Below are 66,751 nucleotides of genomic sequence, written 5' to 3' on the forward strand. Positions count from 1 at the left end.
GTTTTTTCATGAGTGATAATGAGCGCAGGAAGCAAGGAATTAATTTTGCCAAGAAAGCAGAATCATTGAGACATTATCTTTGTTACCAAAGTGGGCATGCAGAGAAAATGGAGTGTATTTAACAGTGGGAACCCACAGAAAATGGTTCTTATATTTGTTTAACTAAGCAAAGAAGATAACTGTCTTCCTCACAAAGTAATGAATTTTAATGAGATAGTGGGTGAAACTAAACCAAGCCTTAATTAAGCATAACAGAACAAAAGTCTATAATTCACTTCCAAGTTTCTAACTGATAATTGCAGTACCGAATCGTTGGCAGACTCGATCGAATCGCTCTGTCTCGGATTCTGATGGGCTATAAATACTACCCGAGCGTGCAAATCTGAGAAAGCAAGCCCACCCTCCTTCCTTCTTCGCTTACTTCTTCAGTTTCTCTGTTGCTACTTTTATTGTTTTCTTTCTGCGCTACCTGCTTGCTAGAGATGATATCACCAATGGCGAATGGGGCTTCCTTCGCCTTCTCCTTCACTTTCACGTTCGTCTTCTTCTTTATCTTGGTGGTGGTCGTCTGGATGCCATGTGCAGTAGTTGAGGGTCAGCCTGCAGATGGAGAGTCAAGGAGACCGAGGCAGGAGATGGTGCCTGCGCTGTTCGTCTTTGGTGATTCTCTTATTGACAACGGCAACAACAACAACCTGCCCTCACTTGCCAAGGCCAACTACTACCCCTATGGGATTGATTTCAGAGGCGGTCCTACTGGAAGATTCTCTAATGGCTACACTATGGTCGATGAGATTGGTAAGTACACCGAACATCTTTCAAGTAAAACTTTCTTCCTCTTCTTCTTCTCATTTTGGTACTTCATCTCGACCATTATGAACTGCCAGGCCGTGCTTGCTGCTAACATAATCTTCATTTTAGTAGTTCACTAGCTTTTCTGTTGTTTGTGTGCGTTGTTCATTTTGGCATGCGCTCTTGATTTTAGTTCATCATTCTTTTCTTTGAATAAGAAAGTTAAATCCTGCCTTTTACCTATTGTGCTGTCAATACTTTTCCTAGGAAAGTTAATAGAAAATAAAAGCATGTCAAAAAACAAGTAAGAACAGAAAATAGCTTATATGGATGGTGCAAAGACTGTTGTGAAAAAAAATAATAGTGAGAAACAACTGATCAACCTTTGCAAGTTTGAGTATGTAGAGCATTAACCTTCCAAATATATATATATATGTGTGTACATTGTAAATATTAGTTAGCATTTCTGGATTTTGAAATATTACCGAATGAAACATCTGATTGCAACACCATAGGCATGCATGCAAGTACATATTGATGAAAAATTGGTGTTGTCTAAGTTCTGAAAACTAGTTATAAGCATCCATGCTACCTGCTCAATATCACCATGTCAGTTGCTTAAATATATTCATTCGGGTGTGCAGCTGAGCTCTTGGGCCTTCCCCTGGTTCCGCCCTTCTCGGAAGCTTCCGGCAGCGACGTGCTTCACGGCGTCAACTATGCTTCCGCCGCCGCCGGAATCCTCGACATCACCGGACGTAACTTTGTGAGTTGTGTGAAAAAAAAGTTTGGTTTGAATCAAACGCATCATTTATCAAGTAGCTAACTTGATTTCTAATTTCCTCTTATTTTTTATATTCATTTGTTCTCTTTGATTTTAGATGGGTCGAATTCCATTCAATCAACAGATCGAGAACTTCCAAGGCACTCTGGATTCTATCACCACTCAATTGGGCGGCGTTGATCGGCTCTCTCAGTCGATCGGACGGTCCATATTCTTCGTGGGGATGGGCAGCAACGACTACCTCAACAACTACTTGATGCCTAACTATGTGACGAGGAACCAATACACCGGCCAACAGTTCGCCTCGCTTCTTGTCGATGAGTATGCTCGTCAGCTAACGGTCAGTAATGTAACGTTAAATTCACCTGTTTTTTCAATTTCTTTCTTTCATGGAGGAAAAATCATTTTAACGTTAAGTTCATGTTTATCGTTATCCAGCTTTTATATGTTGGTAGTCATTTTAAATTGAAGGTGTTTGGAACACAGTGTCCGTTTTACAAATGTGGACAAATTCATTTCATTCCAAAGAATGCGGTATTTCTTGGAGGTTGATTTCTTTTTCCCCGTTTTTAAAAAATTTCAAAAATACACCTACAGTTTGGATACTATTAAAAACAAGCCTAAGTTTTTTTTTTTCAGTATTTTCAAAAAAATAACTTTCTGCAAAAACTGACTCTGGGTTATCTAGTTGTTAATTAACTGTGACAAAAAGTCTAAAATACCCTCAAATAGAAAAATCTAGCTTAATCGATTTGCATTAAATCTTTTCAAACATACCAGTAAGAACACAGGCGCAGACCATCAGCTGTCTTCATCAGCTATTTAAACGTTTTAGTCAAGTTAGGTGAAGAATTTATTTTACTTTTCTTTACTTCAGAAAAATTTTGGCATATTTTTCATATAATGTTAAAGGGCACAAGAGTAATTTCCACTGACCTATGGCAAATAAAACTTGAGAAATATTTTTTTGATTAACATGACTACCATTGATCTACTTTCAACCAAAAAGTTCAAACTTTCATGAGGTGGACAGATTAATAAGGTGCATGGAGGTGATTTATTTTAATTTGATAATATGGGGTGGGGGGGGGGGGGGGCAAAACAGACATTGTACAACTTGGGGGCAAGGAAGTTTGTGCTGGCGGGGGTGGGGATACTGGGGTGCATCCCGAGCATACTGGCGCAGAGCCTGAACAGCAGCTGCGACCTGGACGTGAACAAGCTGGTCTTCCCCTTCAACGCAAACGCCCGCTCCATGGTCGACGGCCTCAACGCCAACCTCCCCGGCGCCCGCTTCGTCTTCCTCGACGTCTACTCCATGTTCAACCACGTCCTCTCCAACCCTACCTCCTACGGTACTTCTTTCTTCCTCCATTACATTTTTCCTACTATTATTATTATATTAGACTGCGCATTTTTCCATTGGTTTGATTTGATTTTTATTTGAACTGTAAAAAGATGCGGATGTTTGGTTCCTGTTCATCCAAAAATCTCATGGGTGGTCTTTTCTACGAAAGAAAAGGGTATTTTGGTCATTTGATAATAAATTTTTTATATGGGTAATTTGTCATTTTATCTGAAAATTGGGTACTTTGTCTTCATCTTGGTTTCACTCTTTGCCCTTATGAAAGGAAATTGCATTCCATTGCCAGGGCATTTTGGTCATTTGAGTTTGAAATGCGTTTTTTCCATCTTTTTTTTACCCTAGTCTTTCTCTTTATAAGGGCACTTTGGTCATTTTGTTCAAAAGGGTATTTTGGTCAACTAAAAATAGTTATTCCATACTTACCCTTGCAGTATAAAGTGCAAGGGCGTTCGGTCATTTTATTTTGAGAAAATAGAATTAATTGCCGATAGTTATTTCTATTATTTTGGGGGACGGACTCAAAGGGGGCCGTATGGACCTTAACCTCTTTCAAACAAAATTACAAAAAAACATGTAAATTTTAAAAAAAATATTTGTTTTATATAAAAATTTTAAAAAAATAATATTTTAACTTTGTTAAAATTTAAAAACTTTAATTCGTAAAAAATTTATTGTCTAGATTACTTTTCAATGAAATTTGAGTTGTGGACTGCACTGCAGGGTTCAGCGTGGTGGATCGTGGGTGCTGCGGGGTGGGGAGGAACGCGGGGCAGCTGACGTGCCTCCCGTTCCAGACACCCTGCACGGAGAGGGAGTCCTACGTGTTCTGGGACGCCTTCCACCCCACGGAACGCATCAACGTTCTGCTCGCCCGGATGTCCTTCACCGGTCCCGCCTCCATCGCCTACCCCATCAACATCCAACAGCTTGCCTTCCTTTGATCAACTGCACAACAGTCCCCAAATGCCAATACCCCATCTTGTTCCAGAACGACTCTCTCTTCTTCTAACATGTATGTCTCAGACATCCTCGTGTTAGAATGACCAATGGCATGCATGATTCTCTCTCTCTCTATATATATATATATATATGTGTGTGTGTTTGATCCATGCGCATGCATGAATAATCGTTGAAACAGTGTGTGTGCGTGTTTGATCCATGGGCATGCATGACTAATCGTTGAAACAGTGTGTGTGTGTGTTTGATCCAAGCACACGCATGACTAATCGTTGAAACAGTGTGTGTGTGTGTGTTTGATCCATGCGCATGCATGACTAATCGTCAAAAACACAAAAGGAGTGTTTGGTGTTTGGGTGGTACCATTGTTGTCCAACAACATATCTGATTATTCGCTTGGATACATAGTTTTCAAGTACCAGCAGAACACAAATAAATCGTTCAAATGTGAAAGAAGAACCATTCTGTACCGATCAGCTGACAATGTTTGAGAATGTGATCGTCTAGAAACATAAAATTAAGAACAACCTCTCTGTCTCTTTCAATCTCTGAGATCAGGACCGTGCAAGCTGCTGTATGTTCATGGGGTAAACCTCGTTGGCGGACGGAGAGCTGTACGATTTCCTGGCGAGAATCACGTTGGCGGCCTCCGTCGGATGAAACGCGTCCCAGAAGAGGTAGCTCTCTCGATCCTCGCATGGCTGCTGGAAGGGAAGGCACGTGAGCTGTCCATTGTTTCTTCCCACTCCACAGCACCCTCTGTCTGTCACCGAAAATCCTGCAATTCAAGTTTACAGGAGAAACAACTCAAATCCCTCGTTCTAATGCTCTTCAATCGAATTCTTTCACCAAATCACTGCTACCAAGCAGCAAGAAATAGCTAAAAATGATGAAACAGAGTAAGGAGTTTATACAGCAGAGAGAGAGAGAGAGAGAGAGGTCAGAGAGAAGGACCATAGTAGCCAGAGTTGTCGAGGAGATCCTGGAAGGCGAAGTAGGAGTTGAAGAAGACGAAGCAGGCGTCCGGCAGCCGGCGGTTGAAGCGGGTGACGAGGTTGCGGAGGCCGGCGTTGAACATCTGCACCGCCCTGTTGATGTTGCCGACGCACTCGCTGCCGTTCCTGCTCAGCCTCGACAGCTCGTAGGGGATGCACCCTATCTGACCGATCGCCGTCACCACCACCTTCCTCGCCCCCAGATCATACAGCCTCTGCGTATTCACCAAAATTGGTGACATTAACTACTTCCCACTAATGGCCTCTCTCTCTTGCTCATCTTTCACAGCTTAAAATCCCTGAGCTAGAAGGAAGTTCTTCCTTTCTATACATACTTCCCCTTCAATCCTACACGATTAATCAGAAAGAAATCCCTGTTGGAGGATTTTTTGTCTGAGATTTTTTTTTCTCCTGCTTTCTCTCGCTTTTGAAAGCATGAATAGATAAATGTAAAACTTTGAATCAAATAAAAAGCAATTTTTTGTATATATAACCACCCCCCCCCCCCCCCCAAACAAAAGCACACATACACATACATCAACTCTCTCTCTCTCTCTCTCTCTCTCTCTCTCTCTATATATATATATATATATATATATATATATATATATATATATATATATATATATATATATATATATATATGACACAACTACATACATGACAACCTAGGGAACCTCACCCTTTATATTGAATGATGAAAAAAAGAGTTACCTATATTGGGGACCGATTACCCAAATTTCATGTGTATGTGTGCGTATGTGTATGTATGTGTGAATAAAAGGATTTGTAGATTTCTTTGTTTCAGGTTTGGACGAAGAAATCCTCTGGTATCTCACGATACACAGATTGATAATGTATATGTCAGTCTTAATCACATCTGCCTTATACATTACATCGGACGACAACCGTGATTGGATGGATCTCAAGATGACCTAAAGATTCTAAGGCAAACACAAAAAAAGGAAGAAGAAGAAGAGGGCCGGACTAACTGTTTGAATGTATATGGCATCTGCCCGATACATTACATCAGACAACCGTGATTGGATGGATCTCAAGATGACCTAAAACATTCTCGAGCAAGAAGATGAAGAAGAAGTTAGATAAGATTGGCGGGACTAACTGTTAGTTGTGCCGAATAGTCGCGAATGAGGGAGGCGGCATAGCTCCTGGTAGTGTATCTGGTGCTGGTGTCATAGACATTAGTCATGAAGTAGTTGTTGAGGTAGTCGTTGCTGCCCATCCCTACATGGAAGATGCATCTGCTCAGGTACTCCCCAGCATAGCTGCTGTTCCCTCCAAACAGCCTCGTCAGCCTCCTCGCCGTCCTCGCGAAATTCTGCACCTGCTGGTTCATCGACACGTGATCTCCCTGTCACAGGCCCCGTTTTCGGCCCATCACCCAATAATTATCAAATTAACAAGCAACCAAGTCAAATCAATGTTGTTAATTATCGCGCAGACATCAATAATTGAACTAACTAATATAATTGAGGGTATATCAAGATTATTTGGCTTAGATCAAACTTTATTTTATGGAAACATGTATACATTTCTAGGTTCTTGAATTATGAAACCAAGTAAACTAAGGCTTGATCGTGAGAAATACCAATCAAATTATATCAAGAGTTTCACAAGTAGAAGTGTTTGTGTGAAGACAAAGTAAATTAAGAGTTTCATTTTGAAAAGCAACTTAAGATCAATCGAGATTCTGACAAAATTTATGAATAGCATAATGTATTTTCATAACGAAACATATATATATCCAATTTTGTTTACCAAATTCATGCCGGTTTCGTCCCTGATTCCGGAAGCACCAGATGCATAGTTTGCTCCCACGACCAAGTCTTGAGTCCTCGCAGTGGCATAGGCCGGTATGAACCGCCGGAAACCAAGAAGTTGAGCTGCAAAAGTTTCTACAAGGTCACCTTTTTTTTCCTTGTGATTTTTTAATTATTAGAACATATGATATTAAAGGCCGTTTGGCATTAGGAATAATTACACCTTGTTTATCAATAAACAACCTTAAAAGTTATAGATTTATGAAATATAGTAATATAATATTTTTTAAGTCTATCCAAATTTTTAAAGCAGACATATAAAAGGTAATATATATATATATATATATAAAAGATTCTTATTTAAAATAAAAAACTTTAAACTGGTGCAGTCATATGCCACGGCATCAAACGGCCTTTAGATGAGAGGATAAGGTTGTGTTCTTGCCCTAAAATACGAGAATGAATGTTGGAAACCCAAAATTATTAAAATATCATTTACCATAATAAAACAAAGACTTACTTATACAGACAAAACTAACTAAAATTACAAAAAAGTCAAAAGTACCCTTAGCACATTAAAAACACTAAAGCTTCTTAAAGGCTGGTTTGGTAAATGGAATAGTTTGTAACTGTTTCATGAATCTATTTTAAAAGTTAAAAGTTAGGACAAATTCACAGAACACATTCCAAGAATCGATTCCAATCTTTAGACTATATTCATAGAACAGTTATATATTGTTTCATTTGCCCAATAAACCTTAAAAGGGCTGTTGCTAAATGGCTTTATACTCATAAATATCCATCAAACATCTGTAAATGGTCGTTTGACATGTCTTCCTATATGGATAGTATGGGCACCCACACCTGTTATGTGGCCAATAAATCCATTGACACTAGCTACTAGTACTAGAACATATCTGGTTCATCCGAAGCAATAGTTGGCAAACTCGTGATTCAGACTTGGATTGGTTGATGACAGGGTTACTGGGTCAGCAAGTTGACTCGTGGATTCGGTGAGTTGACTCGTTAACTTGGTCAAGTTTTAAAGCAACCTGAATCGGGCAAGTCATGACAAGTTATGGTCGAGTCAGGCCGAGTCAAAGGCGAGTTAGGGACGAGCAGGCCAACCTTAACTCATGGTCAGGTTTTCTAGCGATCCAAGTTGACTCAGGCGATTCCGGAGCCAACTCGCTGAGTCGGCCAACTGTGGCTTAAACAGAACATCATGTCCTGTGAACGCATGGGTCGTCCTGTTCGGCATCAAACACCTTCTAAATGTACAAATGATCACTACACTAGTGTACAAATATGATTCTTCTTGAGATAAGGGCCAAGTTTATTAAGTCCAATGATTTTCAAGAAGTTGGCCACATATCATGCGCCTGAGTCCAGGCTTGTTCAAGGTCGAAGGGCACTGACCTATGATGTCGACGGTGGTCCGGCCATTTGTGAACCTGCCGGTGACGCCTTGCGGGAAGTCGACCCCATACGGCATGTAGTTGGCCCGGGACAGGGTGAGGAGCCCATTGTTGTTGCCATTGTCGACCAGCGAGTCCCCAAAGATGAACAAGCAAGGGACCTGCGGTTCCGGCCGAGCCCCGGCCAGTAGAGCCAGACGAATGGCCACAAGGGCGGCAACAGCAAAGCCCATGACTGTGTGGGCAGAACAAAGGGACAGTGATACTGATAGGAATGAGTTTTTGATCGAAGAGAATTTATAGAGAAAAAAAAGTGTGTGCAGAGTGGATGGAGATGCAGAGGTGAGTCATGCTTAAGGTCGATGGGCTCATAAATAGAATGGCTGGAAACAGATGGGGAGGGCGGTGAAAGAAGGCATGGTTGGATCACCTTTTATCTTTTTTCAAAGAAAGTTTTCAACTTCATATATGTGTGTGTGGACTGATGGCGTCCTTCATGTGCGTGTATGTGTGTGTGTGTACCAGTCCTTCATGTGTGTATGTAGAAAAAATGAAATCAGCCGGCTATTTCTATGGCCAATTTTTTTTTTTTCACGAGTTATATGTATATATTGGAAAAAGCCAGATACCTAGGTCAGGAATAGAAACCAGACCTTTTAATTTTTTATTAAAAAATTATTTTAAAGAACATATAAACATCCTCATATGTTTATAAAACCTATTTTGATATTAAACATACTTTAAATCAAGTTGTTTTTATGAAAAATGTTGATTTTTTATTATCAAAATGTTGATGCTATGAGAGCCATTCATTTTTGTTTATTATAAAAACACTACTAAAACCCAAAAAATCATCAACTTAATAGACATTTTGCATTAAGTTATCCTTAAGATTTGGTAAGGTTACAATTCAAAAAAAAAAAACACTTTAAATATTATGGTTTTTGTTCTTGACCTATTGGTCTGGTTACTACCAATATATATATATATATATATATATATATATATATATATATATATACCAATTTGCCACGAATTCGATTTGAATCAGGCCGATCAAAACCGATTTTCATTACAGATATTTTGGTATCAGATCTGGATACAGATAAAGCTTTGAATGTCACGAAAGGCACCTGCCCACTTTGAGACAGGTGTGCCTCTACCAGTATTCACAGATCATGAGCATGTATGAGGATGTTTAAAATGAATGGACCAAAAAAGTTCATTCCCCATTCAACTTTGGCACATGAAAGATAAACTTTTTACCACATGAAAACAATAAATGGGATATTTAATGAGCTAAAAGATAGTTTCCTTGACATTCGAGGAAAGGAATGTCTCATAAAATCCTGCTTTATTGACAATTAATCCTTGTTCTAATCAGGATTAAGGGGGATTATTACAGTTATTGTGTTGCCATGATCATACACAAGTGCATGCATGTACATGTACATATTTGTTACATACATAAGAGAGTTTTGATTTGTGATATGTATCTTACTCCAACGTCCGGAAAAGCTTGAACTTGATGAGATCATGAAAAATCTAGAAATTTCCCATCTAGAATATTAATGGGTTTTCTTTTTCTCCGTGAGTTTGGTGAGTTGCAGCCTTGTAGACCGTGAAGCCTTACAAAGACTACGCCATAAATTTAGGCATACTTCCATCAGATTATGGCAAAAGAAAAACCCAAGTCATTAAACTCTTTAAATGCTTTTAACTTCAACATCTTACTTTCAATCGACTATCACCCAGCATCTTACTCGAATCGAAAACTTGCTTTTGGTGCCTCAGGTTGTTGTCTCGAACCGCTCTTCAAACTCTATTATACTGTATATTATGAAGTTGGAGGACGTTTTCCTTCAACAAAACTACCCATGAATGCAATACTTAAAACAACCTTTTTTTCTCCATTTTATTTGGATTATATTCTGTTTCTATTCGTTAGTGACGTTTCATCATTTTCATGAGTGATGACACCTGACTTGACCTGATATCCAAAAAAATATGCCATGCTTCGTGAAAGAAAATATTTCAGCATCCAATTTTTCACTAGAATTTTGCGATAAAATCAAAAGCATTAATCTGCTCTATGATTAACTAAAGTTGGAGGCTCAAACTCGGCCGTTTAGAGTGGGAGCTGCTCTATGGGATACCGAAATATATAGCCACCAGATAAGCTAATCAGAGGACATTTTTTCCAACCAAAGGCAGAAATGATATTTCTTGTGATTCTTAACCGTGAAATTGAATTCATACATGGAAGTATGGAAGACAGGATTATCATCAGTAAAAAGATGGCAACATGGGTTGCAGAAAGGGCTTAATCTTGGCAAAAGAAATTGCCAGGAGAACTGTCAATGGCTTCAGTCAGAAGGTTTACCAAATCATACGTGATCAAGTTGGCATATGTCAAGTTGTTAACCTGAAATACTGTAGAAGGTTTTTTTTTTTTTCCATAACGCAAGCAACTAGACACATTTTGACACATAAAAATGAACATTTTGTCATATAATTCTAGATTTATTAACCTAAAGCATGAATCAAGCAGAGACTCTCTCTTGCTCTCTCTCTCTGTGCCTTCAACTCCACGGTTGTTTACATTGAAAGAAAGAAAATGATCGGAGCCGGTGAACGTGAAGATCGGAAATTATCTGAGCCAGGTTAGACAAATACAAAACCCGTGAGTATCAAATCCTGGGAAAGAGGCCAAATAATGGTGCATCGGAGTTAACCAAAGGCATATATCACTTTCCCTAGCGCACAAACTTGGAATATGCAGAAAAGTAACGTTGCATAAAACAAAATGCAAGCTTCCCCAGCATTTACACAAGGCAATCCAGTTTAGTCAGAACACAAGCCACAGTACAAGAAAAGAAAGAATAAAAAAAAGGTATTGGTGTGGTATGGAGATGCATACAAGCTATCATGGACATGGCCCACAAGGAGATGTAAAGTACAGAGAAGACTAGTGACTAACTGCAACAACTGCTTTGCTGTTGAATTGGTCGCCCTTTCATTTGCACTGTACTTGGAGGATTTTTGTTGGCGCTGGTCTGGTTGCCCAATCTGCATAGTGCACAAATAAGACCAAACAATGGACATAAAAATCAGATACGCACAGATGCTTTTTTCGTTCAAACTTTTGCTGCAGAGACCTTGAGAAGAAATAAATAAAATAGATAAAAGAACAATCTCTCTCTCTCTCTTTCTCTCTTTCTCTCTCTCTCTCTCTCTTTCTCTCTCTCTCTCTCTCTCTCACTCACTCAACAAGTAGCAAAAACAGTACTAATTTCTTATTCACTGCAGAGTATCTAAATAGCACATGCTAGTTCTTTCATGAAATTTAAAACAAGGATAATGATATCCACGACTGTCCATTTATGGCTTAAGAGTGGATTTTTCGAATGATTTAGATGATCAACATGTTGAATTTTCCCAGCTTACTTGCATCCAGCCTACTCAGAAAGAAAAGAATCTTCGACATCAGCAATTGGTTCTCAACATGGAGATGTTTTCAGGTCATTTTTATATATTCCACTCTCCAGTTTGCCGCATGCATGTCAGAGTCAAGGCAAGGGGGCCTCCTCGCTTGCCAACATGATGCCAGAATGATACCGGTCAAAACAATGGGCTTTGCATGGTGGGAAAAAATATATTAAACAGTCTGCAGGCTATACATGTAACACGGCCAGACTTTTTGAACAGGAGAGATGAGGATTGCACATCTATAAATCCATGCACGTGGATACGACACCATAAAGCAGATACATCACCAAATCTTAGCTGGAAACAATAGGCCAGAAAGCTTGCTACATATGAAAGCACCAGAGACTTTACCTCTTCTTAATTTCCCCAGCCATTGTCACAAAAGCTTTCTCAACATTGATGGAGTCTTTAGCGCTTGTTTCAAGAAAAGGGATTCCAAGCTCATCCGCAAAAGCCTACAATTCTCAAACGAAGTTGCACCTAATGTAAAGCCTCAGCAGAAAAAACTTACATGTGGAAGATATTGCCACTGGTAGCCTCTCAATGAAAAGAGGAATATCTATGCAACCAATAATATTGGAAGAAAAAGAGAGAGAGAAAAGAGACTTCTGCTCAAGTCATTTAGCCCCATGTCCCAATGAAACGAAAGTGTGAAATCATTGAAAAGAGACACGTAAAATACCTTTGCAGTTTGTGTATCCACAACTTTCTCGTCGACCAAATCACATTTGTTCCCAACGAGCAGCTTGCACACAGTATCACTTGCATATCTATCAATCTCGTTAAGCCACTGTTTGACATTATTAAAGCTCTCTTGCTCTGTTACGTCATAAACAATCTGCAGCAAACTTAGAATAGTTAAGGATGTGACAGTTGGTAGGATACAATAAAGCTACATAAGATAACCCATACAAGAGTAGAAGATGTTTGGATGGAAAAGAAAGGTTACAAATGTTCTCACTGAACCACTAAAACAGAATAGCATGTAGTGGTGCCCAGTACATCATCAATCATCTGAGAAGTGAACAAACGATAGGATGTGAACACTAGGTCCTACTTTGCTAGAAGTTGCAGAGTCTAGTCCCAGGTCAGAGATCAAATTTTACTTTGTTGATCAACATCAATATATTGTCAATACTTGAATATATTTCTCACTACTCTTCAATCCTATAAACATTAAAAAAATATCAAAAAAGTATGATGCAAATCCATCACAGAATACATAGGAAGCTAGTTTGGGAAAGACTTACAATGATTCCATGAGCCCCCCTGTAGTAACTGCTGGTTATGGTTCTAAATCGTTCTTGCCCTGCGGTGTCCCACTAACCAAGGAAGCTTCTATCAGTTCCAAACAAGAATCACAAGTTCTGCTGATAAGTGATAAATGCAATGAATTTTTATAAAAAATAATAAAACAACTTCTGGTAAAATCAATCCTTCTTGCAAATAAAAGGTCTAGTTTTCCTTAAACCTAAGAAACCAACAAAATGCTTATGGGCTTTTCTTCGAAAAGAAACAAACAAGCATTTCCATAGTTGCACTTTACCAACATTGGTGCAACTGCTATAGTAGTTCGTTCAGACACAAAGTAGTAACCTACTGGCATAATGGTTATAAGATTCCCCCCCACCCCCCCCCAAAAAAAAAAAAAGTGATTAAAAAAAAATTGACAAGCATACGATAAGTTAGCACGAGTCGGTTGCAAAACCAAATCACCTCCTGACAGATCAATTACCATTGTTGCTTGGGAGTTAAAGTTTCAAATTTTTACAAATGATTTGTGCTGCCATAAACCAAAGCAGACTTGAAATGGCATTTTATACTATAACTTTCATTCGACGTCCTTTTTCTTTTTTTAAGTCTTACAGATTCCACAAGAATCTGACCAAATAAAGCAAAATTGACCATCAATGAAGAAGTTAAATCAAGATTAATTATCGTTTCAGACATTTCTTTTTGGGAGTTGGGGCGATCAAGGCCTTAAAAAATGAGAATAAGACCAATTTCACCTAATTAACACTCGTTCCCTTCTTCCAAGCTTTTGTTTTCTCTCAACTTTAAGTCATCCACGATTCAATCTCTATAACAAATTTCAAAGAGAAGGAAAAATCATTGTTTTTCTACAACATGCTGCCAGCATCATCTCTTTTGGAATTTGGGCCACCTATTAATCATTTCAAAATAAGACCAAATAATCTTAGGGTTGGCTGCTAAATTTTAGACCTCTGAAAAGTCCTCATCAAAATTTGATCTGCTAATGACAAAAAGGAAGAAAGAGTTTCAAACAATTTGGGCAAACCCAGTAGCATGAGTCGAACTCATAAACATCAGATATCAAAATTGACAGCCACAGTGAACGTGTAATGACTTTTCTGAAACAATAATGCGGTCAACAACTTCAACCAAAATGTATCCTTCATTTTTGCGACCCGCTTATAACCATTTCCGCCTCATAAAGTCAATCAAAAAGGAAACCACGATAATAAATTGAAAAGAAGAGTGGAAAAGAACAGAATGCAACATAGAGATCCTACCCACTATCACGGATGATATCTTATTGAATTACATTACAGCCATATTACATGCATGCATACAATCAAGCATAGAAAACACACAGAAGCAAGCCATCTAAAACCAAAATGTTATAGTTTGCGACTTCCATTCATCAATATTAATAACCGATAATAGAAACAAGTAGCAATCTAAGCCGCGAAGTAAATAAACCTCAATTGCCAGCACCTTATTAATAAGATTTTTCTTTTTCTCTTTTCTCCTTTTTTCTAATTCAACCCCCGAGCGCCCCTCCCCCCACCCACAACAGGAAAAGAACAGAAGATCAAAGAGTACATCACCTTCAGTTCCAAATAAATAAATGAATGAATCCATTTTCTCCTGGGATACTCACTATTTGAAGCTTGATCGTTTTCCCGTCCAATTCCATGGTTCTGATTTTCTGGAAGACACCCCACAAATAACAGAAAAACAAGACAAGAAACACGATCTCAATGCACGTCAACAAAAACAAAAAATTCTACCAAAACCCAAAAGGAGACTAAGGGTTTCGGACTCACGAAATCGACACCGATCGTGCTGATGTAGCTATCCACATAAGAATCATCCTGGAAACCAAATTAACATATTCGAAAGGTTAAATATTCCTCACCCATCCATTGCCAAATCATGCACATCAATCAAAAGAAAGAAAAATTAAGTGCAGATGATCTAAAAAAGACAAAATCTTACAGCGAACCGTAGAAGGAGGCAAGACTTTCCGACGGAAGAATCTCCGATGAGCAAGAGCTTGAAGAGGTAATCGCTACAAAAAAAACGAGCCACAAATCGACGCATGAACCGGATAAAATCAGAATTCGAGAAACCCAATAAAAAAATTCACAGAAAGCAAACCAACGAAGAAACTTACTATTCGTTGCTCATTTTCTCTCCTTCAAGAAACCCAAAGAAAGACCAAATCAAAGGCAGAAGAAAGAAAAAGAAGGGGGCAAAAAAAAAATTGAAGAGAAATGCTAGAGATCGTTGAGGTATTCACAAAGAAATGGAGCCAGAAAGAGAGAAAGAGAGAGACGCTTCCCCCAAATTCTCTAACCTCCCTTCCTGTCTACGCATGCCGTTGAAGCCCCCTGGAGACTTTTGCTTGCCCAGCTTAGCCCTTCATGCGTTGGTCAAGGACTATTTTGACCTTCTCCACCTAGGGACTGTTTGGCCCGGGATGAAAAATCCTGGGACCAATGGAATGTGTGTGTGTTTGGAGAACGTGGATTACAATATTTAAAAATTAATTTCTTAGAAATAAAACGAACTAATAAAAAAAATATTTACAATATTTAAAAATTAATTTCTTAGAAATAAAACGAAATAATAAAAAAAATCTAACATTATTTTGCAATATAGTTAGTGTTTGACAAGTGGTACTCTTGGATTGGCGATGGAATCTAATCTGTAGGCTTCAAGAAAGCATAATGTGATGCTTCAAGTAACGAACCGTGTTATATATATCCTTGGGCTAGCTTGATTAAATTAAAAAATATATATTTTTAATATAAAATAAATAAATATAATTAATCGTAATAAAATATTATAATTATATATTGAAATCAATAAAATATATATTAATTCATATTATCGAGTTGGCCCGATGCCCTTTTCTTAAGTTTGGACTGGATTGCCGATAGCCCGACCTAGTGCCCAAACTTACTTTGGAGTGTGATTTTTGAACATCAGTTCTAGTCGAACTTGAATTTACCTCTTAAATTTGCTTTCTGCAATAATAAGTTGACATTGGATCCACTGGATCGGAACATTTATTTGTGACTTTTTTTTTTTACCTGAACTTTGGCTAGTGTTTACTTTTGAATTTGAATCTAATCCCGAGATCCAAATTAAGTTAGAGCGTTTTTTTTTATTCCTTTGATATCTAATTTTTTTCGAAAAACTAATTTAAATTGGAGAGATACATATTTTCTAACATTTTTTTCATTCCAGTGAGGATTGGGCATCGGGCCTGGGTAATCGCTGTTACCCGGTACCCAGCCCGACTTGATTTATTTTTTATTTTATTTTTATTTAATAATATATATTTTATTATTAAAATATATTTTGTGTTTAAAAAAAACTATTTTATATTTAAAAAATATTTTTATTTTAACCAAGCTATGCCCAGGCTCAGGTTTCAAATATCGGTACAGGCCCGGGCGTTTCAAGCATAAACCTAATTCCAACATGAAGTAAAACAACTACCAAAATAAACATCGTCCCATAGTGTGAATCAACAATTGTAACATGGTAATTCAATTTTTTAAACAAACAAGTGTCTCCCAGTGAGGGCCGGAGCCAAGGGATGGCCGGCATGGGTCCTGACCGCACCTCAAAAAAAGTCTTTTTTTCAAAGAACTTACATTTAAATTTTAGAAAAAATTTACTTGTCCTATATAAAATTTTTGAGAAATGATATTTCGGTCCATGTCAAAATTTAGAAACTTTAATTTAGCGTTCTTCACGAAAAATTTCTACCTCTGACCCTCCTCTGAACCCTAGGCTTACTATGTATGTTGATTATGCTTTAGACCAATGGCTGCACACACTTTGATAACTAAGTCTCTTGACTTGGATGCGGGAGCCTTTCTCTCTCTATCTTTCTGTCTCTCTCTAGCTTTGACCAACGTTGAGTGGCCAACTAAGTGTGTCGACCCAGGTGTGGTTTTCCAGCTTAATGAATCCGAGGTTGAAGAGAAACCCATAAACCTTTTAAAGAGCATAGTTAATTAAATTTGAACCATGACCATCTACATAACAGCCACCCAGATTATGCCAACCCACTTGAATCTAGTTCTCTCCTGCCATTTTATGATTTCACTATTATCTTTATATCGCAATCTGGGCATTGAAGTTAAGGATGAACATCGGGCCACATATCCAATAGTCGGATACCCAGCTTATGATGGGTCAAGCTTGGGTTGGTCATTTGATCTTTGGGCCGAGCCAACAAAAGTAACTTGCTGTGTCGAGCTAGCTCAAGTCAAGTATTGAGGACCCGACTTTGCTCGATATATATATATATATATACACACCTTACTTCTTCGCTTTTTTTTTTTTAATTTTGTTCTCTCTCTTTCTCTCTCTCTCCTCGCTGTGATGTTGGCAGCCAGCTCCTTTAAAACTAAGCCAAGGTATTATCCGGCAGGGTACTCAGCCCGAAAAAAAGGCATCAAAGCTGGCCAGCGTAGGTGGGCCCGACTAAGCTCAGTTCGGCCCAATAAGATTTTTTAATATTATTTTTATTAGTTTTTATATATAATTATAATATTTTATTATAATTAATTATGCATTGTTTTATATTAAATATATATTTTTTAAAATTTCAACTGTGAACCTGACTCCTTATCAAGCGGAACCGGCCTAATGCCCATGCCTACTTAAAACCCTTACTGATAACTAGAAACTCTTTCATCACTGAGGGTACCAATCCCAGGCTTAGCTAGGCTAGGCGTCGACCGTTGAATGGTAAATCCCGATCATTTGACTGCACTCCATTTTCCCAAGTATGTGTGCATGTGAGGATGCACGCAAACGTGTGTGTGTGCATATATATTAATTAAAAGGTACTAAGAAGAGAACGTGAATACATGTAAGGTGATGTTTCATAGAGACCTGCCTGACTCGTGCCCATGATACCAACCCCTCCAAATAGTAGTCTGCCAGTATGAGAAAATTTTTGTGATTTATTTTAACAAATGAATTTGAAATTGGAACACGCAAGTGGTACCTTGAATTCTCGTTTTTCAGGTTACAATGAAGTATATTTCGATCAAAAAAACTTCTCATAATGCGTTTATCAGAATCCAGAAAGAAGGATAATCTGCAATTTCCTGATAAGAATAATTATTAATGTACAGTGCCACCTGAATTTCATAAACTTCTCTAACATCGAATTCGTTTTAATTCTGAATTTACCTTCAGTCAAGTTTAATCGCAGGATAGTGCCTCTTGGGTCTCGCCCTCCGACTTTCACTTATTCTCAGAGCTTAAAACCTATATGATGGTGAAATGTTTGACTTCCTCACTACTATAATTTTCTCGGTACAGTGAGGATAATCTTTACATGAAACAGAAGTTACCAAGGCAATCAAACATGGCCTTAGAGTAGATAATAGCTGTTATATCCTAGTGATCTGTGATGTGAGGACAGATGACACCGGCTTTACTGGTGCATGTAGAAAACATTTTGCTCGTACATGAGAGTTATTTTTTAAGCAATAAAAAGAACTTATGTTTGTTCTGTTCCACTAGATAAGTGTAAATGCAAAAATATTATCATAACTGCCAAAGTTATGATGCATCATGTTGTATGTACCGGTGTTAGAATCCACGTCTTATGCTCATGAAGATATGATAAAAGTTAAAACTGAAAATTCCCCTGTCAATGATAGCAGTATGCAGTTTCTTGCTTCTTATTGGAGAAGGCAGAAAAAAACTAGTGAAGAAAGCTTAAAAAACTTAAAACTGCCAAACCATGGTAGACAAATTCTCAAGAAACCAACACCCTTTTCTTATCTTGGCTTTGTTGGATTGCATTTTGCCACTGCCAGCTGCATATTGGTAGGCTTCAGCAGGTACGACCCTCTAGGTCCTCCTGCTGACTATTGGAGAGTAGGCACACTTTAAACTTACAGCAAGAGGGGCACACTAATGAAATCTAAATTATAATGGAACAAAGGAAAAGTTGCATCAATTGATAAAAACAAAAAAGACGTACAGAAATAGGAAATTTTTGTAGGCTATTTGTTTACCATATTGTAACACCTCACAAGGATTATACATGTTAGGAGAAACAATTATGCCTCGTTACCTGGAATAATTCAAAGAGGACTAGCCAGAATATGTTCTGAACAAGTATGATAGTATTTCTCGAAAGTTACTCAGTTGGACACCATTGTTAGGATCAATCAGGTATGGAACCTGAAATAAATTCAACTATGTCATTTTAGATGAAGAATTAGATGCTATAACTTGCAGTTTAGATCCAGCTAATTAACCAACCGAAACAATATCGCATTTATATAACTTCATGCTTTAAATACCATGCAGTAATGCCAATGGTGTAGTATTGAATCTATTGATGGATATAAGCATACCTCTTTTGATCCTGAGATCTGATACAAGTAACTAACTCTGGAAGATCCTTCCCCAACATTGTTCAGGATATAAGGAAGCTCCAATTCACATAGTGCTTCACGAACAATCCTTGCATACTGTGAAGAGACCAATGAGACTCAATCAACAAATCTCCACGGTAGGTTTTCTACAATAAATTCTTCAAACCAATAAGTTTCACTACTTTCCCAACAACCAGCATTATTGCCAAGAAAAGATGCAGAATAACTATTTCGATTATTAATTTAACAGTAAGATCAGATCCAATATCCTATCATAAGCCAGAAATTGATTTCAAATTCTTCTCATGCTCAAGTTGGCTTGCACAAAAGTACTGCAGAACGGTCACCTGCTGCATAACTTCTATCATCCATGTTAATAATCTAGTATATTTCTGAATGAAGTTGAATTACTGAAATTCTTTTTCCTATTTAATTGGTTAAGAAATAGACGTCTATTTGTTTCAGTAATTCAATCATGGTGTAGGCACATACAGGATTATTTTCATATGAAAATAGTTCCAACTTTTGAGGTGGTGCTACTGTCTTGGCCTTTGTCCACAGCTTCAAACCTCTTCCTGCTCGGAGAATTGTTGGTACCCATCCCGTGAATAGTGTGCTGCATGAAGCCAACGCATTGTTTCAGCTTATCAGGGAATATACAGGTACAAGATCAAAATTTGGATAATCATGCCTAAGTGATCTAACTTCAAATACCTGCACCAATTGAACACAAATCTATTGCTTAAGTTAATGTCCAGCTAGGTTTTGAGTTTCCGCCTGCAAGGTGGAATGCGGGATAAATGCTAACCAAAATCCTTCCTAAAATAACCACTAGAGTGGTTGAACTTTCTATCATTAATTTGCAGCTTTACTGAATCAAAATCAAGTCATAAAACATAATAGGAAAGCTAGTGTCAAGAAAAGTAAATGGCTGGCACTAGCCACACTACTTCTTCCAGAAAGACATACAAATTGCAACCAAATATGCAGTTCTCTGGATATCATATCGTAAATATTACCATGCAGGAAATTATAACTGAAAGGATCTGTACCTTTCCAAGAGCCCAGGAGATGGGTTCCTTCCTTGACCGTACTGCTGGTATAGGTATTTAACTATTTCTCCTAAATTAAAGGGAAGGAGAAGAAATATTAAAATGATTTCTCTGTTGAATAAAAGAACAAAACTAAGACCAGAAAAAGGTCACCATGAGCGAAATGTGCAGAAGCTAGGAAATGAAAATTTAGAAAAAAAAATACAATTATACACACCAACATGTGCAGGCCAGAAGAAGAAACCGGGTCTCACATGGAAACAGTATAAATTCTGAGAATAGCAAGAAAAGGATCAAGCAAACCATTTTCTCTAATCAAAGGGCAAGACAAAATATCATATGGCAAAATACAAACAAAATTATTCCCAATCCTATGTCACATGAGTGCAGAGAGTGGGTGCTGGTGCCAGTGCGGATGAGGGTGCCGCCACAGCACATCCCAAAAAATTTGGGTGCGGAGGTGCAGTGAGGGTATATATATACATAATATATTTATTATATATACAAATGTATGTATTCATAATATATATATATATATATATATATATATATATAATTTTAAGCTTGTTTCTTAGGCTAATCTTTCCAACCATCTTTATCACAATAATGGCTTCCTGCCAATTTGCATCAAACTATGAAAGTAGTTCTACTATGCACAGCAACTGCATGTAGAGTTCCCATTTTGTCTCATGACTTGCACACATGAAACTTCTTATAACAACTAAAAGCTAGACATACCATTAGAACATTTAACAAAACCAGAGTTGAGGGTACTACAAAATTAACCACCATTGATCTGATAAACAAGCTATTTGACATCAAAATAAAAGTTCTCCACTGTCATGGACCAAATTGAACCTTTTACCAATTGCATTGGATTTGATGCTTCAATAGGTCCATTTTTAATATCATCAATGATCAAAAGGCATAATACCAAATTGAACTTGGAGAAGAAATTTGAATGCTCAACAACAGATAATGACATAACATCCCATCACAAAGCATGGCAATGTATGATGCAGTAGGCATGCAAATTGTGGACAGCAAGATCAAATAGTTATAATTGAATAATAGAATGTAACAGGGGAAAGAACACATAATGATGGTCATTGGAGAAATAGCTGCAGAAAAACTTCAAACTGTGACTGGTGAGACTATTTTTCCAACGACCAGAAAGAGTAACCCAAACCATAATTAGTAACACTTTGGTGAATCAATACAACAATTAGTAAACCAAGCCGTCTACCGAAGCAAATTTGTGCTATAAGTTTAGAAAAACTCACCACTCTCATAAATAGAGATTCCAGTGTTTGGATCAATGAGGAAAGGAAACCTGCATCAAAATTCATGAAAAATGAAAAGTGATCTTGTGCATTTCTTTGTCGCAATAGAAGAAATGAGAAGCAAGAACAATTAGATGCAAAATAATTGAATGTCAAGTTGGATTGGTCTCTGATGTTGGCATGTTTTGAATGCATTAAACTGGTTCATCTTTTAAGGCTTTTTACACTCACTGCAAACCCACAACATACTCACTGTTCTTTTCCTCCAAGTTTCGTAACCATTTCACGGTGCCTTGAGGAGCCTTTAGGACAGGGATAGACCTGTACAATTTTCAATGAACTTGTTATAATAAAAAAATACAATACCTCCTGTTGAAGATAACGTGGAAAGATTATGATGATGAGCAGATCTTAAAATGTGCTACAACTAGCAATAGCTGACACATAACATAAATGGAACATGAATAACCAGCGATTCTCTAAACTTGTATGACAGGTTGTTTTTTAATTGATTTGATTAATTCCCTTAACCATAGCACAACAGACAGAACTACCTTTTCCTTTCTGTAAGTTATTATGACTGAGCAAGTATGTTTCAGAAAAGAGAGAACCGAAAGGGGCAGTGCCATATGGACACCATTGCCAAATTATGATGCTTTCAGAAATCGATCTGGAGAAAAGAAGTTTCTTAAGTACAACTACTTCCACATAGTTTTATCTGTAAACATGACCCCGTTATCATGAAAATACCAAGGGAAAAGAATTCTACCGAAGATGGTGAAAGACAATAACATCTTCAGCCTTTGATTTCTGAAGATAAGGACATCTAGAAGTTATACTTTCTCCAGTTCTCTTTTCAGCCAATGAATGATGCAGTGAAATGAAATTTATTTCCCAAGAAGATCTAGCTCTTTGAGGGATTGCCAAAAGCATTGGATTTTTTTTTATATAAGCATTTGAAAGGATTTGACAAGAGAGAATTCTCTTCCTTCCTTATGTGCGATATGTGATTCTCCAGCAAAAACACGTGAACACAGACAAAGTTACAGACATACTCATGTAGAATTTAGAGAGACACATAAATGTGTATGAAAGTACCACTAGCATGATCAAGAGAGCAAGACATTGGATCCAAAAACTCAGTAAGAGTTAGGCCTACCCTACGACTTCACAAAAGCTTGTCAATAAATCAGAATTAAGTGAGAAGTTCAGTTGTTGAGTGCAGTTGTTAATGAAGCAAAAAACCATTTACCTACTTGTGTTAGTAGTGTTCTGCATAGAAAACAATCTGGAGCCTAAATATGAATAATAGAAAACACACTTGAGTCCAACAGTAACTATAAGATGCAATCTAGTTTTTTCCTTTTGCAGAAAAACTTGGAATTCTGCTACTTAACATTGCCAATGTAGTCAGATAGTTGATCTTCACCTCTAAAGAAAGATCAAGCTCAGTAGATGCCTCTCGAACTCTTCTACAAAAAGGGCATGCCTCTGGCCACAAACAACTTCAACAACTCAATTTGCAAGTCACCGCAATCAAAAATCAAACTTATATCAAGGATCCAAATATTGGAAACGCTATAGGAACTTTCTCTGGTGTATCTCAATCATAGAATCCATGTGGTAGGTGGGACCAGATAGAAGCATAAGGAAAAATATATAATAGACTAATCTAAGGTTGTGATCAGAGTGCCCGCTCTACCTCCCTCATGCTAACTGAGATTCACATGCATGGCTTCCAATAACTATTTTTACGAGCTTTTAGAAGACTCATACCAAATTCATAGAGCTGCAACCTTTCAGGAGGCTTTCTTTCACTGCTTCCAGCCTCTTGTTGGTTCAACTTGCTTGGTATTAATGACTTTGATCCCCATGGAAGTCTTGCAACAGAAGCCAGGGAAGATGAAGCCACCTATGGAATATGAATGACCATTCATTAACCATAATCAAAACACTTAGACCTTTAGATTAGCTAGGCTATTTTTGATATGTTCAGAAAGAACAAGAATACACAACCTGCCAGCATCAGAAACACAATATGCCAAGGTTCATTACTTCATCGTAAGACTTGTCAACAGCAGTCGTTTGGCCAGAACCAACCCCTACCAAATCCTGTCAAATCCACTTTTGGTGATAAAGAAGGAAGTCCACTTAATGTTTAGGCAAGCTAAGATGGTCTAATTAATATATAGAGCTTATATGATTTAGGTCATTTCATAAAAAAACCCAGATTCAACCAACCCCTACCAAATCCTGTCAAATCCACTTTTGGTGATAAAGAAGGATGTCCATTTATTGTCTAGGCAAGCTAAGGTGGTCTAATTAATATATAGAGATGATATGGTTTAGGTCATTTCATATAAAAAACCCAGATTCAACCTGGATCCCAATTAAGGTCTGCAATCAGTACCAGTATTCAGACTTGGTGCAAATCCAAGGTTGACAGTTGACACCGTAAATCATCATTGGAGAACTTCACTATCTTCAAGTGGCAGATGTACGTAGGATATAGCAAAATGCCGTTACGATCTTCCAATTAATGAGGATACCCACGCTATGCATTTACGATACTATGGCCGTAACGTTCTCTAAAGGTTTTTCATCCTCCTTTGGGGGTATGGAATGGATCTGTATGCACAAAGGCTACCTGATGGTCTTTGCGCCTGAACAATTTTTTTGCAGCTTTTGTCGGAAATTGCAATTTCATATTCAGAACCATGGTTTCGCTGAAACCGTGAGGTTGCAACAGGACTTTAACACGGTAGTCTTGAGATTAATAGTACAATCTGCATAAATAATTAAATAATATGTTACTGGACTTGGCAGATTCATCGATAGAATACCTCTAATAACTCATTCCGTGGTTGAGTAGGATCGCCTCCCTGTTATTACATGTGAAACACAAGAAATGCAATAGGGTTAGGAACATCATGTCTCGTGGCAAAAAGAAAACTAGAAAGCTTCAATATTTCATGTAGGTTTAGCTTCAATTGTCTAGAAACCAACAGTCGCTCTCTGATTTCACTTTTCAAGTACACACTGAGAAATATCGGCAAACAAAGTAATTTGGCTGGAAGAATTAACAAGAGTAAAATCTCTAGCTCCAGAAAGGTCATGAAGAATGCCAAGTATGCGCTAATGATGAGCATAAAGAATGAATTGAGCGCAATGCTAATATTGAAAACAAGAGGGAGAGAAAAGGAGGAGGAGAAACAAATAAGTCCGGGAATGTGGATAATAGTTAACGGAAGTATCTGGCAGGACCAAGCGACCAGCAGCACCAATTTGCCAAAGAAGAATATATGTCGTCACCGATGCAGGGCATACAGATAGATATTGCCAGAGAAAGAATTACATATAAACACGTAGAATTCAGAAACAGAGTAAATTAAAGTAGTTAGCAAGTTGGTATTACTGCAATACAGCGCTAACATATAAAGATATCAGAGGGAAAAAAAAAGGACTTACACCCAAGAGATTGAGCAAAGGACAGAGAACGGCCAAGAAACTGTTTGATTGGCCTCTTCCATTGGCATCAGAAGATTGTGTACCGACACCGGTGGCGCTACCTATTTGGGCTGAATCAGCACAATCTGCCTCTTCATGAACAGATTTTGCCGCCCTCGGGCTGCCCATCTCAGCATACCTCTTCCTAGTGGCGGGAAATCTGAGGCACCCAAGTGAAGAGCTAAGGTTGAAGGAAGGATTGGCACATCTGTTGGAGGATAGTTTCAGGGGCTGACTCGGTTGAGCCCTCGCTCTGCGATTTACGTGGCCACCATTGGAGGGGTGGACTAGCTTGAAGGATGACATTGTGTGCAGCATCATTAGCGTATCACAGTGCCACGAGGCGCAGATTATCATTTTGTTGCTGCTTTTAGAACTTTTGAACAATTATCCATGATTCGACAGAAGAAAAAAATTATAAACAAAGATTTTCTTTTTCTTTTTTTTTTTAATTGATTCCGGCGATTGAAATCCATCTCCGACTTATGACAGGTCCATCCTTCTTTATTCATTCAACTGTTTCAAATTAACGCCTTCTTTTTGTTCAATCCCAATTTCTTTAAAGCATGCTCGTCTCTATTAATGAAGAATTGGGTTGGGTTTTTTGGAGATTCAAGGATTTGTCCTTTCTTTCCCTTTCGGTGGTTGGCGAAAGAAGGTGACAAAATTTAGCAAGGAACCACCGATTTACCAATCTCATTAACCACATCATTTACCGCCGCCAAAACTTTATATGGATTGCTTCTTTCGCTTCTTTCCCCGCTACCAGTGATGATTAAAAATATGTATTAAGTGAAAAAAAGAAAAACATTGCAATAAAAAGGTTTGACTATTGGCTTTTGAACCAGTGGATACTGAGCCAACATGATTTTAACAAATCAAGTGGCGGAAAAATAGGGGAATGAAAGTTGAAACCAAGAGCAGGTTATTGCTGAAGCAGTTCACTTTCAAATATAACATGTATCTTCCTTCCATTCCATTCTGCCAGTACTCCCACTTTTTTTTGGGTACTCATCAGGGAAAAAACTTCACAAATAACTGCTCATCGTTTGTCACAATTAATATCTCAATGTTTACAGAAGTACAACCACCTGATTGAGTAGAAAATAATTCACAAATGCATGCTTCAGGAATCAAGACTGTTAAAATATATTTGAAAATATTATTTTGCCCTTAATAGCAAAAGAATTTATTAAAAAACTTTCATAAACTACACTTTTTAAGTACATAATTTCATCTCTCTCTCGTTTATCTCTACAATCATACCTCCATTTCAATATCTATATATATCTGAAATGTAAATGTTACATTGGGGTCAATATCCATAATTGTTCTTTGTTTATCAAGTAAGAAGCTACTTTGATCTTGGCTACCGCTTTAACACTAGGAAACCTTTTACTCGGGTTTGCAAGGGGGTGGGTGGAAGGGGATCAAATCCCCTTATACATGTAGCCAAGAGGATGTCAGTAGATCTGATTTGAATTGGATGTGGCTATTATATATTAGGATATTTCTTAATTTGATTTGGAATCATAATTGATTCAGATATATAAAAATAAGAAAACCATATAATATATCCCAAAGAAGTGAATATGGTACCCAGCAAATTGTTTAATACGATTTCATGATTTAATATCTGCAACTAGCCATCAACTTTGCGATGCATGTGAAATTCTTATTAAGTTCAACTTCTTGAATTCAGATTTGAATCATAGATACGATATATCTGAACCATTAATAGCTACGATTTCGAATTGAGTTGCATTTGTTCGAATTCTAAAGCATGTATCCTCAAAGTGTATTTATAACTGGAATGTTCTGTTCATATGATTCTTGTTAAAGACGATGGCAGCCATGAATCTTGCTAGGTGTATCAGGCATCCTGCCAAAGATAAAAGAAGGAGATAACAAAAAAAAAAATGTTCTATCAAATTAACTTCTGGTCATATGCTTGCATTATGACTGACTTTAAAACACCAACTCATCCGGGTGAAATTTTGTTAATCAACTTTAAGTCTTCAACGGAAATTTTCAGTGTCGGTGTTACCTTTTGCCTGTAATTTCAACAAACCGATCGCCTTTTACAATTTTTTCTAATAAGGATCACAATTTAAATAAACTACCTGTCAAATAACGCCTGGCTTAAAGTAAACTATAATTAACTTGGAAAACAGAAAATATTGTTAGCTAAAATGTAAAAAACGTAATTTAATGATATTTGGTAGCACTGAACACAATATATGTGGATTTGTTCTATTTTTCGGGATGGCAATTCACTTCAAGTCTTCATGTTTTAGGTGGCAGTTTTCATGAAGCAATGTAAACGTAATTAAGAAAATCACAAGTAGTATTTTTTTTTTTGTTATTCAAAATATATTCGAAATTTTTGAAGAAAGAAATAACAAAAATGGGGCTTGCCCTACTGAGCGAGATGATTAGTGCCACCACACATGCGGGAATTTTAGCTCTTTTTCGTGGGTCAAAAGTTGTGTTGATACCTGGTGGTGAGATTGCCAAGTGCTTTAACTTGTGCATAGGACTCATCCCTTTTTTAGTAAGGCTGTACAGGAGTTGAGTCGAGCCCGAGCTTATCTAGCTCGAGCTAGACTTGGCTCAAAAAACTTGAGCTCGGCTCGAAATTGAATCGAGTTCCTTATAGCAAGTTCGAGCTCGACTCGACTAAACAAAATCGAGCTTGAACTTGACTCATTTAACTCGTTTAAGCATTAGCTCATTTGACGTTAACTCATGTAACTGGTATAACTTGTAAAAATTTGTTTTTACTCTAAAAGTTAAAACCAGTGAGCCGATTTTGACAGTATTATATAGAGTATGGGTTTGCGAGTCAAGTCTTGTTCAAACGAATCGAGTTCTTAAAACTCAAACTTGACTCGTTTATCATTTCGAGTAACTTTGTAAAATCAAACTCGGCCCGTTTATAAACGAGTCGAGCATTAACTGAGTTTTTTCGAGAAGCCCTGAGTTGGCTTGGCTCACCATGCAGCCCTACCTACTTTTCAGTAAAAAACATATCTACCAACAGCTGGACTAACCGCAAGCTGCCTAACTTGCCTTTGTCCGTTTGAGCTATGCTATGTCCATTCCGAGCAACAAAAAGTGTGGCTATGAGTATATTAGAACACAAACTTAGGAATAGGCAAGTGAAAAAATTATAATAGCACCATTTCTGCTGTAATTGTTTAGTAATGAGAGAAAGAAAAAGGAGAAGGAGATGAAGGAGTGGCGTCTTTGTATGCACTTTGCATCATTACTTGAACAACAATTAGTTGGCCATATACTGTTAAAACATAAACAACTAAAATGAATGACCCACCACCCCCCAGTCCAGAAACCAGGCACCCATCAACAGAAATTTTTTGAGTGAATGCAAGAACTAGTGAAGACCATAGATCAGAGATTCAAGCCATGGATGAATTACATGATAACTCCTAGCTAGCAGTGAGAGAGACAGAGCAACACCATCAATTTGGCCATAGAGTTCAAGATGATCTTCTCAAGGAAGCTACCACTGGTATGACTATGATGACGATGACCACCGCACCGAGAGCAATGGCGATGCAGGTCCACTTCCTGGAGCTCTTCTGGTACTCCCTGGCCGTCTCCAGCTGAACAACGCCATTGGTCACGAAGGAGCTCGCATGGGCGACGTGTCTCTCTATGTCGTTGAGCTGCTGGCCCTGCGCCTCCACCAGAGCCGCCATGTCCAGGAAGATTTGGTGCAAGTCCAGCAGACCCCTCTCTATCTCCTTCACCGCGTCGTGCCGCTCTTGAATCTCAGAAATGGTGTCCATTATCTGTCCCCGGCCTTGCTGCTGTATGGCCTGCCGGAGAAAGTTCTCGCTCTCGCCGGTCTCGATCAGCCGCTCCACCGTCTGCTCGTCCGGCGCCTTGCCGGTAACGGTGAAGAAGCGCCGTTCGACGGTCTCGCGGTACTCAGCCGCCATCCGCACTCTCAGCCCCTGGAAGTCGTCCATGGTGTCCTTGAGCTTCCGGCCCAGGCCCCCCACAACGGACGTCCGGGTCCGGTCGGCGGAGCTGCCGGGACCGCAGCCGGGGATGTTGCGGTGGACGGCGTTAGATTTCTCGAGCGCGGTGATCTTGGCCTTGATGAGCTGCGCGAGCTTGAGCACCTTCTCCACGTCCGCATCCATCCGGCAGCGGAGATCCTTGATGGTGGCAGCGTCGTGGGCGCGTTTCGCTTCCTCGTTGGCGGCTTGCAGCTGCCGGTAGAGTTTCTCCATGGACTGCATGTCCTCCTTGACGTTCTCCACCACCTGGAAGAAGTGGTCGAGGTCAGCTCCGCCGTCGTCGTCACTGGCGGTGCCGCCTCCTGGGGCAGGGCCGACCACCCCGCCGCCAAACTCCAAGTCATGTTCTGCCTGCCTTTTCAGATCTGTGTATGAACGTTTGAAGGATCCGGAGATGAGGTCGTTCATCCTCAAATAATTCTCTCTCTCTCTTTCTCTCTCGTGGAAGTTTATGGTTGCTGCAATTTAAGGAGAGAAAAGCTCTGGATTGCTGCGACTTAAGGAGGGAGAAGCTGTAGCTCCCTCCCCATGAAAGTTTACGATTGCTGCGCTTCAACAAGGAATTAGAGACAGAAGCTCTCTCTACCTCTCTCTGATCAGACAAACTTGTATTGTATGGGATGACTAGGAATTGGGTTGTCAAGAGAGGAGAATAAGAAGTGGATGAAGGAAGAACCATGGCTCTGCAACCTGTATCTGATAATCTTTGTGAACAGAACATTCTATTGTGGTATCCACACCTTTTTCTAAACTAAAATTTATGATACAGATAGGATGATGGTCGTGCCCATCATGTTATCTAGGATCTCCCCACATGTTGTGCTACTCCTATAAACAAGAGAGAGAGTCAAACTGTGCATTTTCCAATGAAATTTCCGGTTTTTTATGCAAATGAAAGCAGTAGAGGAAAAGAAAGTTATAAAAAGTATAAAGATCATTCGCAATTGGTGTCTCTAACTCTATAATTTGATAAAACCCATTTAGACATAAGTTTTTTAGTAGTTTGACTTAAAAACCTATAATCTCAACTTGCTTTTATGCATTTGACTAAGTTATTTGACTTTAAAGCTTTAGATGAAAGGGCTGTAATTCAATAATCAGAGTGTACGTTGCTTTGACTGAGGCCCAATAAGTGGAGGGACTTTCTAATGGGGGAGACAAAGGACAGATAGACTAAAGTCTCATACTGATGTAGAAGTTAAAAAAAGAAAATGATAGAAAAAAGTGTATGGGCAAGACATACAATAGTTGTGATTTCCCTCGCCCTCCGGGGAAAAGGAAACGGAAAAGAACTTAAAAATCTATAATTAGAGCCTAAATATTTCAAAAGTATGACTTAAAAAATTTTCTATATATATATATATAGAAAATGACACTGTGCCTAATACCCACAATAATCATAAGGACAATTACCATTATACACAAAAAACTGTAGGTCGAGAGAAATGTCAGAATAAACAGCCCAATTTAAGAGTGTATTTCTCTTTATAAAACTATAAAACTGTAACACCCAAAAAATTTAGTGTTAAAGATTGTGAGAAATTTTCAAAACTTGTAAAAGAGGTTATTAAATAGATGGTTGTTTTGGTTCCTAGTCTTTTTGGGATTGAAATTGAAACTGTTAGGGAACAGGGTATGATTCGCCGAATCAGGAGCTTAAAACCAAGAGTAGGTCAAGTTGTTATAGTGGTATCATAATCGGTTTAACACTCGGACATAAGGTCTAACACACACGGATGCGTGTGCCTTAAGGAAGTGGATTTGTATATTGTGAGGGATCTTCAAATATTTATAAAAAGGGTTATTAAATAATGATTATTCTGATTTTTAGCCTTTTTGAGGTTAGAGCCGAAACTGCTAGAGGGCAGTTTGAGATCCGCCGAATCAGAAGCTCGAGCTCAAGAGTGTGTCAGGTTATTACAAAAACACTTTACAAGAATGGGGCGAACACATAAACCCTAATGCAACTCAGGATCTTAGAGGCAAAGAGAAGGGCATTGCAACCTTTTTTTCAGATAGTGGGTTGTTAGACCTCAAATAAAATTCACATCAGACGTTATTATACCAAAAAAAAAAAATACTCGAACTGCTGCATTCCAATAGCTCTGTAACCTCTCTTTCAAGAGTCATACTTACATGGAGCCTCCTGCAATTGCCGAGCAATCCTACAGGCAGATAAGGGACTGCTTATAAGAGAAAGGAATGCTTCAAAATAATGCCGAGGATCAACATGGAGAAGATGCGTGGTTCAGTTCTGCACGTTGCATTCATCCTGCAAGTCGCAAATACAGTCTGTGAAATGTGAGGGCCTTTGGGCCCAACTCCCAACCGCCTTGCTGAGTGGGTAGCCTCGAATGTTAGTTAAAGTCTAACGCAGCGGTTTTTCTTGATTTTCCTTCTCCACTCCGTGATTTTTCTTTTGGTTTATAAGAATCTCAATAGTTAGAACAGTACTGGTTTTGCATGATTTTGCTGTTTTACCTTTTGTTTGAAGTTCCCCTTTTTTGACAGATAAATTAACCAGGAGACATGTTGCACAATCAATAGCATTTTCACAAAAGCGAAGCGTAAATTTCCGGCATTTTTTACGAAGGAACAAATTCCATGGTTACTTTCATTTCTAATCAGCCAGCAGACTAAACCAGACAGTAGCATGAACCAATTACGATATGGTTGAGAAGAGACAAGAAAAATGCAGTCAGCATTGAAATCAATTATTTGGATTATCATAGATTTTTCTGTTTCTATGGCAATATCTAGTCAACAATACATGTGTGGAACCATTGAGAACCTGCACACAGCCATTAATTTGACCATTTTCAATCCCATCGTTCACGAGCAAACTATTCTCCTTAATAAGAGAGAATAAGGCCCCGCCTCTTGGCCATGAGCTCAAAAGATGGGGGGCATGTTTTTTGGTTTTCCTAATAAAGGGACGCTCTTCTGGACAACTGTCATGAAGGTAAATCAAACGCACTTACGAATAGACAGATAATGCATAGGAAGAGAAAGCTGAAACACAGTATCAGTTACCCTGTAAAACTAATAAACTTTAAGGAACAAGCATTTAATGTTCAACAAATATATAGTGATTCCTTCATACGTCACATAAAGACTTGCAAAAACAGAAAACAAAAGATCACTTGCTAATTATCCTACAAGGGCAAAATTCGACATAGATTCATGTTCAGAAACTCATTATACATCCTACTCCTTAGATGGCTACATTCACCAGAAGCCTGATCTTCAAGCTCATCAGGATCATGAAAACTTGGTCTTCAATGGGGAATCAATTGGAGGATTTACTTCTTTCTCTTAGGTGCCCTGAAATTGAAGCAAGAAATTGAAAGTAAACCATACAAAACTAGAACAATTTGAAAAGAATGGAAATGAATTCAGCGGTTTAATCAATTACTCTGCTGCTGTTTGTGATGCAGGAGCAGCTGCCGGACCCTGTTCCAGAAAAAGGCAGCATTGACAGATCAGATTCTGTTTTTCTTGATCAAATCATACATATGGAAAATAGTTCAAGTTGTGAACCCCTCGAAAACCTAAAATAGCTTCAGTCCGTACGTGCTTATGTCTTCAACATCGCTCAGTTACAATGGATCAAAACAGATATCATCATTTGGTGTATAAAAATTACAAGCATGACTTTATGAGCAATCAAATCCTGGCACTGTGGGCGTTCATCTTTTGAAGTGCATCTGAAGCCTCACTACATGCCCCTATCATAGAGCAAACTATGTAGATTGCATCTGCAACAGACTAACTGACTAATTCAGATACTTCACAAAAAAATGGTTTCATAAGCCACTGAATACTGATAATGCATGTGGATGTGGCCCCGATTCCACATATATATGTATGTCTAGATGAATGCAAATCAGATGGTCAAAAACAACGTACAACACATGCACAGGTTTGCTTGCTGAACGGTAACCTGGTGTCCTAAGAAGTCATAATCCCAGAACCTCGTTCAGCTTGCAAATGTGTTATCAAGTTAATGAAGCAAAATTATCAGCCACGACCAACACACTTAATTTTCTGCTACTTCCATGCCTACAAAACAGAAGTCACTCTCCTATTAGGTTCCTACAGACCCAGCTAAGTATCCAATGTTCTTCTGGACCATTATAGGCCGTCCCCCATAAATCCTCGTTCAAAAGGCCAGGAAGGACCAGTCCCAAAAGAAACAATGGCATCTTGCTTCTAAATCTTAGTTCTCGCAACATGTTTAAAAGGCCACGTGCATAAACTGTAGACTGGATAAGTTATCATGCTTCTACTTTTTTTTCTGTCTTTTTTTTTTCTGATATTGCCCTATGGAATCGAAACCGAGACCTTAGTGCAATCCAAACATCCAGTCATCTCACTCCATCTTGCAAACCATACATAGATTACTAACAGTTCCTATGTTTTTATGTGGATTACTGACTGTAACACATTTAAGATATTAAACCCAATCATTGCATTAAATCTTGCCAAGTTATAATATATTGATCATCACCAATTATTAGACTTTGAGGTGAACCTAGAATAAAGAAGACACTTAAGCGACTAAAAATGGGAAACATCTTAAAGCAACAAGAAAATGAGAAACAAACCTGGGCAAGGCGCTCTTCCCTTCGTGCAATCTTCCTTTCCCTGCTTGCCTTGCTCTTTGCTCTCTTCGCTTCAAACTGATCAGACAAGGTTTTCTCTCTTGCCTTCTCTGCTTTTGATTTGTGTATGCTCTCCATGAGCACACGCTTGTTCTTGAAAACGTTACCCTTCACCTTCATATACATGTCATGGTACATGTGTTTGTCAATCTTTTTTGCTTCCCTGTACTTGCGCAGCAAGCGACGGAGCACCCTCATCCTCCTCATCCAAAGAATCTTGGTCGGCAGCCTAGCCTCCCTAGTACCTCTACGCTTACCATATCCTGAATGCCTTCCTTTCCTCTTTGCTTCCAAAGCTCGACGAGCCCGTGAGCGTGAATGAATTTTGGATGGCTTTTTTATCACAAAACCATCTTTAACCAGCTTTCTTATATTTTGCCCTGCATATAATATTGTAAAGCTGAATGACTATTTTCCTTGAACAACTTGACCAACATTACTTCCGCGAGATTAACTTTGTTAGTTTCTTAAGTAGTTATTACCAATATCGAAGTTGTTCTCAAGCGTAGATAGGTGGGACCATGGATGGAATCAAACAGCGAGATTATAATTTAAAGTCCTTTTCAAACTTGCTCTGACTATAATCCATAAGCCACATGTAGTAACCCTTCTTCAAAATAACAATTCAATTTTGACATAAAAGAAGCGCATGAAATAATAAATTTGACAATAAGAGAAGTACACTAGCTTTCCATGGCACTCCCAAGCTTAATCAAGTAATAAGAATGTAAGAAATTTTGACAACAGAAGAAACAAAGGTTCTGTAGTAAAAAACAAGTAAAAATGTAATCTATCAAGTACTATTGCAATTTGTCCACCGTATAATAGATAAGATGGTTAAGTTGGGATAGACAGGTTCACACAGATGCAAATGCATCTCCAATAATCATATGGCAAAGTAAACTCCACAGAAGCAACTTTAGAAGACGAAAGCCAGAGCAACAGATATCATAAAAGGAACAAGATATTTTTTTTCTAAAGTTAAGACATTTTTTCAACTCTTGACTTTCTGAACATTTCTTAATTAATAAGGACAAAATTCTTACTAGAATTGGCCATGGAGATCTCGCTGGTTTCATTGGGATCAAGCCAAACTTTTCCTTTACCACACTTAAGAACGCTTGCAGCCAAGCGCTTCTGCAGCTTAAGAGACACCATTTCTAGATCTGCATCAGCAAGGGCAGAAATAGGAATGAGGCACAGAGCAAAAAAATGAAGAAAAATGAGCTCCCAAGCAGGCTCCCCATATGACAAACTTAGCAGCAAGAAGAACAGGAGTATTTTAAAAACAGTTACTGATGTGAGTGATCAGCAACGATAGAGGATGGAGCTATTCAAAACTCATAAACCAGTTTGACGTGATAGAATATAAGCATAGAAAATCAACGAGTAAAATGATTATAAGGAATAACAGAACCAAACAACCCCATGAAACTGGAAAAACATAAAAGTAATTTAGAGACGATCTCGTGTGAGTTTCTTAAGCATACGTGACTGCAAAATATTCCCAATAATTCACATTAGAACATAAATTGTTACCAACACAAACAAAGCTACACATAAATAACCAATGACCAGAATGTAGCAAAAAAGCGACTCTCAAATACACAAAACTAGACCAAGTAGACATTACATTGTGCGGCAAAATTATTTGCAAATAACTAACAAGTCAGATGTACTATTCAATCGTTACATTGTGGAAAAAAGCATATAGCCGATAAATAAATGCATGTACCAACTACCAACATCAGTTCCGACACAGAAGAGATTGATGTCTTAGAAACACTACATCCTAATCACTCAGTTTATAACTTTATAGATACACGCGCACATAAAGTTCCCCTCATCATCGTAAAGAAATAATCAATCTATAACTACGTAACAAAGGATATGCCGTGTATATTACCCAAGAAGCTTGGGTAAGATCTCAGGTACAATAGAAGTTAAAGAAAAAAAGCAGACCTTGTATGTGCATCCAAAATAAAAGGACTTATCATCACAGAAAGAGAGACGAAATAGAAGATACAACGGTAAATTATAAGTTTTTTTTCCGGTTCGGAAGCCGCACAAAACAGGCAAGCAAAAGTTTGTCAGGAAATAAAACGAACACAATGGCAGGTGGAAGAAACTATGGAATAGTAATCATAAAAAAAAAAAGAATAAAAAATATCGCAACTGTGAACCCCATTTTCTGATTTCAACCGTCAAAAGAGGATCTGGACCTGAAGCAAGAACGGAAACAAATGAAGCAATTCGAGACTCATCCAGCCAAATTTCGGAACCCAGTCCCCGGAAACTTGCAGATTAAACTTACTCAGCTTAAAAGCAGATAAGACGCACTTAACTTAAATTCAAAGCACTCAACCCAAACTACTTAACCCCTAGCCATCCCACAAGCCAAGCAATGAGAAATATCCCCCAACTCTCGAACCGTGAAATGCTAAAAAACCCAGCGACCGAACAATATTCACTCACTGGATCAGCACCGTACGAGGAGAAAATTGAAACACACAATCATCAAAAATTGTGAATTCAGACCAAATTGTTACGATGCTGCAATAGATGCATAAGAATAGAGAAAAAAATAGTACCTTTGATCCACACACCCTCTCTCTCTCTCCCTCTCCCTGTGTCTGATGGGGATGGGGAGCGGCGGACGGAGATGCAAGATTTCTAGGGTTTCTGTGGTACAAAATATTTTTAGTTAGGTCCCGATTGTTCTTCTTTTTTCTCAAAAGAGGATCTCGTTTCTCTTATTTTATATACGCGAGTGATTCCTTATTTTCTCATAATTATATTATGCATTGCATGTGATGTGAGCTAATAGACTAATAAAATGTTCATCGTTCTAATTTCATTCACTTGTTTCTCATTCACTTGTCTTCCAATTTTGATATACATTTTCATTTTACATCGTTCTAATTAACGAACATAAAAATTTTGGTCGTTTTTAAGTAGACCTGAGCATCGCGGACGGGCTCGATAAGAGTCTAGCACGGGATGGCCCTACCCAACCTTGATCTCGGCCCTACTCAACCTGATTATAATAAAATATTATAAAATAATTTTTTAATATAAAATATATTTTATTATTAAAATATATTTTAATATTAAATAAACAATAAAAAATAATCGAATCGAATGAACCCACCCAAACCTATCCGAGTCAGTTTTTTCAAACAGAGTACATATTACATAAAAGCTTTATAAACCATAATATAAATTTGGAATCCATGGACGTGATTAGAGGAACGTAGTTAAAAACATGCCTTCAAGAATGTATATGCATTGGATATTGGGAAATTTAATTGGTCGTATTATTGCTCATCATCATACTAAATATTAAAATTGAATATGAATAGGAATCCAAATTCGTTCCAATGTTATTTTTAAAATTGAACTCCCATCAGATTTCTTAATCACTCATTAATTTTTTTTCTATATCAAACTTATTTAAGGAAAACCAATTAGAAGTCCAATCCGAAATTCATCAAATGGCATCAATAATGATTAAGGATACATTTTTTGTTGTTATTTTAATACAAGCATCTTTTTTTTATTTTTTGATGCATTAACCTTGTTAATAACCGCCAAAACGCTCGAGTTTCAAGCACACTTTGTGTTCAAGTAGGTAAAAACAAAAAAAACAAAAAAAAGTTGGCTGCCATTTTTTCTCATTTTAATATGCTCAAATGGCAGCAACTTTATACTTTAAAAAAATAAAAAAAAGTGTAAATAAATGGTTAGTGTTTTAACTGGAGTCTTAAAAGTAGTGGCAGATAATGTCGTAAAACTGATCGCATCGGTGAATATAAAAGCCATTGCACTCGTATATGAAAATATACCAAAAAGTGGACCATTTTTTTAAATTATGCAATTGACAGAAAAAGCCCTCTAATAGTTGCCTTGGAGTGGGGATCAAGTCACTAGTTACTTGAAAAAGTGGGAAAGGTGGAGTGGGGATCAAGTCAGCCGCCGGTTCATCTAATTGAACGAGTTGAGATGAGTACAGGCGGTATTTTGCTTCAGTACATAAAATAAGGAGTGACTTGTTCCACAGAATTGGATAATTCTAAAATCTAGTTACAAACTTCATGTTATGCTGAAATCATGCTTCTAGTAATTTGTATGACTTGGTTATAAAACAATAAAATTCAGGTTTAAATCACAAATTAAAATCAAAATATGGATACACATGCTATAAAATTATAATATAAAGCAACAATTATCTAATGCAGAAAATTTCATCATTTCATTAGTATCACTATAACTAAATATTATCTCAAAGCAATATTATCAAAAATCAGCCAATTCAATTGGACAAACCAATTCGTTTTAGTGCTGAATTCATAAGTACCACGCATCAAATTATACATATTTTAAAAATATATTATTTTCAATAAGTTTATATTTTCATATATATATATATATATATATATATAGCTCAAATTAAAATTATTACTTTAAATATATAGATTAAATAATAACATTTTAGGATTCATACTTAACCTTAAAAGAGTAACATTTGTTCTATTTCTTTTTTGTATGTTTACTCTCCACCTCCACCTAAGTGACATGAGTACTTTAATAAGGTCACATATATGTGTTGTCATACATGTACCCAAAGTGAATATTGGGACACACATATACAAATTACTTAAACTAACTTTATTTAAAATTTTTCAACTCATTTTTCATTTTATTTTTAAAGTTATTGTTTATTAACATGTAATGTTTTTTTTTTAATTTATGTCACTTGTTTATTAAAACGTTGCTTCCATTTTGACTTTTTTTATTAATTTGCGTACATATATATATATATGTATGTATGTATCCTACTGTACCCCGTACCAATATTTTTTAAAGTTGTTGTAAATGTACTTATATCTTTGTACTCATACTTGACCGTACTTGTACCTATGTGACTTAGCTCTCCACATAAGGTTGTTGGATCAAGCTTGTGTGTAGTGCTTGACCCCAACTTACTTAAATGAATGCTGTTTGTCTTTCAAAACAAAAGGAAGTAAAGCTTGAACGTAAACTTTTTGTAGCTGCCATAAAACAATAAAACAACTTCGGGTCCATTTAGCAAACAAATTAGTATGTAATTATTTCATAAATACACTTCAAAGTTTAGGGTAAATTCATGAAAAACCTAAAAAATGTTCTACCAATTTGTGCAATTGTTAGGGCATATTCTATAGAATAGTTACAAACTATTTTATTTATTTATCATACAAGCCCTTCCATACTACCTGATGAATCTTAAGACAAATTTATGAAACATGAACTCCTTCAATCTCTGCGGATATTCATGGACAATAACAAATTGTTATTGCTAAGAAATAGCCCTTTAAGGTATACGTCTCGACCTTAAGACATATACCTTGCCTAAAAAATTGATTATAAGAGTCAAACCATAATTGCCTGCTTCCTAGTCTTACATGTGTATGCATAACCATAAATTTTTCTTGAGAAGCGTCGAATTAAAGTTTCTAAATTTTGACTTGGACCGAAATATCATTTTTCAAAAAATTTATATTAAACAAGTAAAATTTTCTAAAATTTACATATAAATAAAAAACATTTGAGGTGGGGCCAAGGCCCAAATGGGCTCTACCTTGGCTCCGCCCCTATATGTGTCCTAGATGACAAAAATGCTATCGACTATGAACCTATATTGAGTTATCTATAGAGAGGAATTGAAGGAATTGCATAAACTCAAACAATTGTACAATTCTATCTTATATGACACATTAAGATTGTTTAGTTACTATGTTCAAATGGGCAAAACTATTAATGCACTCGAAGAATAACGAAATATTCAAGTATCTAAAGAGACTAATATTGTTAGGGCGATTAAGTTGGAGTTGATTCATGTAGCTTCACGTTTGTTGTGGATTGGATATTTTGTGGCCCATATTGGTGCACAGATACTTTTCTTTGTATTTTTAGAGTATGATCTAAAAATTTGTCAAACACCATAGTTTGTTGGAACACATAAAATTTGAAAACATGTCAATAGAAAAATTCACAACATAAGTTTCAATGATGCCTTATGATATAACAATTGTTTGTGGCCCTTTCAGTTATTGATTTTTAACATATGACACACACAGAGACACACATATATATAGCTACAAGACCCTACTTGGTAGGAATCATAGTCGTCGATCGTAAAGAGATCATATAATGGATATTAAGTTGCAAATATAAAGTAAAGTTGTTTTTTCAATATAAAATAGCCCTGAAACGAGGCAAGGAGTTTCCTTTGAGGAGTCTCATTTGTTTCCATCTTTATCTTTCTTTCTATATCTCTTCTTTTGAAAGATATTTTAGACTATAGAAAGACTGGTTTAACTTCTATATTTGTAATTTAATCTTTATTGTTTAATCTCATTGAAATCAATAGCCAAATGATTCACATTATACTTATGGCTCAGCTTGGGCGTCGGGCCGGGTCCAGGTCAAAAAATTTTGTTATCGGGCTCAACTTGAGTGAGCTCGGCCCGGCCCGGCCTGAGTTATAATTATTTGAATTCAGTCATTTTCGATACCTATTAAATTGCATACACGTTTCAACGTTTTTGTTTGGGTCAGTTCCTAAGCACTGTGACATAGAATTTATGATTTTTTTCCACCGGTGTTGTACCAAATTATCAATATGAATATATTGTATCTGCTTTAGCATATAGGACATGCTTGTTAGCAATGAACTAAGAATAGGATCACAGGAGATTGCCATAGATATCAACAACATAATAGTTGTGAAAAAAACTGTCACAAAGGTGAAAAGAATATGTGAAAACTAAGTGTAGAAAGTAATTGTACAGTCTTCTTATTGAAAAAAATGATATTGATCTTCGTTCCAACCTTCACTGATGTCTGATGGTATTGTCTATCTTCTTGATTCCGTTCACAGAAAGAACTGTAACAAGAAGAAAAGAAAAAAATCACATGCAAATGGGAGTCTAATATTTGCTGATCAAAGCCGCATGTTTTCAGTGAGCAGCGTGTACCTTCACATAGCAAAAGGGCGACGGTGGACCAGTGGAGGAGCGGTGAAAGGGCGACGGTGACAAGTGGCCTAGTGGTGGAGCGGAGACGGTGGCACCATGGTGGTAGCGGATTGGCTGGTAGCCGGTGGCACGCAGTCACGGTCTCTCCCTGTCTCTGCCTCCTTTGGTCATCCTCTAATGCAATTCTGGGTTTCAGACCAAATTGATACTTGTCTAAGTGGATAGAAGACTCTTGGGCTCCATTTGGTTCAATCAAACCAAGGGTTGAGAAGTTGCTTGACTACTGAATAGGTTGAACAAAATCTCAATCTCTAAATCAAATGCAAAGCAGAAAATCCCCAAATGATTTGGTGAGTAATAATGTATAACTTGTAATAAAGTAGCTATTATAATGAATAGCTTCTTCAATTTTGTTGTTGTTCACTTGTATATAAATCTCCAAAAAGTGCATGATCTATCCTTGGTAAAGTGCATATATCTTGCGTTTATGACTCAATTTGATTAAACTCAAACATAACTGGATCTGATTGAAGCATATTCACGATGCATTATTAACAAATAAAATTCATTGCATGAACCCTGTTGATTCATTTGTTCTTATTTTTACTGCATGCTTCGGGAAGGAATAGCTTGTAATGTATAACTTGCAAAAATGTTTACTTCAGTAATTTTATGCGTGCAACTCTATAATTGGTATATATAGTTTGAAACTTCTGTTGATTGTTGCTCTTAAAACTTCTATGTTTTCAATTTCTGAAATGTATAACTTGTAAGAGCCTCTAGTTTATGGAAAGTTTCTGTGAATCCCTCTTGTGACAAGAAGAAAATTGGTTTCCCTAGGACTCTATGTTTAGGTTGTTCGAATTTCATTCAAACAGTAAGTCATGTCATCTAGCACTGAGAATGAAAATATCGTCCGATGGCAGATGTAGGGGAAAATGAATCTTTACATGTACTGAAAAAGACGTTGAATCCAAGAGGAAAAGAAGCTCAATAGTATGGAATGACTTCAAATTAGTAGAATTTGAGGGAAAAGAATTTGCGAAATGCAAACATTGTGGTGAACGATTTGCTGCACATAGTAGCAGTGGTACGAGCCACTTAAAACGATATAAAGATATATGTATCAGAAAACAAATACTTGATGGAAAATAATGAACTTTGTCATTTGGAGTTGGTGAATCTGGTGCCACAAATTTAGGTCTACATAAATTTGATATGGACACTATAAGAAAAGGTATGACGAAATTGACAATAATGCATTCTCTTCCTTTCAGTATTGCAAAATATGAATATCTTAACGATCTTCTAAAGTCATGCAATCCAAGGTTTGTGCCAATTTCTAGGAAAACATTTACAAAAGAGGTACAGTCAATGTTCTTGACTGAAAAAAAGAAATATCAAAAAGTTTTAAATAACCACGTGCAACGGGTTTCATTGACATTTGATATGTGGTCCTCACAACAGACATTAGGGAACTTATGCTTGACAGCCTCTTATATTGATACAAATTGGCAATTGCACTCTCATATACTTAATTTTATACATGTGTCTCCACCACATAATGCAAGTTGTATATGTGACATTTTATCATAGTGCATTACTACTAAGTGGGAAATTCATTTGAAGCTGTTTTTTGTCACTGCTGATAACTGTTCAATAATTGATAATAGAATAAGTTTATTGAGAAAGACCATGAAAGAAAAAATAATATTTTATTTCCATTGAGAAGAGAGTACTTTCATATTCGTTGTGGTGCACATATCATCAATCTGATAGTTAAAGATGGTATGAATGATGTGGATGATACAATTTCAAGAATTCGTGACAGTGTCAAATATGTAAGAGGATCATCAAAACGACTACTTGCTTTCAAAGAATGTGTAAAGGCAATGGGTTTGGATGAGAAAAAATGTTTAAACAATGATGTTCCTACTCGATGGAATTCTACATTTATAATGTTGAGAGATGCATTATTATTCAAAGATGTCTTTCAATATTTGGCATCGTGTGATCCTAGTTATACATGTTTGCCTTTTGAGGATGAGTGGTATCATGTACCTGATTTATGTCAGTCCTTAAAGGTCTTCTACGATGCAACAAATCTTTTCTCTACCACCAAGCATGTAACAACTAATCTTGTTTTTGAAGAAATCGTATCAATTTACCATCATTTGTATATGCATCGTGGAACATCGAATGAACATATAAGGGCATTGGCATGCAAAATGCAGGAAAAGTTTGACAAATACTTTAAGGGCTGCAATATTCTTTTTGCAATTGCAGCTGTTTTGGATCATAGGTTCAAGTTATCATACTTGAAGTATTTGCTTGGCAATTTAGATAAACCTGATGCAATAGTGAAATATGAAACTATAGAGAGCACTCTTCATAAATTATATGGGTTATATAAATATGTATGAAGATAGTGACACGTGTAATATGCAAAGGGTTAATGCATCCACTAGTACCACGATTGCAACAGAATAGTATAAAAGTTTGTCTAGATATGGGTTTAAAGTATATGTTAACTTTGTATCTTCTGTAGTGATTCACACAAATCTAGACAAATATTTGATTGATCTAATGGAAGAAATTATACCTACTGTAGAGTTCAACATATTATCTTAGTGGAAGACAAATGAAAGCAAATATCAAATTCTTGCAAAGATGACTCGAGATGTGTTAGCTATTTTTGTATCTATAGTTGCTTCAAAAACTGCATTCAGTATATCAAGAAGAATTCTTAATGATTATCGATGTTCAACTACTCCTGAAAATGTTGAATCAGAAAATGTTGAATCATTAATCTGCACACAAAGTTGGATTCGTAATGCAAGCAACTTGTGTGAAAGGTAAGATGTTCATGCTTTATAGTTTATACATATTAACATAATAGTGTGCTTAAATTAATAAGTGTCTTTTTACAGTTCTCATGATGCAGAGCACCATTTTGACGAGGAATGTTAATCGAGTGCATGATTATTATGATAATTTTTTTTAATTAATGCTTCATATTCTATGCTGAGAAGCACATGTTAATTTTTATTAACATTCCTTTTTCATGTTCAATAGCAGATGGACGTTTCAAGCTACAACCATGAACTCTCTACTGACATGATCATTTTTTTGTTGCTCTCAGATATGGGTGTGACATCTTTGTCTAAATCTTGTGTAGAGACTTGATGTTCATGCCAAAACTTAAACTATGTTGGAAAGTATTTGTGATTATGAAAGTTTATCATCTTTTAAAAATAGAATGTTGATGACAGTTTAACTGTTGATGGCGAGAAATATTACTACTTATATTTGCTTGCAGATTAGTTTTGTTGTATATTGTCTTAAGCAGTTGTTCCTTTTTATATTTTTGGTTGGTTGATTCGACTAACAACTGTTGTAATTCTTACATACTCTGAGATTATTCCTTATGATGAATCGATAATGCTGGTGCTTTTGATGAAGTAGTCTGGCCGGAAAAATGTATATTATTGATCTCGCTTAAATTTATTCCATATTTGAGTTAAGTTGATTTTGATATGGGGCCTTCATCTGCTTCTTTGTTTTTCTTGTTCTTGGTTTTATATAACGTCCTCCCTATTGCTTGTGTCTATACCACTTGTGTAATTCAATCTTCTATAATTGCACTTTATGTTATTTGGTTTATGTTATTTGTTATCGGCATTGTCATACTTGATTCTTCTCTTGAATGTTGGATTTTGTGGAAGACTGCAAGTCCTTGTTTCTTTTTCTTATTTGATTTTTGGACCAAACCGACCCAGCCCAACCCGGCCCGCCAATTAACAAAACGGGCCGGGCTGGGCCTCGAACATGGTGGACCAGGCCCGGCCCGATGCCCATCCCTACTTTTGACACATTGAATTGGGTTAGCTACTGGTACATGATATATGTATATATATATATAGACACTTGAAAAGCCCACACATTCTAGGACCAAGAAGACAAAATAATGAGTTTAGGATTTTTAAGCCTCACTAAGCGCAGCATAGTTTTATATGTATTGTAAATTTTGACTTTTTAGAGTTACTTAGTCATCTAACCACGATCATCTGATTTATTATGATGAATAGTTAAGGAAAAAACTAATAGATATTTTCATCATTTAACATTATTTCATACTCTTTTTCTTATTGTTTTGCCGTTAATCATTATTTTGTAACCATTTATTTGTTTTACATGAATAGCATTTGTTAGATGAATAGGTTTTGTTTTAGATATCAAGTCATCATTCATTTACTAATATATATATATATATATATATATATATATATATATAAAAGGTCACTTCATGTGATAGGAGCGTGAGTGGAGCTAGGGGACCCATGGAGGTTATGTCACCTTCCTAGTTTTGAGAAATAAAAAAAGATTTCCATGTAAAATATATGAAAATTTTTACTTAATGAAAATTTTGGAAATTAACAGTGGGCCGTTAAAAGCCGCGCGTCACCCTCGGATAGGGACATCATGAGCAGTAAATAGTGACGTTTCTCTACTCTTCCTTTGTCATATTGACGGTCTTTATCTTCATTGATGAGAAGACCCTTTTAGCGACATCTCACATCAAGACCATGCTGCATAAATATTAAATATAAAAAGATCTATAATGTCCACATTTGATTGGAAGTCCAAAAATGGGTAGCCAATGATGCGGCAATGCATGTGGTTCTCGAAAAAAGAGTTTTTATAACATGTAAGATGTGTTCTAATAACATAATGTGTTTGTTACCAGTCGCTCTTTAAGAATGCAAGCTCGTCGGAATTAAATTCAAAATCTATTTTAAACAAAATATAAACATCTTAACATATTTGATTAAGACCGTGTTTACAAAAACGCAATAAGTATTCAAAAAAATTAAAATGCCACAACAATTTTATATGAACTGGTTCGACTCGACCATAAAAAGAAGTTTTTAAAGAAACAATAAAAAGTCAGAAAAAACATATTATGATAACGTAAATATAGGACTTAATACACTCAAAATAAAATCGTGCATACAAGAATGTGACTTTTATTCAAAAAAAACTAAACTGACAATGAAACTGTATGAATTAGTTTTAAGACATGATGTTTACTATAAATTATTTTCACGAAAAAATTATGAGCCGTTCGATTTTATTTATTATAAAAAATAACCATTAAATTCAAAACATGCTTAGTTTAACATATGTTTTCTACCAATTTCTCCAGGTTATCTATAGATGACACAAAAAACACCTTAATCATGAGACTACATATTATTATTATTATATTATATATATATATATAAAGAATTGTATCATATTCCGTTTACCTAAAAAACAAAATAACTTATTTCATTAAAAAAACAAATTTAGACATAAAAACTAATTTTAGAAACCTAGAAAAAAAGGAAACGAATAAAAAAGAATTAGAAAAACAACGATTTTTGTTAAGCGTTTTTTTTTTTCTGTAAAAAATTTCGGGTCCTGAAGGAGTCGACCCGTATCCGAGTCATCGATAATGGATAAAATAAAATAATATGCAGAGGAGAGTAGGAATATGCTACATGTATGGGTCCCACCGATCCCTATCAGAAGCAATTCTGAGCCGTCCGATGTCGACTCCCTGTCCTTCTCTCTGGCCTCTCTACCGTCCGATCTCGCCTCCTGGCCTTCCGCCACACAGGGCTAAGAGCGAGAGAAAGTGAACTTCGTTTCCCGAAAATCTTGATCCCGAAAGTACCCGTCGTACCGGAGAGGATCATCTTCCTCCAGCCCCCTCTCCGTCTCTGGTTGCAGAAAATGGAGCTGTGGTCTCTCCAACCGAAGGGAACGAGCGGGGGGATTCTTGTGAAGAAGGCGGCGGTTCCCTGCGTTGGAAGGAACGGAGGGTTCGGGGGCCCTGAGGGGAGCAGCGGACGGATGCGGCTGGTGAGGGTGTCGCCGTCGAAGCGACCGGTTTTGCCCTCACTAGCCACGGCGGATTGGCGGCGGACAGCCGATCGTCTTCGTGCCTCGTCCCCAGGCAAGAAAATTGACTCTTCTATGTTGGTCCTTCTCTCTCTCTCTCTCTTTTGTTATCTTAACCGGGGGAGTCTTTTTTCTTTTTCTATACTGGTTCTGGATCACACCCTTTCTTTAGTTCTTCTTGCTTTGCGAGTCTCCGTTCTGAGAAGGGGCTACTTGGTGAATCTGGAATTCTCTTGCAATTTAGATGCTTTGTGGCGTACGACCGTCAAATTAAATCTTAGTTTTTTAGTTTAGTGAACCAAATTCGTGGAGGAAAATATTATGTTCAGCTGCTAAGATTATTTAGCATATGGGATGTGCTTGTTTGCGCAAAAAAATAGTGACTTTTTGGGGATAAAAAGTGAAGGACACGATCGTCTGTAAATTTCCAACTGTTTCTTTTGGGTTGTTCGATTGTCAATTTCCGTGTTTTCTGGAAACGATGGTGTCATACTCTTGAAGGAAGTAATCATTGGCCCCAAAGGGGCTGTTGAAATTTCGAAAGGTGGAGTGATCTGCATAAAGTAGCCGATGATTGGCAAGTCTACGAGTTTCTGGGTTTTTTTATGCGTTGCCATTTGCAAGTTGGTCATGTAGAAGATTGTTTCAGAAATTCACTAAAGATGTTTAATTCATTTCCATGTTGCCCGTTTTGATGTATGAACTGGGTTTTTCTACATTTTACTTGTTTGTGTGAGACTGAATTCCTGGTGTGCTAATCAACCTACTATGAACATGAACCTTGTTGGCGATTAATTCATTTATTCATTTTTTAATTTAATTGGGAGAAACTGGACTTCTAAGCGTAGTAGGAATCTTAACTTCATTCCTTTACCATGCATTAGCCGAATCGATGCTCAGGTTTGTATCTTTTATACACAGCTCTTCAATGTTAAACGTGCACAACTGCCAGTCTCTCGTGAAGAATAATGCCGACATTCTTGTGGTCCATGAAAATGCTATCGAACCCATTAAACTTGTCTGCATAGTATGTGGAATGCAGTTTCAGATCAAATGTTTGGTTCATGATTATCTGTAAGAGAAGTACACAATAAGGGATGCATGAAGCAAGTGCAGGAAAGGGAATGGTTTCCTATGCAACGGGGGCCCAGTTTCCTGGCAGCTATGGTTTGATCACCTTGGTGCACTAACTTGGTTAGTTGCAAAGGAAAAATATACAAGTTCACTTTCCTGAATGTATCATTGGGCATTATCCTTTCTAGTTTCTTTATCAATGATGATTTGTGCCTTGTATGCAATTATTGAATATTTGTTGTGCACTGCATATGTGAGGGATGATACTCCACTAATATCAATAGAATATTAGAGATAGCCTTCTGAGAAAAAGAAAATGATAGTTATGAACATTGAACCATGCGCTCACTTGGCTTTGCAAAAAAGGACAGATGATACCTGAATATAGATGCTAACTCTTAGAAACAGAGTGAAAATTCCAGATAAGCATCATTTTAGAAGTACAGTACCGATGAATATTATGATTAACTTTTGATACAGTTCTGGTATGCTGAATAACTTCTCATCTTGGTAGTCAAAAGTACTAAAAAGTAAAAACAGTATATGAAGGGGGAAAAATGAGGAGGAAGAAGAAGAAGGAAAGGTGAAGAGGAACAATGGGAAAAGTAGAACAAGGAGACGAGAAAATAGGCAGGCAAAAGATTAGGACTTTTCTTTTTGTTTTTACTTTGGTGCCTAGGTGGCCCAATCTATTTAAAAAGGTGGCATCTGGGTGGGTGCAGGCATGCTGTTGATAACTAAGCTTCTCACACATCATATATGGCTGGTAAGCGATCAGTGGTAATTGGCTTAACAGATTAACAAGTTAACTTTCCATTCGTGATGTTGTTTGTACTTCGGTCTTTGTAAAGAGTAGCAGATAGTTATTGGGACAAGTAATTGGACAAATAGAACCTGAGGAAGGCTTAATTAAATAGTTGGCTTTTTGCGCTGTAGATTCCATTGCTTGGATTTATTGTTGAAAACATTCTCTTCTCACAATTGCTAATGATGACCATGCCTTTTATGCATGTTCAGCACTAGCACTGATAATTTTTTTCTTTGAAAACACATCGGTTTGTGTGTGATATTTGGATTAATGTGTTTTAAGATTCCTGATCTACAGAATTTCCGTCTACTGTACTATTTATTTGTCAATTGTTTACTGTAGAATATTGTTAGTTTCTACTGAAATGTCCCAAGAAATAAAATGTAAATGCTTTGTGGGGTAGATGTAAAGCATGTCTGAGTCAAAAGAATGTGTAGTTTCTATTTCTCCTGTCGGGTATCCAATTCTTATGTCCATCACCAATTGTAGCTGCTGCCAATTAAGCCTTGCCAATCCACTACCATCTAGGCAAAGTGGTTTTGCTTGAAACCAGGTTCTTGAAAGACCAAGTTTGGATAATATCTTTGATGCTGCTGGACATTAATCATCTGTTCTGATGACTGGAAATCTACGGTCATTACAGGGAGCAGTAGTCAGTCTATTCCTGAAGAAGAGGATGGTCCAGAAGGAAGAAGCAACAAAAATTCTGATGGCATGCAGTCAAAGGAGAGACCAAACAAGCAATCCAACAAAGAATCAAATGTGTCACAACATGTTGCCACTGACTGGAGAACCTTCAGAGCAAACCTTGTGGCTCAAGAACAGGTGCTTGTGTCCAACTTGCTGAATATCTACATCTATTTTGGTCGAATACAGCATTTGAAATGACTATGGTATTTTCCATATGAAATTTTATTACATAAAATGATTAAACGTTTAGTCCAAACTTTTTTAAAAAATCCGTTATTATGCAAAACAGAATGTGAAAAGTGACGATCACAATATCTTTCCTTTTGACGTTTAAAATATCTGATGCATAATAAACCTAATGGATTTTGTGGGAAATGATCAGTGGAGATGTGTTCACTTACGGCTTTCCAAAAGAAGCAACTAGTGGAAACAAATCTCTGATCATAAAACAGCACAACTAATTTGCAGACTAGCACTTCTACATGTCTTATGGTTTATCAGTGCCAAACCTTTGAATACTGTTTGATCAAGAAAATATATGTTTTCTCTAATTGAGTCAGTTCGTTCCTGAAGCTGACATGTTCAATTCTACCTTGATCTGCTTTGGATCTTCTGGTGAGACCTCCCTTCTCCTTATTAGTCTGTTGGTATGCTAGACAATTATTATTGAGCCATGTTATGGGCGTGAGTTATTTGTTGTGGTTTGCCTTAAAATAAAATAGAAAATGAGAAATTGGAGAAGGTTAATGTCAAAAGAGCTTATTTCGTAAGTGCAAAATTGCTCCAGGTTCAGCTGCTGGATGTGGACGTTAATCATCAGGAATCACATTCTTCCAGATTGGTCGGCCCAAAGTGGGCACATCCTATACCCTCTCCTGAAGCTGGTTGTGTCCTAGTTGCAACAGAGAAGCTAGATGATACACGCAGTTTTGAGAGGACCGTAGTCCTTCTCCTCAGAGTAGGAACAAGAGATCCTAAAGAAGGACCATTTGGAGTTGTTATCAATCGTCCACTTCGGAAAACAATCAGGGACATGAAACCATCTAATCCCAAGCTTGCAACCACATTTGCAAACTGTTCACTGCACTTTGGCGGTCCACTCCACACAAGCATGTTCCTGGTGACCTCTGGCAGTAAGTCCCTCCCGGGCTTTGAACCCGTCATTCCAGGTTTATGTTTTGGTGCACGTAATAACCTGGATGAGGCTGCAGAACTTGTAAAGAAGGGGTTGCTAAAACCTGAGGATTTCAGGTTCTTTATTGGTTACTCTGGGTGGCAACTGGATCAGTTGATGGAGGAGATCGAGCTGAATTATTGGTACGTTGCTGCATGCAGTGCAAATTTGTTAACCGGACCAGTGGATTCTTTATCAAGCCTGTGGGAAGATGTACTGCAACTGATGGGTGGCCACTACTCTGAATTGAGCAGAAAACCCCGGCAGGACAGTACATGATACATGGGCCTCTTGGGAGGTGCACTGTGCCATGATGCTCAATGTACATATCATCCATGTCTAAATGTTAGCGCCTGCTACAGGTGCTGTTTTCTATTTCAGAATAAGTTAACCTTTGAAGAGGGCAGGAAGTACACGAGGGTGCTGAGTAATATAAGATGTCCAAGGGATATAAATGAACATTTGATGTGGCGATTGCAGCTCTATTTTTAATTGGTAAATTCTCATTATATTCCTGGAGTTGTGGATGCATGTCAAAATGACACAGGTACAAAGGTGAATGTGGATTATAGAGGGCTGACCGCTGCATCAACCTGGCTAGTCCAAAGTTACTTAAAATGAAGTGCACCAAATTTTCAATTCGGATAAGCACTAGGTGTCAATGTGAGTATCTGCAGCTTCAGTATATTATACAGCTTCATAGTCCACGAGGCAGGAAGGCTTTTGGTTTTCCGTTTATGTGGAATTCTTTGATGACGAGTAACCCTTCAAAAACGAAAACCATTGGGTGAGCCCTCACCAGCTTTACGAGGACAGCATTATGGGAAGCTTTTACTGCAGAATAGTGAGATTGAGACTCAAGGTCAAATAGACACCTTACATTTCTCTTTTGCCACTGCTCATTGCTCAACACCAACTTTAAAATATAATCCGTAAGACAGTATTGTTTTGCCGAAAACCTTCAAATATCTCAGATCTCATGTGTCAGGTCTTTGGAGTTCTCGAAATTAGTTTGCCATGTTCAACCTTATCTTCTGATCTTCTGAGCCATGGACCGTTCGACCATACATTAAATGGAAAAGTTGTTCTTACCTTAGGCATGCCATGGTCAAACTTATAAATAATGTATGTTTTGCTTTAGTAAAAAGCATTCCTAAGAAGTGGAAAAAAGGAGTCTAAATTTTTAATTAAACCCATGAATATGCGACTTTGATAAAGTGCTCAAGGATGGACCTACGTCGAACGTGCAAATGTGACCGAGGAATTTGTCATCGCCACAATTAGGCAAGCGTGAGTGTTTCCAGTTCTCTAAGTCAGAGGCGTTGGGAAGAACCCAGTTCTTTTTGTAATAATTGTCATCTGGTTTAAGGCTTGGCATTTGTTTCGGTCCTATTTTCCTTTTTGGCAGCTTATGAGTACCAATCACCAGCGGTGAACCTCATGTGGCTGCTCTTCTATGGGTGCTGAAAAAATGTAGTTAGAAACCATTCCGCGAAGCCCTAGATGCTCCATTCAAGTTTCCATGAACAGCGTTATAATAAAACATCAGATTATTCATGCACCTTTAACAAAAAGCCACTGCATATGAATCATGATATTTCCCTTTACATACTGCACGACATTTTTTATCATTGAGCAGAAAGATTCGTCTTAGAATGTCCAGTATGGGAATTTTACACGCGTGCTTATCTTTGAGTATGCCACTTAAGAGGAATGAAATCAATATACATGAAGATTTCGCAGTCTAACAAAAACTGAAAAATCAATATACATAAGGATTAGTAGAAGTTCTGATGATACTGCAGCTTATCCACATAGTCAAAAGCCTTCAAATCTCTCGAGAAGCAAGCTAGCAGAGTGAAAACATGACTTTTCAGAGGGGTGTTGATTATAGCACAGATCTCATTTGCAAGAATTTCCAGTGCAATTTCTGCAGCCTGAACTGCCAACATGCGAGGAAGTCAAAATGCCACAAACATGGGGCTCCGTCGCCCTTCAGCTTTCAGAAGGATCAAGCGCCCCATCCCCCCAACAATTCCCTTTTGAAATTGTTCTCATCCTCACCCTCAAATAGCTTGTCCAAATGCACGGAAGTCATTGCTCAAACATCAGAACTTCCATTAAATCCAGGAACAAGAAGTGCTTCAAATTGGGTTCTCTCCAGCTCCTGGCTTTTCTTGGTCTTCACCTTATCCAGCCGAGCCTTTCTAACAGCATGTTGGATTTTCCTCTCATGTTCTTTAAGCATCTCATCGATGTTTCCAGTAGGGGGCAGCAAAGGCCCAGAGTAATGAATTCTGTTCTTCTTACGTCCATAATCCTGTAAACAAGCATCAAGCTACTGAAATCACTGGCATGCATTAAAAGTTTGCAAAATTTGCACATTCAGAGCTCAGGCGTGCATACTAGCATACCAAAGACAGATTTGAAAAGCAGAAAAAGAGCCAGAAATGAAAAAAATCTGGCTGCAATCTAGTTTCTGGACATAGGTAAAACAATCTAAAGATATCAACACATTTTTCCGTTCGCATTCGAGCATTAAAGCATAGGAAAAATTCTAGAGGTGACCATTGCATCTACAGTTGAAAGGCTAGATCTACATGTATATTGACAAGTTGGAAGTGTCCCAGGAGTTTGAATCCAAAGACTTTGTACCCTATGAAGCTTGGTGTAACCCTCAGCTGACAGTGAACATCAAAGGTTTATCAACTGAAGGCCAGCCCACGTGTTCTACAAGAAGTGTCAAGTTGGAAGGACCACAGGGGTCTGAATCCCAAAATTTTCCCCATGAAACTGGGTATATCCTCTTAGAGCCAACGTGTTTTTGGTGATTTATGGGAATGGTCATTCACTTACTAGGGAGCTTCATACCCCAACTGCCATCCCCCCCTGAAAAGAGGAAGAGAAACGAAAATAAACAAGCATAGAACTACTTACAGTTGAATCCCTGATCCTGTCATCTTTCTTATGAGCTGTTGTATGTCTATCGAGTAAATGGTGAGTCCACTGTTGCTTCTCTGATGGTTCAGTGGATTCAGATAGACTATATTCATCCAAAGCCTGCTCTGGCCAATGCTGTTGCCTTCCTCTTGCCCTGCTATGGTCAGGCTCACCATTGCTTCTCACCGGCAAATCTGACGAGTACGGCAGTTCAGAGGACACATGTGGCATGCAAGATCTTTGTGACCTTAGTTCAGCAGTTGTTGAAGCTTTCACACCCTTGCCACCATGTGATCTACCAGGAACTGTGTGATGATCACTCTCCTTTTGCTTCTGATACCTTCCCGGCCCAAAAGCATTGGCATGAATTAAAGGGCCCGAATGGGAGAAGCCATTCTGTGCACTTTCCTGGGGCATGATGTTGGGAGGTTCAATAGGGAACCCTGAACCAGCATCCTCTGCTTGAGGTTGATACCTCACGCTGCTACTTTTAGGATTTGCATGGCCATGCCTCCTCTGGAAAAGCCAAACAAATAAAAAACAATCAGGGCTACAATAAAAACAAAAGGTTTTAATATATTTAGTATTTGCCTTGTCTATCCAAGTACTTATTTTCCTTCTAATTCTTTTCATTGGCATTTAGCAATGCAAATGAAAATTCCTGTTGCGGACCAAAAAAGCTTATCAGGATTGCTTAAAAGGCTACACGAACTGCCCAAAAAAGTCAACTTATTAGGTCAAGTCCTTTCATTTGAAATTTAGTTTTTCTTCCTCAGCAAGATCAAAGTATCATGCAGGTGGTCTTTGTAATCTGTTAGCTCTTAAGTTTGATCGAGCTACCAAAGCTTAAACAGTAAACACAGATAGTGGCATTCTTGTGGGAACTCAAAACTGTCTGTTTAATGTCCAAGTCAAATCCAGATACTTTGAAACCTATTTCAGTATTTCTATCTATTCATCACTTATGTCAGCATTCAGACGCCAGATCTTCACTCTTTCAGAAAATTGTGGAGACATGATCAGCTGAGTGCATTTTCTGTCGATCAATTGGATGGCATGTAAAGGTACTAAGCCACATGAAAGGCAAGTCAGTTGTGGGATTCAGACATCTGGAAGAGATCAGAATTCAACTTGAGTAGTTCCATGGAGAATCAGACATTTAATATTTTGTTCAAGGTATAACTACTATGAATTATTCCCGAGTACATTATTCCTCAAAAAGAAAAAGATAAAAAGGAGAAGCTGTCTGGAACAATGAAACTTAGATGTTCTATGCATATGTTTTCCCTGAGAGAATGTTCTATAATATGATCATGGAAAAGGTTATGCAGAAAGAAAATTAAAAATATAGATACCTGGAACGAGGCCTGTAGTTCAGCATTTGCTTCTGGTGCTAGCAATGCTCCAGCTGCTCCGAGTCCTTTACTTCTATTATCAGGTTCGCGTGCATTTCGCCTAAAGTAATCAAGGAAAAGCTACACATGTTAACTCACTTCGCAATCATTTAAAAATATTGTAGATTATCATAATCATTTCTGTCCTACTCTGCAAGTCAATATAGACTAGCATCTATCTCTCTCTCTCTCACAAGGATGTACGTGCACCCAAGAACACAAATTTGCTTGAATAAGTAAACTCATGTTTCCTTAGCTGCTATTATGTCAAACCAGCATCTAGTCACTGGCATAGTTATTTACCAAGGATGTTTAGTACCTATCTTTTTTATTGGAACTTTTATGGGTTTACCTTGTTATAGACTATGCATACGCACTGATGAACTCATTGGGCATCACAGGGATTCACCTCCTTTATATATATATATGTGTGTGTGTGTGTGTAGATATGTAGACATAAACAGAGTAGCAGAAGATATAAAGAACACTATATGGCATTACAAAACATAAGGAAACATCCATAGTATCTCTGTACTGAACAAGTAAATCTGCAAAATTCTATTTTAGTCAGCTGATCTGGATCAACTCAAACTGACTAGTCTAGGGTAATTCCTTTAGGGCCTTGGCCATTCCAGCTTTTGATTGGATAGCTAATCTTAGCTGACAGTGAGTACTAAGAATTTCTTTCATAAACAGTATAGCTTTCTAAAAACTAAAAAGAATAAAGGACTTGCTTATATTCCAACATAAGCTGAGAAAGGTCCACAAATCTGCAATCTGGAAGAATAACAACTCACTGAAAAGCATTATAACATCTCTACAAGATAAGAAGTTTAGATCCAGAGAAGAATGCCGGAGCTAATCTTTCCAAATACACTAAGCAGTACTAGTTCAGAAAATTGAAACCTGCCAGTTGCTGGATCGATAAATGTTTAAAAGGCATGGCTAAATGCACCATAAACCATGGCTAAAAACATCATAAAGCATCACTACATCATAAACTGTTGCTACTGCTTCTGTTGCATGGGTGTTTTTAACAATGGTTTCTAAATATTTTGTCATCTGGGAACATCTAGCAGTCGGCTGATTTCATTTCCTCCTACTAGTTCAATAAGATCGACAAATTAACCTCATATTTCTAGACAACTATAATGTAAACATAACTCATTTGATGTATATTATTCCGTCTTCTATGAGGAACAATTACCAAATACCGTTTCTAGAGCCTACCCCAAGGAGGCAAGCCTTATTATACAATTGCAGGACCACTGTGAAAGTGACTCTTGAACATTGGGTGGAAAGCCAGAAATATATGAAAGACTAGTTCTTGGGCAACTCTACAGAACATCCAATTATCACCTTATTTGCCATTAATCTAATCAACAATTTTTAGCATATTCTTTCTAACAAGAAAGTTACTTAGGTGCCACTAATATAATCAACAATTTTAACATATCCTCTCTAATAAGGACGAAAATCACTTGTGTCTATATCAAAAGCGTACCTCCTAGCTTCATCACGAAGTTTAACATCAAACTCTTTGCTTGGTGGATATTTTGGCAAACTTGATGGATCACAAGGGAGTGGCTTTGTTGTGAAGAACTGCAAGAAGTTAGAGACCACCCAGAATTCAGAATTTACTTATGCAATTTGAAACGACACTGAGCAATTATACTATCTGATGAATGAATATGATGGAAAGAACATGTGATGTGCAGAAAGTTATCCTAGAACTAGTTATGAAGTCTTGCAGCCCTATCTCAGACAGGCACATGCAAACAAATATACACAACAACGAAAGGAACTTCACAAATGAGGTCTAAAAGGTATATAATTGCTAGTAAATGTTTTAAAATTGCTTGTGAATCCAGCAACCAAGCACAACGTCTTTGCGAGAAAAACAATAAAATCAATTGTTCAGCAAACCATTTATATAGTTCAAGATAGGGACAACAATTTCAGTGAAAGTCAACAAGGTAATTTACTAAAGCAATTTCTACATGCACAACCTACCAACCAAAACCTTCAGAACTTTAAGTGATGACAATGTTAAAGAAGAAGTTACTGGCTCCAAATTCCAGAGCATAGGAAGGCATTTTATTTCAATTTGCTAACTAGAATGTTCAAGCTTCTTCAAGTGTGGCACAAAATTATACTATTTGAAACAAGGTGAAGATTCAGAGAATCTCTCTCTCTCTCTTTTCTCTCTCTCACACACACACATCTGTACATAAAGGATAACACCATTCAGCATAGCAGCTATCTTGCAATTTATCTCTACATGTTTGGCTTCAGCCAGGAAGGAGGGACATATAGCTCGTGAAACATTGTGCGAAACTTCTGGAAGAGGATGCAATGTCAAAAAAGGGTGGGGGGGAGGGGGCTTCTTCATGGACCTAGGCCCATTTTAAAAATTCTCAGCATCCATCTCTGCACTTGCACATATACCCAGTGACATAGCCTGCAAAACCTAAGGTGGACTGCCTGAGAAATACAAGATATTGAAAAACTAAAAAATCATTAACACCAAACATATGCAATATGTCCATATTTCCCTCAGGACGTCTGTGGGATTACCTTAAACCAGTATTGGAAAAAGGACATGCATAAGGGAGACAAAAATGAGCAAGGAGATCCAAAGTAATGTTGAAATATTTAAGAAGAAATGAAAATAGCAAATAAATACTTACTTCGCTCTTAAGTGCAGAAGCAGCTGTACCACGGTTAGCAGGTTCAATGGCAAGAATGGAATCCAATAGAGACAAAGCCGAAGATGGAAAATCCCTGAATGTTTCTGCAACACAACGCTTATATGGTTGCTGAGGTTTAAAGATGGTTGCATGGGGCAGTTTTGATTTTCTCCAGTAATCTTCTGATGGAGAACCACATAGCTTAAAGATCTTATGCAGCTGCTCGACCTAGAACACATTAAAAAATAATAATAATAATCAGAATTAAAAATAACTTTCAAAACATTAGTAGCAGAATGAACACAATGTGACAATTTCGACAGAAGACACAGTAACAAAAGGGGTTAAACTGCAAGAGAATGTGAATGCACAAAAGAGGTTATCAAGCAGTCTAGTTTTCATCAACAATGATACAATGACCGCTTCAAAAGTACCTCAGTTCGTCCTGGCATGATAGGCTTTCCTGCAAGCAATTCAGCAAGGATGCAACCAGTGCTCCATAAATCAACTGCAACATCATATTCTGTTGCACCAAGTAAAAGCTCTGGAGGTCGATACCATAGTGTCACCACACGGCTTGTCAACGGCTGTTTTTTGTCAGGGTTGAAAAAGGTTGCCAAGCCAAAATCCGCTATCTGAAGAATACCATTATTGTCAATAAGGAGATTCGATCCCTTAATATCTCGATGCAGAACCCCCCGACTATGGCAATGGTCCAGTCCAAGAAGAAGTTGCTTCATATAGCATTTAATCTGCCAAAGCAAAATTTAAGTTACAATCCTATATCTCATCTAACAAGAAAAAATTTAAGAATGTTTATGCTCATAAATGGTATAAAGTTATAAACTACACCCAATGAGAATGTGCCATCAAGTTGAATAGGATAATAGATCAAATTGTGTACAGCTACCTAGCTAGGGAAGTACCTGCGGCTCTGAGAACTTCACACCTGGCATACCCGCAAGACCAGCAAGATCATGCTCCATATACTCAAACACAAGGTACAAGCTGCAAGACATTCGTGATGTCACAATCCCTTCAAGCTTCACGACATTTGGATGGTCAAGTCTGCGAAGTATGTGAATTTCTCGTGCCATGAAACGAACACTTTCAGGATCTTGATTTATGAACCGAACTTTCTTCAAAGCTACAATTTTCCCTGTTTCAAGATCTCGTGCTCTAAACACATTACTGTATGTTCCTTGACCAATCTGCAAACAGGAGGCACCAGTTAATGCGGTTGGTCAAAACTCAAAAGTATGATAATACAATAAGGAAAGCAGGTAATCCAAGACCACATACAAAATACCAACTGATAATACAATAAGGAAAGCAGGTAATCGAAGACCAAATGCAAAATACCAAACTTTTACATAATGATTTTTGGAGCATAAATCCAAAAATGCAAATAGTACATGGAAAGAAAAAACCAAGTTTCATGAGGGAAGAAAAGGACAAACCTCAGCATGTCATTGAAAATGGATGATACTTTTCCATAAAAATGGATCCAAGTTCAGGTCAAGAGAAATGCTTAAAACATACTGAAGAAACTTTAACCTCTGTTACACTTAACTTTCTATCAAGATTACAATTTGAAGTTATTGCTTCAATTAAACTTTTTGACACCTCCTGCAAAATTTCTTCCTTTGTCCTGTTGGCTATACACTATACAGCACTGAATTGGCATACAGTAACTCCCATGCGAATCACTTCAGTTCATGGACCAGGGGCAATAGAATCTAAACTGCTTCCATTCGGAGAGATGACTATTAGGTCAGAAAAAACTGCTATGACATGCTTATACCACAGAATCATGATGTCTCAGGTGCCCAAATAGTTCCAATTGACCTTTCAAAAAAGAAGTGCAAAACAACCACATGAAGCAGCAGCAATCTATCTAACCTATCAAATCTCCAGCCAATTCAATGAGTTGTATTCTTACTTTCTTCATAAATACATACTAAACTGTAATATTTGTTTATCATGCCTAAAGCAGATGCAGGAATTAACATTCATCTGTGTTACTGTTCAGATCCTTAGACAAATTTTACGTGCTCCAGTGGAGGCTGAACATCGATAGATAACTGAAAGAACTTCATCGCAAGACACTTTCAGCCACGCAATAATAATCACACAGACCAGATTTTTGAATGAGAAGCAACTCCATGGAATGGAAAAGGAATTCAAAATCAGTAGTCAAACAAAGCTAGAAGAACGATAAGACATCTACTGGATCCAGAAGCCTGTGATTCTCTAGACAAAGTAAATGAAACCAATCAAGTAAATTAGTTTTGTTCTAAAGGATTTAAACCCAAAACCAGCAACGTAAGATACCAACAATTGAAAGAGAAACGCATGTGGCATAGAAACTATACGCCAAATGAAAAAATTGATTAACCTTGTCCAATTTCTCGAATGAATCAGCCCGACGGGGAACCCACCCATTGATAGCTTCTCCCGCCACTGCAGTAAGCCACGGCGGCCACCCCGCCGCAACCTGCTCGCCCTGGGTCCGATTAGTCACACTGGCGCCCCACAAGCCATGATCCTCACTCGTGGAGACAGCAACAGTGGAGTGCCTCTGGAGATTTCTCTTTGGCCTCTCAACCTGCTTCTCCACTTGCCTCTCGACCTTCTCGACTTTGCTTTCTTCTGCATATGATACAGGCGTCGCCGCGGCGTTCTCCGCCTGGTTTACGATCAGTCTCTCCCTCGCGTCCCCGTCGGTTGCATGCTCTGACTCCAGCACCACCTCTTCCCTCCGCGAGGCAATGCCTATACGCCGGGCCGAGGCAGAGACCATGATGGAGCTCTTCCCCGATCGCGTGGTCTCGACGAATTCATCTGTTTGAACGGACTTAGAGCAAATGCAGCCCATAATCTCACAGAGTTCCCCGTATCCTCACAGGAAACTGCCCAAGCGAAACGATTCTCTGAAACTATCGGTGACCCACGATGCATTAAGGCAAAGTTTCAACCAGCATTCATCCGCAAATTCCTCAAATTCTCCGCACCCCAAAATCTCCAAACTAAACAACTTCCACAGAAACACCCGCCACCAACGAAAGCCCAGTTCCCTGAACCCTGAAAAAGGCGATACCAACAAACCTACGTACTAATGGAATCCATATCTGCCACCGCCACCATCACCAGAAAAGCACCGAAAAGTTCGATCAACTAATCGAATCTCGATCGATCGTCGATTCTCTCAACGACCCACTTCACAAAATCAACAATCCAAGCAAATCCAAAAAAAAAAAAATAACAAGGAAAAACCGTGGCCCAATATCTCAAACGCCGCAAACCGGCACCAAGAAGTATCCTTCAACCAATACACGATATTGGTCTCTCTCTCTCTCTCTCTCTCTGTCCGCGCACGTGTGTCTGCGTGGATGCTGTGAAAGAACCGGTCGCTGGTTAACTAAGGAAAGGAGGTCTCAAAGTAAGGGAACAGAAAGGATGAAGGGAAAGAGGTCTGGATAGAAGGGGACTGGTGGGAGAAGACTCAAGAGTCGATAGAGACGCAAACGAATCTCCATGTGGAAGGAATGATGGTTTTGTTGGTTTTGGGTTTGGAAGAGTCACGCAACTGCTAGCGGGTGGGGGATGGGGAGGGTTTCTCGGATCTTAAACCCCAAGAAACCCTCCCTGCCTCACCCTTTCAGCAACTCTCTCTCTCTTTCTCAGCCGTGGGGGAGAGAGAACATTTTCTCGTCGTTCCCACCTGTACTCTTTCCCCATTTTGGCTGATCAATGACTCGGTCACTCAAAACCAGCTGCAAAAGATTCCGCCACAGTTTGTACGCGCTTCTAGTTTGACTGTAACAAGAGAGAGAAAAGAGAAAAGAAAAGCTCGAGACAGAGAACTATGAGTAGGTCAACTTCGTGGACCCTGATAAAGGGCTCAGCTTGGACCCACACTTGCTCGATGTCAAAATGGGTTCGATCTTCTCTCGTCACAGTTGCTGAAAAATGATCAAAATGTGTTTAATATTCCATTATTTTTGCTATAGTTATGAAAAAAATATGAGAGCAAACTAGTCTTTTTTCAGGACGCTATAACTTGCAAGTTAGTCTGGATCAATCAGATTCTTAATGAAACTTTACTTGTTATGCAAGGTTAATGAAGGATATATGTATTGGATTTGGATAAGATGTCTTAAACAATTGGCTTAGAGAAGTAAGAAATACAATTTTAAAAAGTATTCAATCAGAGACAAACTATATAGTTTTGAATGAAACTTGGTTTTTGACATACCATCATGCAAATTGGATATGGTTTTATATTTAAAACGGTATTCAAATATAAATTTAAAAGTCAGATTCAGATTGGATGTAAATTGAGAATTTAAAGTTCGGATCTAAACATAGTACAAACTTTTCTTTGTTCATATTTGCATAAATATAAAGATACATCCGATTCGAATCTGATCAGTTGACATCACATTTAATTAGCTTTGAACCGTAGATAGATAACTCATTCAAAGGATCTAAACATAGTACAAACTTTTCTTTGTTCATATTTGCATAAATATAAGGATACATCAGATTCGAATATGATCCGTTGACATCACATTTAATTAGCTTTGAACCGCAGATAGATAACTCATTCAAAGAAGGTTAGGTTACAAGAAAAAATGAGGTCATCCGATCATGTCACCCACTGCGGGTGATCATATGGAACACCCAACAAAGCCCAAAAGGCATAGAGTTGCTTGTTGATGAATGAATGTTTCACCGGAAGAAGGTCACCCACCAGAATAACTTGATTGACTTTCTTTCTTAAAATCCTACACTCATCGATTCCTCCCACCCCACTTGGATTGGGAGTCCAAGATATTTTATCTCGCTTAAAGACCGGGGCAACCGTTGCCATTGATTGTTAGTCAAAGTTCTTGAATTCAGATCCATTTGGTAAAAAGATTTGGAAAGTGTTATCCTTAGTTGGTCTTGGATCTTTCAATTCCATCAATATGGGTGCAGCAGGTGAACCTTTTTAGCTAAAACGATGTAGAAAATTAAGTTGTGTAGCAGCCCTTGTGAAGTTTTACGCCGGAATCAACGTGTTCGAGTCGAATAGGTGGTAAATCGATTTGATTTTGTAACAACTCGACCCACTTCAATACGATCACTTAATTCAACATATCTCAACCTATTTCTTAGCTGTTTCAGTTTCAATCCAAAAAAATTAAAAACCAACACAACCAGCTACTTAACAACCTATTTTATAAGTCCTTAAAGATCTATCATAATTTTCAATACAAAACTAAACTTCTCACATAAGAAAGATGTTAAACTTTCACTAATTTGTAATGTATTTTAATTTTAAATTATTTTTTACATATTTCTCATTTGTTAAATGACATTTTTAAATATTTTTAGCCGATTCAGTTGGCTTTTTTTAATACTTTCAGTTGATTCACATGAATGCCTACTCGGATTGGAAGCCAATTTTGGGAACGCTGGTTAGAAACGTTCTTGAGATGAGAACCCTGAATTAAGGTTTGTAAAAAATTGTTTTGAATTGTCAAACTCATATTCACCAGCCAATATAAGGGCGTTAAGTGTCACATTATTTTATTTATAATAATTTCATAATATTTAAATTTTTTAATTAGTTTAAATATCTATTGAATGTTAATATGTATACAATCGTTGATCTTGTTCAATTCAATTCAACTCCAAGGTGGTATCCTCCTTTGAGTAGTTTATATTAATTAATAACTTTTGGCTCCCGTGATTATAAATTTATAATATTAATGGGTTTTTTTTGAAACAGTAACAAAATGTTATTAATATACTTTAAAATTAGAGCAGATTCATAAAACATATGTTAAAATGTCTTATGAATTTGTTTCAATTTTTTAACCAAAGTTCTTGAGACAGTAAAAAAAAAGTATTACTATTATCAAACGACTCATGAAACCAAATATAATGAGTGAAAAACAAAAATTGTCATCCTTATCCTTAGGTAACAAAATGCCATATTCACAATGCAAATCCTTGCCTCTTTCATACATTTGTTATCAAATTTTTAAATTGTTCCTATATGTAATTTATCATGGAAATTTGAAATCGGTGTGACATATAGTTGGCAAGCCTATGACTCAGACTCAGATCGATTGAAGATTGAGCCATCAGGCTAGACAGTTGACTCGGTGAGTCGGCTGAGTTAAGTTATAAGCTTTTAGAGTGCGTTTTTTTTCTACAAAATAGATGAAAAATGTAAGTCTCTTGGGGACTTCATGCTTAATTTTTTTCATAAACTAAAATTAGATAGTATGTAATATGAGTATTTGTATATATTTAATAAAGTTTGTGATAGCTCACAATTCAAATAATAATAAACATCAATATTCATCAGCAGAACCGGAGCTAGAACTTTTTTGTTGCAGCGTGGAACTATAGTTTCTAAACTTTAACAGGAATCGAAATATAAATTTTAAAATTTTTACACATTAAGCTAATTTTTTTAAAATTTACAAGTAAAATTTCTATGTTAGCCGATACGGGTGACTCACGAAATGAATTGGCGAGTTTGCCAACTATGGTTAGATACTGTGGTGGTTAAATATTTAAAATATACTTTAAAAACATTATAAACTATTGGTAAAAGTACTATAAACAGTTGGAAAACAATGAACTGTCGTCAATGCTCTCATAAATAAATAACAATCTTATATAACAACCTTATAATTATATTTTAATTATCTAACCATCCAGCCCGCCTATTTCAGTTCTTCCTTAAATAACAGCCTTATAATTAAATTATGAGTTGAAAAAGTAAGTCATCTCTCATAGTCTTTCTCGATAATCTCTTCACTTGTTTCTTTCTTTTTCTTTTTCTTTTTTTTTGTTTCCTTTCCCTCTTGTTTTCATTCTGTCCTTTCTTTTCCTTTTTTTTTCATCAATTTTTTGTTTTTCTTTCGGTCCATCGAAGTGAAGTCAAAATTTTTCATGAGAGAGGTCGAATTAAAGTTTTCTAAATTTTGACATGAGCGGAAATATCATTTTTCAAAATTAAAAAAAAAACAAGTGAAATTTTATAAAAGTTACATGCAGGCCCCTGCCGACCCCCTATTCGCTCCGCCCCTGAAACAGGGTGTTAATCAACTTGTCACCAAATTTTAGTGCTTGTTGTTTTTTCTGCTGATCTTTGTAAATCCAATGACAACTTGTCACCAAATTTTAGTTTTAATCTCACCATTTGATCGGCTCTCCTGCACTCTAGTTTGGAAATAGTTAAGTAAAATGACGTTAATGAATTTAACAACAAAAATCAAACATTTTTCTTTTAGTTGAGAAAGAAACGTAATGAATACCATTTATTATAGAAGATTTATGATTAACACATGAATTAGATTTGGTTAATATCAACATTATTGAAGCCCAGCCATGTCGACGAACAAATATTGTAATTTCTCATATTCTTAGTTCTTAAGAAACTGACTGAAGAGAAGAGTGGAGAAGAAGCCTATATTCAGTACTCCTTTATTAAAGAAAAGGTTTGCTGACCTCAGGTATGAGCTCATCTGACCTCACATATAGCAAATCTCAGTAAGTATTGGATCTGATATGGATCCATTAGGATCCTCACTGTAAATGCATGTACAGCTTGAAGGGAATCCATACAGTTCAGGTTCGAACTAACTGAATGCTAATCTTGGGAAACAAGAGGTGAGGTTTCGATTGGACCGGGTCCAGTTGTTATAAAGATCATTTTTTTGAATTGAATCAGTTTAATCGGTGGTTAATTGACAATAAATAATAAAAAATTATTTTTAAAAAAATAAATGAAATTATATAAAAAAGTAATTTAAAATAATAACATTTTAAAACAATTAAAAATGTTAAAAAATGAGGCATGACCATCGACCACTGGACCGAATTGGTTTGAATCCGAAGGGTTTATCAAGTTCTGATGCATAGTCACATGGTAAGTGGTCCAAGCAACGTAACGATCACGTACAATCCAATCGAATTCAAACCTGGCAGTTTGTAGCGTAAAAGATAAGTTAAATAAAACTAGAATTTAAATAAAAGCATACAAGTAAAGTTGAGGATAAATAAAATAATAAAACGTGATGTACGTGGGGACTGCTCGTTCTCTTTTTAATATTTTCTTATATATTTATTTTATTCATCTTAAAACATTTTAATATTTTGCACAACAGTTTCACCTGACTTATATAACTATTTTTGTACAAGCCGCAGTATTATAAAACTTTTCTACAATGAACTGAAATGCATGGTAATAAAATTTTATCTAACCATAAGATTTGAACTGATAAATCTAGACTTCTTCTAGTTATCTTGCCCTTTTTCTCTCCCTCAAGTTGAAGGGCAAAGAGCTGAGCCTTCAACTTGCATTGCACGTATGAAAATAAATAAATAATTATATATATATATATATATATATATATATATATATATATATATATATATATATATATATATATATATATATATATATATATATATATATATTATAAGATCTATCTGAATCAATATTGATTATTGAATGCATATCTACAATGCAAGTAAAAAAGCATCAATATTGTAAAGACTGAAATCAATCTTAAAGATATTTATATTGATTTTTTTTTTTTTCCTACATGTCTAGACAAAAAATTGGGGCCTAAGATATGTCCAAATCGAAATATCAGTGTCAGGCCTTTGTCAAGTCCGGACCTTTTTGTTGTTCTTATTGGGCCAGGTTCGGACTCAAATCTTATAGAAATCCGAACTTTTGTATCTACTTGGATGAGGAAAGGCCCTACTAGATCCAAATGAATACAATTAATCCAATGTGGGGGCACCAGACCTACATCATTGATCCAAGCATCTGATGGAAACCGACTCTCGGGATATTTTGGAATCAGATTCCATACCCTACAGGGTTTCCACCTGACAGGTCAAATTTAATGAATTAGAACAACTCCATGATAGGTAAGTCGATCCAGATCCTTCCCATACCAGATCTGATATTGTCTGGTTTAGGCCAATAAAGGAAGAGGTTCGGTTACCAACCGATTCATGCATAACGGATCCGATTAATATCCAGAGCCCCGGGTATGATGTTCAACCTCAGCCTACTCTAGATCTGGGTTCCTATTACCCAGGGGCGGAGGCAGGGTAGAGCCCACATGGACCCAGACCCTATCTCATTTTTTTTTTTCAAAAAAAAAAACTACATATAAATTTTAAAA

The 66,751-nt window shown here is 37.3% G+C and overlaps 8 protein-coding genes across 10 annotated transcripts; 2 read left to right on the forward strand and 6 right to left on the reverse strand.

Annotated features, from left to right (window-relative positions):
- Positions 1 to 405: 405 nt before the first annotated feature.
- On the forward strand, positions 406 to 4,018 carry LOC116246488 (GDSL esterase/lipase At1g71691). The gene is made up of 5 exons (XM_031618392.1): positions 406 to 798; positions 1,437 to 1,558; positions 1,674 to 1,916; positions 2,682 to 2,931; positions 3,663 to 4,018. The coding sequence occupies exons 1-5, from the start codon at positions 483 to 485 to the stop codon at positions 3,881 to 3,883; spliced, it is 1,152 nt and encodes a 383-aa protein (XP_031474252.1). The 5' UTR covers positions 406 to 482; the 3' UTR covers positions 3,884 to 4,018.
- Positions 4,019 to 4,242: 224 nt separating this feature from the next.
- LOC116246489 (GDSL esterase/lipase At1g33811) lies at positions 4,243 to 8,370 on the reverse strand. The gene is made up of 5 exons (XM_031618393.2): positions 8,095 to 8,370; positions 6,674 to 6,798; positions 6,018 to 6,266; positions 4,854 to 5,109; positions 4,243 to 4,677 (listed from the first exon to the last, which is right to left on the reverse strand). The coding sequence occupies exons 1-5, from the start codon at positions 8,324 to 8,326 to the stop codon at positions 4,454 to 4,456; spliced, it is 1,086 nt and encodes a 361-aa protein (XP_031474253.1). The 5' UTR covers positions 8,327 to 8,370; the 3' UTR covers positions 4,243 to 4,453.
- A 2,500-nt stretch (positions 8,371 to 10,870) lies between these two features.
- LOC116255385 (ras-related protein RABD1-like) lies at positions 10,871 to 15,195 on the reverse strand. The gene is made up of 8 exons (XM_031631185.2): positions 15,004 to 15,195; positions 14,826 to 14,898; positions 14,654 to 14,701; positions 14,488 to 14,535; positions 12,833 to 12,904; positions 12,265 to 12,420; positions 11,934 to 12,037; positions 10,871 to 11,162 (listed from the first exon to the last, which is right to left on the reverse strand). Exons 1-8 carry the CDS (start codon positions 15,015 to 15,017, stop codon positions 11,069 to 11,071), a joined length of 609 nt encoding a protein of 202 aa, XP_031487045.1. The 5' UTR covers positions 15,018 to 15,195; the 3' UTR covers positions 10,871 to 11,068.
- A 3,522-nt stretch (positions 15,196 to 18,717) lies between these two features.
- On the reverse strand, positions 18,718 to 25,543 carry LOC116255373 (uncharacterized). Of its 2 annotated transcripts, XM_031631172.2 has the most exons (11): positions 25,056 to 25,543; positions 24,431 to 24,469; positions 23,364 to 23,499; positions 23,017 to 23,078; positions 21,841 to 21,908; positions 21,588 to 21,637; positions 20,305 to 20,374; positions 19,745 to 19,868; positions 19,232 to 19,348; positions 18,946 to 19,055; positions 18,718 to 18,736 (listed from the first exon to the last, which is right to left on the reverse strand). In XM_031631172.2, exons 1-10 carry the CDS (start codon positions 25,449 to 25,451, stop codon positions 18,966 to 18,968), a joined length of 1,152 nt encoding a protein of 383 aa, XP_031487032.1. In that variant the 5' UTR covers positions 25,452 to 25,543; the 3' UTR covers positions 18,718 to 18,736; positions 18,946 to 18,965. The 2 variants fall into 2 exon arrangements, with proteins under 2 accessions (XP_031487032.1, XP_031487024.1); XM_031631164.2 differs by lacking the exon at positions 18,718 to 18,736 and having other exon boundaries at positions 18,777 to 19,055.
- A 3,051-nt stretch (positions 25,544 to 28,594) lies between these two features.
- Positions 28,595 to 29,551, reverse strand: LOC116264586 (syntaxin-124-like). Its single transcript, XM_031644899.1, has one exon. It carries the CDS (start codon positions 29,549 to 29,551, stop codon positions 28,595 to 28,597), a length of 957 nt encoding a protein of 318 aa, XP_031500759.1.
- Positions 29,552 to 32,172: 2,621 nt separating this feature from the next.
- LOC116245881 (60S ribosomal protein L19-3) lies at positions 32,173 to 36,523 on the reverse strand. 2 transcript variants are annotated; one of them, XM_031617478.1, is made up of 5 exons: positions 36,399 to 36,523; positions 34,854 to 34,973; positions 33,751 to 34,187; positions 32,559 to 32,596; positions 32,173 to 32,467 (listed from the first exon to the last, which is right to left on the reverse strand). In XM_031617478.1, the coding sequence occupies exons 2-5, from the start codon at positions 34,963 to 34,965 to the stop codon at positions 32,446 to 32,448; spliced, it is 609 nt and encodes a 202-aa protein (XP_031473338.1). In that variant the 5' UTR covers positions 34,966 to 34,973; positions 36,399 to 36,523; the 3' UTR covers positions 32,173 to 32,445. The 2 variants fall into 2 exon arrangements, with proteins under 2 accessions (XP_031473338.1, XP_031473339.1); XM_031617479.2 differs by lacking the exon at positions 36,399 to 36,523 and adding an exon at positions 36,283 to 36,367.
- A 9,964-nt stretch (positions 36,524 to 46,487) lies between these two features.
- Positions 46,488 to 51,027, forward strand: LOC116264330 (uncharacterized). Its single transcript, XM_031644479.2, has 3 exons — positions 46,488 to 46,827; positions 49,298 to 49,479; positions 50,132 to 51,027. Exons 1-3 carry the CDS (start codon positions 46,605 to 46,607, stop codon positions 50,795 to 50,797), a joined length of 1,071 nt encoding a protein of 356 aa, XP_031500339.1. The 5' UTR covers positions 46,488 to 46,604; the 3' UTR covers positions 50,798 to 51,027.
- Positions 51,028 to 52,149: 1,122 nt separating this feature from the next.
- LOC116264322 (probable serine/threonine-protein kinase At1g54610) lies at positions 52,150 to 61,350 on the reverse strand. Its single transcript, XM_031644469.2, has 8 exons — positions 59,941 to 61,350; positions 58,469 to 58,753; positions 57,977 to 58,294; positions 57,543 to 57,770; positions 56,357 to 56,454; positions 54,814 to 54,913; positions 53,456 to 53,974; positions 52,150 to 52,838 (listed from the first exon to the last, which is right to left on the reverse strand). Exons 1-8 carry the CDS (start codon positions 60,418 to 60,420, stop codon positions 52,620 to 52,622), a joined length of 2,247 nt encoding a protein of 748 aa, XP_031500329.1. The 5' UTR covers positions 60,421 to 61,350; the 3' UTR covers positions 52,150 to 52,619.
- Positions 61,351 to 66,751: the final 5,401 nt, after the last annotated feature.

The sequence above is a fragment of the Nymphaea colorata genome, chromosome 1 (genome assembly GCF_008831285.2).
Source record: "Nymphaea colorata isolate Beijing-Zhang1983 chromosome 1, ASM883128v2, whole genome shotgun sequence".
NCBI classification, from domain to species: Eukaryota; Viridiplantae; Streptophyta; class Magnoliopsida; order Nymphaeales; family Nymphaeaceae; genus Nymphaea; species Nymphaea colorata.

Coding starts and splice junctions, on each gene's coding strand:
- LOC116255373 (XM_031631172.2), bottom strand. CDS start 25,451: ATGATAATCTGCGCCTCGTGGCACTGTGATACGCTAATGATGCTGCAC. Junction 23,079..23,363: donor GTTGCAGCTCTATGAATTTG/GTATGAGTCTTC, acceptor GTTTGTGGCCAG/AGGCATGCCCTTTTTGTAGA. Junction 19,349..19,744: donor TTTCATATGAAAATAATCCT/GTATGTGCCTAC, acceptor GTCTCTTCACAG/TATGCAAGGATTGTTCGTGA.
- LOC116264586 (XM_031644899.1), bottom strand. CDS start 29,551: ATGAACGACCTCATCTCCGGATCCTTCAAACGTTCATACACAGATCTG.
- LOC116246489 (XM_031618393.2), bottom strand. CDS start 8,326: ATGGGCTTTGCTGTTGCCGCCCTTGTGGCCATTCGTCTGGCTCTACTG. Junction 6,267..6,673: donor ACGAAACCGGCATGAATTTG/GTAAACAAAATT, acceptor GGCCTGTGACAG/GGAGATCACGTGTCGATGAA. Junction 5,110..6,017: donor ACTATTCGGCACAACTAACA/GTTAGTCCCGCC, acceptor GTGAATACGCAG/AGGCTGTATGATCTGGGGGC.
- LOC116255385 (XM_031631185.2), bottom strand. Junction 14,702..14,825: donor GCCTCCTTCTACGGTTCGCT/GTAAGATTTTGT, acceptor TTTGGTTTCCAG/GATGATTCTTATGTGGATAG. Junction 14,536..14,653: donor GCACGATCGGTGTCGATTTC/GTGAGTCCGAAA, acceptor GGTGTCTTCCAG/AAAATCAGAACCATGGAATT.
- LOC116264330 (XM_031644479.2), top strand. CDS start 46,605: ATGGAGCTGTGGTCTCTCCAACCGAAGGGAACGAGCGGGGGGATTCTT. Junction 46,828..49,297: donor TCTTCGTGCCTCGTCCCCAG/GCAAGAAAATTG, acceptor CGGTCATTACAG/GGAGCAGTAGTCAGTCTATT. Junction 49,480..50,131: donor ACCTTGTGGCTCAAGAACAG/GTGCTTGTGTCC, acceptor AAATTGCTCCAG/GTTCAGCTGCTGGATGTGGA.
- LOC116264322 (XM_031644469.2), bottom strand. CDS start 60,420: ATGGGCTGCATTTGCTCTAAGTCCGTTCAAACAGATGAATTCGTCGAG. Junction 56,455..57,542: donor CTTCTGCACTTAAGAGCGAA/GTAAGTATTTAT, acceptor AACTTCTTGCAG/TTCTTCACAACAAAGCCACT. Junction 53,975..54,813: donor AACTACAGGCCTCGTTCCAG/GTATCTATATTT, acceptor TGGCTTTTCCAG/AGGAGGCATGGCCATGCAAA.
- LOC116245881 (XM_031617478.1), bottom strand. CDS start 34,965: ATGGTGTCTCTTAAGCTGCAGAAGCGCTTGGCTGCAAGCGTTCTTAAG. Junction 34,188..34,853: donor GATCTCCATGGCCAATTCTA/GTAAGAATTTTG, acceptor TATTATATGCAG/GGCAAAATATAAGAAAGCTG. Junction 32,597..33,750: donor GGGAAGAGCGCCTTGCCCAG/GTTTGTTTCTCA, acceptor TTTCTGGAACAG/GGTCCGGCAGCTGCTCCTGC.
- LOC116246488 (XM_031618392.1), top strand. CDS start 483: ATGATATCACCAATGGCGAATGGGGCTTCCTTCGCCTTCTCCTTCACT. Junction 799..1,436: donor CACTATGGTCGATGAGATTG/GTAAGTACACCG, acceptor TCGGGTGTGCAG/CTGAGCTCTTGGGCCTTCCC. Junction 1,917..2,681: donor AGTATGCTCGTCAGCTAACG/GTCAGTAATGTA, acceptor GGGGCAAAACAG/ACATTGTACAACTTGGGGGC.